Source organism: Beta vulgaris, chromosome 9 (genome assembly GCF_026745355.1).
Source record: "Beta vulgaris subsp. vulgaris cultivar EL10 chromosome 9, EL10.2, whole genome shotgun sequence".
NCBI lineage: Eukaryota > Viridiplantae > Streptophyta > Magnoliopsida > Caryophyllales > Amaranthaceae > Beta > Beta vulgaris.
Genome location: NC_079210.1, coordinates 50,018,523 through 50,072,603, shown reverse-complemented (window position 1 = coordinate 50,072,603; position 54,081 = coordinate 50,018,523). Strand labels below are relative to the sequence as shown.

General features: G+C 34.1%; 4 protein-coding genes across 9 annotated transcripts in view; 2 read left to right on the top strand and 2 right to left on the bottom strand.

The window, feature by feature from the left end:
- Positions 1-4,896: 4,896 nt before the first annotated feature.
- Positions 4,897-5,925, bottom strand: LOC104904503 (uncharacterized). Its single transcript, XM_010692768.4, has one exon. The coding sequence runs from the start codon at positions 5,902-5,904 to the stop codon at positions 5,209-5,211; it is 696 nt and encodes a 231-aa protein (XP_010691070.2). The 5' UTR covers positions 5,905-5,925; the 3' UTR covers positions 4,897-5,208.
- A 14,460-nt stretch (positions 5,926-20,385) lies between these two features.
- Positions 20,386-27,076, top strand: LOC104904502 (3-isopropylmalate dehydrogenase, chloroplastic). Its single transcript, XM_010692767.4, has 11 exons — positions 20,386-20,741; positions 22,023-22,152; positions 22,259-22,370; positions 22,661-22,736; positions 22,830-22,918; positions 24,217-24,303; positions 24,994-25,110; positions 25,252-25,359; positions 25,496-25,549; positions 25,630-25,782; positions 26,723-27,076. The coding sequence occupies exons 1-11, from the start codon at positions 20,507-20,509 to the stop codon at positions 26,795-26,797; spliced, it is 1,236 nt and encodes a 411-aa protein (XP_010691069.1). The 5' UTR covers positions 20,386-20,506; the 3' UTR covers positions 26,798-27,076.
- Positions 27,077-28,026: 950 nt separating this feature from the next.
- On the bottom strand, positions 28,027-46,539 carry LOC104904501 (DNA mismatch repair protein MSH1, mitochondrial). Of its 5 annotated transcripts, none has more exons than XM_010692765.3 (23): positions 46,385-46,539; positions 46,111-46,278; positions 43,706-43,844; positions 43,441-43,538; positions 43,035-43,110; positions 42,801-42,920; positions 41,609-41,656; positions 40,390-40,454; positions 38,782-38,867; positions 38,275-38,439; positions 37,417-37,526; positions 37,196-37,301; positions 37,047-37,122; positions 35,917-35,975; positions 34,859-34,926; positions 33,578-33,751; positions 32,640-32,846; positions 31,074-31,330; positions 30,835-30,978; positions 30,251-30,308; positions 29,646-29,945; positions 28,740-29,447; positions 28,027-28,523 (listed from the first exon to the last, which is right to left on the bottom strand). In XM_010692765.3, the coding sequence occupies exons 2-23, from the start codon at positions 46,239-46,241 to the stop codon at positions 28,293-28,295; spliced, it is 3,426 nt and encodes a 1,141-aa protein (XP_010691067.1). In that variant the 5' UTR covers positions 46,242-46,278; positions 46,385-46,539; the 3' UTR covers positions 28,027-28,292. The 5 variants fall into 5 exon arrangements, with proteins under 5 accessions (XP_010691067.1, XP_048491768.1, XP_048491769.1 ...); XM_048635811.1 differs by lacking the exon at positions 46,385-46,539 and adding an exon at positions 43,980-44,046 and having other exon boundaries at positions 46,111-46,250; XM_048635812.2 differs by lacking the exons at positions 43,441-43,538; positions 46,385-46,539 and having other exon boundaries at positions 46,111-46,252.
- Positions 46,540-53,009: 6,470 nt separating this feature from the next.
- Positions 53,010-54,081, top strand: part of LOC104904500 (hypothetical protein) — a 4,105-nt gene continuing 3,033 nt past the window's right edge. For both annotated transcript variants that reach the window (XM_010692764.4, XM_010692763.4), the window contains exon 1: positions 53,010-53,428. In XM_010692764.4, coding sequence (XP_010691066.1) covers positions 53,216-53,428 — 213 coding nt within the window. In that variant the 5' untranslated portion in view covers positions 53,010-53,215. The remainder of the gene's footprint in view (positions 53,429-54,081) is intronic.

The following is a 54,081-nucleotide window of genomic DNA, read 5'->3' as shown; positions in this document are numbered from 1 at the left end:
GACAAATAAGGTGAGGAGAGAGAAAAAATGGGGTGCCCCATGAATGGAGGTGCTCTAAACAAACCCAAAAAGTATGGGTTTTTTCAGTGTCACTTTGCTGACATTAAATCTAAGAAATGGATAGTCAAAAGTAGAAAGTGGCATAAAAGAAACAATGGAGACAAGATGCATGGAAGGCTTATATTCCCTTCGTTTTCTAAAGATCTTCCTTCTTTCCGTTTAAGTGCGTTTTTAAAAAGAGCTTCCCTCTTTTACTTTATTCCTTATTTGAAATTGTTAGGAAGATTTTTTAATACGGAAATAATACTCACTACTATTATTCACATGCATGAGAAAAAAAAAAAAAAAAAGCATGGGTTAGAGCCTAGAGGCTGTATAAATGTCTAATTGTTGGAGTACCAAAGATTTTAACAAGAACATGCTTGTAATTTTATGTATAAGACAATTTATATCAATAGGTACCAAACTAACTCTTATATTAATACGAAATTGTAACGTGTTACCGAATTATTTCTAGTTTGATACCAACTTATCTATCTAGATTATCAAATTATAAATGTGCTCTTATGTGATGTAATTTTTAGACATCTGATAAACTGTTACCAAACACTCTCTTCTTTATATTGAGAGGGACCAACTCCAACTCAGAATTGAATGCTAGTGTTCCGTGATATAGGCGGTATTTTAGAGTTGTGCGCCCAATGAGCATATGTTTAAAGTTGAGAAAAGGTTGCAAACATGAGAGGCACAATGATGGTAATGCATAGTAACACAAGTAAACAACTATATACCCTTCAAAAAGAAAATGAAACATAGTATGTTAAAAAGAAAATGAAACATTTTGCTTGATAAGACTATTAGGAGCAATTACATAACAAATTGATTACGAGGAGTTGTTTATTTTTCTCTTTTACATTATATAATGAGGCGAAGAGACCCGAGCAAAGATGACCAACAGTGTAGGCTAATTCAGCCCAGCCCACCTCGTGGGCCGTGGGGGCTGGGCCTGCAAAAAATCTGGCTCACGTCGACTCGAACCGTGAAAATGATGGGTGGGTCGTGGGCCAGTTTTTTGAGCCCAGACCACTAAAGCCTGCTACTAAAACTGACCAACCTTGGACCACGAACACAGTCAAGCCCGACCCATGAACCAGACCAGCCCTACACAAGTAAATATTGAACCAAATTGTGTATATTTTAATTAAATTGTATATAATTTAATCAAATTGCATATATTATAATATAATCAAATTCAAAAATGATGAAATTATTCATTAATATTAATAATTATATATATTTTAATTCATTTTAAAGATTTTATATAACACTAATGAATAATTTCAATGATTAGATAATTCTGGAAAAAAAAAATTCATGCCTGACCACCAACCCTGTCCAGCCCACTAGGCCCGTGAACCGCCAAAATCGCTTCTCAAACCGTGTAATTCGATAACAGACCAGTGTGAGCCAAGATTTTTTAGCCTGCGACACTAGCCCATCCAACCCATGAATTTCACAGTCCATCAAATCTCATCTCCCATACTGCTACGGCCCACGGTCCAGTCCGTCCAGCCCGCTACAGTCCACGATCTATCCCGCTCAGCCCACTATGATCCACGATCTAACCCGCTCAGCCCACTACAGTCCACGATCTAGCCCGCTCAACCCACTACAGTCCACGATCCAGCCCACTACTGGCCACGATCCAATCCGTACCATTGGCCATTACTAGAAGGCAGTAGTAAAAAAATCAACAATAGCTTTTGCACCCTCTAGGAAACTAAGGCTGTGTTCAGTTCACCTTATTTTTGCTTATTTCAGATCTAATCAGATCAGATCAGATCAGATCAGAAAAAATAAGTTCAGATCAGATCAGTTCAGATCATGCTTATATTTAAAAATCATTATATCTTTCATTACATATTAGTAAAAATTATAATAATTGAATATTAATAAAGTACTCATTGAGACGAATCAAACAAGACCCCCACATCACTATATTTTTTCTTATATATTAAGCAAAATCTAAAAGATAAGATCTTGTAATCAGAAACAATAAGTTCAGATCAGATCAAATCAGAAAAAATAAGTTCAGATCAGATAAGTTCAGATCAGAAAATTTCAGGTGAACTAAACATAACCTAAATTTAGTAGACCCAGGCTGCCAGATCTAGTTCTCTACAAGTGAATGAAAAAAAGACTCAACTTTTAGGTCAATCTGTCAGTGGACAGCTGTTCTTATCGAGCAAATACAATATTTGAAATTTTGATGCAATAATGATACCTAGGTGAGGTGATGAATGCTAACATCAAGCCTAATGATGCTAGGCTCGAGCCTAATACTTGTCTCCTCGCCATCAAACATGGGAAAGTGCACTTACCATTTGGACTAATCACAACAAACAACTACTACTCTAACCTAACCTAATGCCTTTTGTTTTCTTGGAGGTTGTAACTGTATTTCTTTTTAATAATCTTAATTACCATAGATTTGCTAGTAACATTAACAATTAGCTAGTATTTTCTATTCAACTAAATTTAGGCTATGTTCAGTTCACCTTATTTTTGCTTATTTCAAATCTAATCAGATCAGAAAAAATAAGTTCAGATCAGTTCAGATCATGCTTATATTTAAAAATCATATATCTTTCATTACATATTAGTAAAAATTATAATAATTGAATATTAATAAAGTACTCATTGAGACGAATCAAACAAGACCCCACATGACTATATTTTTTCTTATATATTGAGAAAAATCAAAAAGATAAGATCTTGTAATCAGAAAAAAAATAAGTTCAAATCAGAAAAAATAAGTTCAAATCAAATAAGTTCAGATCAGAAAATTTCAGGTGAACTAAACATAGCCTTAATCTACATAAATCGATCAGAGGTATTATTATCTTCACTTTAAAATACTTTCTCTGTCTTATTTTATACTAACCTCCGTTTCTTTTTAAGTGACACATTTCTTGTTTTCACGTTTGCCAATGCATTATTTTAACCATTAATATCTTCAATTATTAATAAGTAAAAATTATAAAATGTTGATATTAAAAAAATTTATATTCAGATGAATCTAACAAGATCCCACATGACTATGTTTTTCCTAAAATGTAAATCACCAAAACTAATTAAAATTTAAACTATGAATAGTAAACACTATGCAAATGTGTCACTTAAAAAGAAACGGAGGAATTAGTTACTTATTTTATGAGCTGTGTTTTTCGTCCTTCTTGACTTTCACTCTTATGACTTTTTTATCACCTGTGAACTAAAATTTAAAGCAACATTTCCACTATTTCTATTAATCTATTTGCACTTCTGAAACTATAAATTCATAATTACAAGAGAACCGGCCAACCAGAGACATCACCCTATGGAAACCTACTTTTATATTATGAAAATGCTAAATATCTATTTTTCTTTTAGGGGGATGAAAATGCTAAATATCTAACGCAGAAAGCAGCACTTATTCACTCTTGGATTCTTCATTATTGTCTTTATTGATACTACTCTCTCCGTTTCATTTTAATGGTTACATTTTGATATTTTGCACTATTCACAAAATTTACTTTGATCATCATTTATGATTTATACACGGATTAAAATATAATCATGTAAGATCTTGTTAGATTCATCATAACATGTATTTTATTAAAATGTACTTTTATAATTTTTACAAATATAAAATTAAAGATATATGTCCTCAAAGTTTTGCATTGACATACGTGAAAAGTAACAAGACGGATGCAGTACTAGATATGTTAGATGCATCGTGTTATATCAATCGATTATAACTCAAACTGTTTATTAAATGTGTAACCAACACTCAACCCTTACTCGATTTGTCCTTTTACCTCGTTAATGATAAACATAAATTAATACGTCAGATATTTCTTAAATCAAATCGAACAACCAAAGAATAAATTTTATATAATTATGAAAATTATTCAAATCATTACGAACCCTACGAATAATATTAATAGTATAATAGTAGTTAAACGAATTGTCATGTCATATTCACGTTAAAATGTTTAATCATAACCTGAACCGCTTAATAAAGTAGTCCTATCAGGCTTGCATCAAGTAAGCGGATCGTGTCAACTTTAAGTCTTTAACCACTAATTTCGAAACAGGCAAGCAGATCGTGTCAACTCTTACCATCTCTATTGGTTACATCTTTTTTATTTCCTCCCTTTTATAAAAATCTTCTTATTTTTTGTTTATTCATATAACTTTTACTTTTAGTTTATTTCTTTTTTAATAAAATTTTATTTGGTTGAAAAATCAAATTCAACAAAACTCCATTCATAATTTTCTAGAAATTTTCCTTAATTTGTAGGTGACATCAATGAATCATCAATTCATGTGAAATTCCAATTTTGAGAAACCAAACAATTTTACTTTCCTACTAATCACATATTTAGTCCTTGTACCAACTGTATCATTCCACTAACCATATTAACTTTCATAACTTTTATTTATGTCCTCAATCTGAAAATTCTTGTCCAAAAAACCCAGAATTCAAATATGATTTGTCCAGTCTCTGAAACTCAATTCCTCCATATTTACCACCAGACGCATATATGATATACTCAATCCTGCGGAAGAAAAAGGAAAAGAACAAAAAAAAAGAAATATCAGATAACATCCTCTAAAAAAATAAACACATAACACATAGAAACAAAACAAAAAAAAATAACAAACAATAAAGTAAATCAAATTGAATCTGAATTAAGACGGTGAATAACGGCAAAAAGAAATTGTTCTGTAAGGATTCTGGATTTTTAAGATCACATTCAAATTTTAATATTCAAATTAACCAAATTGGATACTGACGGTTTAGAAAATAAATAAGTTTGAAAAATACTATTCAAATAAAATAAGTAATAATTAAACGCGTAAAATTAAACAAATTCATTGAAATCATTTCAACAAGTACTACTATTCAGTCCAAGGAAAAGATCAAGAAATTAATATTTAATAAACAAAAAAAAAAAATTATATTCCGATCTTGATATTTCTATACACAAAAAGACAAAAACTCGGCAAGACAGACAACTCGGTATGAAACTCAGTGAGTCAAACCGATCCGCAACTCGGTGAGCCAACTCGGTCGCTCCGCCGCTCCTGTACATAATAATAACAACAACAACATAACAAAAGAAAACTCGAAATTTTGGTCAGATAGATTGAAAGGTTTCTTCAATGATCTTCATCTTCAGCTTTAGACATGACACTGAGTCGACTCGGACGAGGTTGAAAATCACCTCTCCTTCTTTGCTGGTGCGCGCACGGACGAATCAACATAGAAAGAGCACGTTTCACCGATTCACCACCTTCAACACTTCCGATTCTCACTAAAGAGTTCGTCATCGCTGATCTCCTCATATTCAATCGATTCGGCTGATACGACGGTGTATTCTGTCGTTTTGATTCGAGATTCTTGTGGAAATTACACCGGAATGAACCAGGATGTGTTGTTGGAGAACACATACATGTTTTCTTCTTTCCTGCTGGAAATGGATTTCGATTTCGATTAACGGCGGAGAACGATCTGTTTGGAGATGTGTTTCGGTTGTTGTTGATGGAGAATCTCACGGAAGACGACGTCGTTTGAGGAGAAGATCCGTATATGCTTATTCTTGTTGGAGAAGAAGATCGGTGTAAAAGAGAGGAAGATTGAGATGAGAAAGTAGGAGATGATGAAGCGAAGGAAGAAGATGATGATATTGTAGATGAACAGAATCTTCCAGAAGGTGAGTGAGAACGTTGATGGCGAGATGTAGTAACCGCCATTGTTGTGTGAGGAGAGAGAAAGTAAGTGGTATCAGTGTTTGAGGAAGAAGAAAGAAGAGAGAGAATTTCTTTTTCTTTTTCTTTTTTCTGAAAAAAGGGCATTTGGGATTTCAGTTCTCCAAACCTAGAGGCGACTCCGAGAGGGTATTAATAGAAGGGAAAACAAGGGTGTATTGGTAATTTCATGTAGTTATTTTTTTAATTAAATAAAAAATCCGGCCGTTGGTTGAGGAAACCAGGAAAGGGTTTAGGGTTTGGTATTAACGATTTCTCTACGCGCTAAATAGCGCGTGTGTCGTAAAGTATAAGCTCAAAAAATTTACCATCTTTTTTTTAATAAGACCAACCTAACACATTCTTGTCGACGATAAAGAGGGACATAGGAGGATCAAGCTCATTCCATCGGTGAATAGTCGAATATGTAACAAGAAGTCTGCTGCTCGATTAGCCTTCCTAAAACAGTGGTTGAAGACAACATTGGAGAAGGAAGCAAGGTCCACACCTGCATCGCAAATAAAGTTGTCAGTCTCCCAAGAGACTTTCCAACACTTTCTAAGGGAGTTAATCACAACCAAATTATTTCCCTCGATAATAATACTATCCACTCCTAAGGCTAAAGCTGCCTTAACACCTTCTCGCATACCCCAAACTTTTGCAGCCAAAATTGAAACATTTGGAGACAAGGATTTTGCACCCATCAATCATCATGAGAAATTTATCATGTTGTACGGTGAGTATAGTATATGTAAAATTATTTTTTTGTTGATTGCTCATGATTTCAAATGAGTAAAATGTATTAAAAAAAATCCAAAAAAATAATTGACCAAAAATTAATAGTAGGTATACTGTAATAAAATTATCATACTGAATGTGAATTTGATACAATATATCTTTTTTTTATTGTTCATTTTATTTTAGATGAATAAAATGTATAAAAAAAGAAAGTTCCAAATAAATACTTCCTCCGTTTCTAAATAAGTGCAACACTTTTTGTTTTCACGTTTGCCAATGCATTATTTTAACCATTAATATATTCAATTATCAATAAGTAACATTATAAAAAGTTGATATTAAAAAAATTCACATTCAGACGATAATCTAACAAGATCCCGCATGATTATGTTTTTCCTAAAATGTAAATCACCGAAGCTAATCAAAGTTTAAACTGTGAATAGTAAACACTATGCAAATGTTGCACTTATCTAGAAACGGAGGAAGTAAATAAGTAAAAATTAATTTTAAGTATATACTATGTATATGGTATAATCGGGTGTATGATGAATAAGCTCGGTGTAATCTCGGCCGTTGATTTGTATGAAGTTTTAAGAGATTGTGATGAGATGCGAGTGGGTATTGTTTGCAAGTGGGCGCCGAAGAAAGAGGCTTAAAAATGAAGCTTGAGGCTGGGTAGTTTAGATGGTTGCCACGTATGTGATTCGTAAGGAATCTATTGATATGGTTTTAGGGTCCTGATTTGTTGGGATTCTTTTTATTTAATTATTGTTGTCTTTTTTCTTACAAAGTTTTAAAATTGAGTGAGTGGATTATATTATTTAGGACAGTCGAACTACAATTGTACCAACATCAGTAATTAATTTTTGATGTCAAATATTTGTGAGGTGGATTGATATTATTGTGTCGTAACAATGATGCCATTGAAAAATAATTAGTGGTAGTTTATCTATACCCTTCGTGATACTGTGATTAGTGTTTGTTCAATTGTGTAACTTTGTTAACTTTTTGTTTTTACTCCATCCAAAAGATCAACATCAGATAGTTCAGATCTATGACAAAATTTACATTTGGGATTTGTTGCTACTTGATCTATGATTATTTGGTAATGGGTTTTTAGATGCATTGCCATTTTGCCAAAATCATTTGTTTTACTTCAGTTATAAGAAATACTATTAAACAAAACCGGCTTTAATTTTTAATATATAGACAAATAAGTCTTGTTCGGCAATTACCTCCTACAGTGTTGTTAGTTTTTAGTTGATTATATTAGCTGATAATTGATTATATTAGTACTTGTTAGTATCAAGGTGTTTAATAAGTAGATAATAGTTGATTGATTTATAATTGTGTAAAATGACCAATCAAGATATGTGCATAATATATTGTTGTACCTTTTATTGTTTACTAATGTAATTTTCAACACTTTAAGATATAAATGTAATTTGCTCACTCATTCACAAACCTCTAATGTCAAAAAGTTACTCCCCCAAGTTTTTTTCAAAAAGAGTTTTTTGAACCCAATTAGAAAACTAGTCAAATTAGAGCATTGACTGGTCAAATACTCCACTATATTATGAGTTCAAACCTTCAATTTTGTCCCAAATCTCTCTCTACTAAACAAGGCCATTGTTTAGATATCATCTTCAAATGTAAGTTTTTATATCGCTTAAAGAGGTTAAAAAATTGGTGAGAGACAAGACATTCCATCAATCCATCACCAATGAGGAGGATAAGTTTTAAGCAGTAAATATCGAAATCATCCGTAAAAGGCAACTTTGATCAAAAAAAATATTGTAATTTAAGATTATCATGGTGCAAATTGTACAAAATCTTAGACTTTAAGTACTTTACTTGATTTTCTGAAGCTATAATTATATTTTGTATTGATTAAAGTGAATGTTTATGATTAAAGACCGGTTTTACTAAAATAATATCCTACAGACTGCTTCCACTTACCAGCTATTCCATTAAAGATACGCTCGTTGATATATCTAAGCACATAGTAGTAAAACTATAAAATTTGATTTGTTGAGAAATTTTACAACTTATTGAATCAAATTGAAACAGGCATATTATAATTTCTTACGCAAAAATCATCGTATTTGCTATATTATATAGCACTCATGTGAATCGACTCAAAAATACCCAAAATTAGAAGTATATAATTTGTTAACCAAAAATGAAGGTGATCGTTCATAAGCTGTAAATTAGAATGATAGTGAGTTAATCAATTGGGGTTATGGATTTGATTTTAAGGATATAAGGCCATGTACCCGCACATGAAAGGTCTTGTGTCGTGTATGTGTATGTGACCTAGAAGAAGTACTCATGCTAATATGCTATAAACAACCACAACTCCACATTCCACAAGCATGATACATATGATGCTAACCTCATAGTCAATATTCATTTAAAACTTCCAAATGTACACAATAAGACAAAAATAGCATTGAATGCACCATTCATATGATACACCTGGATGTACAATAAATGAGTTGGGTATCGACGATAATTCGACGATCCGTATCCAACCCGTCGGATTGTTAACCGGGTTACCTTAAAAGTCCATGGAAACGTAAACTTAGAGTTGGAAGAATAATGTGGAAATCAGGAAGAAGAACAAATCTAGTAATTTCCTAGGGATCCGTGAAGATCACACAATAAAGTCGAAAACACCTTATCTTGAACAATAGGTCCCCCTCTCACTAACGTCATAAACCACAAAATTGACAAACAACGCAATCCATCAATAAGGGATGACCTTACCTTACAACTCTATCCATCAAAGAAAGAGAAAAAAACTCTATCAATGAAATTCCCTTTGAGCCACCCAATTTGTCCTATTTTCCCAAACAATCCTTTTCTGTTTAATTTCTCTTACATCATTTATTATTTGGTGGCAAGCAAAAACCAAACAAAGCCCTAATTTCCCGATTTCGGGCAACACTTGGAAAGAGTACTTGCTCCTACCCTGTCTGCCCGCTTTCTCTCCAATACCCGACCTAAAATCTGGACACCTGACTATGATTTCGGCCCGATGTAAAAATCCGAACATACGACTTAAAATACGAACATTCGATTCTGAACCCGACCCGACTTATTTTTCTGTCCATTTTTTATATATATAATAGAATAGTCTCCGATAATGCAATACTTTAATAACTACAATTTATTCTAATAATCATATGGAAATTAATCTAAATATTACTATTATTTTTAACAATCATTTCTTTAATGAAAAAACTGTATATATAATATAATTGGCTGAAATCCGAAGTCAGGTTATACATAAATAAGAAAAAAAGGATTGATTGACTCAAAGTCAGAGTCGGGTTATTTTACGAGATCCGACTCCGACTCCGACTCTCCCCGATTCGGAATCTGACTTTTTAAACAGAGTCGGATTACGTTTTTTATCAGAGTCAAGTCGGATTTTTTCCTTCGGATCGGAGCAGACTAGAGTCAGATTCGAATTGAGATGCCATCTCTAGGGTCAGGGCAATGGCCCAGTGTTCGGGTTGTCCAGATCACCAGACTGGTAAGTTAATTCTGGAACCGGGGTAGGGCTCGTTTGGGTGTTTCGGTTGATGAAAAAAATTTAATTTCCCCGCCCATTGTATCAAACCAAACAGTGCGCAAAGGAAAAAGACACGTTGAGGTTCCTTCACCATTCCACCTTGCATTTGCCATCTGTGGAAATTGGGGATACTGTTGCATCATGTGTTCATGTGGTGGGACCTTCTAGATCCAGTTTTATTAATTGCTTTGTCCATCTTTTGAATAGCTTGATCACTGATTTTTGCCTTTGTTAGTCGTCTCTAAATATACTTCATTAACTTTTAATATAAAAATCAATGGAGTATATAAGAATTTATCTAGAATTTATCTGAGGAATGAACTCATGAAGTATTAGCTATCAAGCTAGTCGTAAGGGTAAGTTTATCCCTCAGATTCAACACTAAATTTCAGACTCTGCCACATCAATTTTCTACTAATTCATACTCATTTCAGACTCTTTATACTTTTATACTTTATCTCCAAACTCTAATCAAGACTCACTTATTCATCAAAATATAATCTGATTTTTTATTATATATATAATCGGTTTGATATTTTAAAAGAACTCACCCAATCAATAGTTAACATTTGGCAAGGGTGAGTCTTAAATTGAGTCTTGGAAAACAAAACTCAACTCAAGACTCTCCCCAGTCTTGCATTAGTTTATCCCTAAGACCCATGAAAATCTTATCTCAAGACTTCCCCTAAGACTAGGGATATTCACACCTTTAGCTTTCTAAGATGTCACTGATTTAGTTCTTGTAGGCGTGTTTGAATTTGAGTTTTGACCACGATAGATGTGGTGGTACCTTTTAGTTGTGAGAGTAACGGTTAACTATGTGTTGGTAGCTGTTATTGATTAGTGTGTAGCTTTTAGTTGTTAGGTGTCAAAGTAGCAGTATAACATGTTCATGCTCAGCAAAAAAAAAGCTATTTGTTTGTAGATAAATAGTTAAAAACTCAAATAAAACTGTAATATAAAATTTATACACCACTAAACACTATTCCTAAAGCTACAAATTATAGTTTTTGACAAACACTGCCAAAACAAACTTCTACCACTAAAAGCTACTTATAGCACTACTTAACCAAAAACTCTTATTATTGTTAATTAGTGTTTTGACTGAGTTAAAACAACAAATGCTACCTCAAAAAATTGCGCCAAAACGTCCTCGTAAGCTCTCTCGATGTTCAACCCTTCTTTTAGTTGACACTACTATTCAATGATATCTTTGATCATCTTGTACAATTATATGTAGAGAAAAGCACAATATATAAGTTCCTTTTTTAGGCAAGATAAAAATTCCTAGCAAGTAGGGAGAAGTTTGGGGATCCTATTTATGAACAAGTATTTAACCCCTTATCATAGAATAACTAGGACAATATTGATTTTTGTATACATAAGAAGGTTTCATTGGTCATAGTAACTTTGTACTTCCTTTGTTCTGGTTCAAATGAAACATTGGTTGAAATGACATTATTCATTGATCAATTTTGACTCCAATTTATCGTAATTATATAATGAAAAACATAGTTAAGTGGGGGTCTTGTTAGATTCGGCTCGATTCATACTATCAAATTATAACGTTTTTATATTTTTTACGTGTGCACAACTAAAATATTGATGATTAAAGAAGCGTTTGGTTGCGTAAAAAAGCAAACGTTTCATTCAAAACATAATGGAAGAAGTATAATTCTTACTAATTCATAATAGAATAATTAAAAAATCAAAGTCGTGCATTGATACATATGTCAAATCCTTTGATTAAGTAAAAAACGAAAACCTTTCAAGAAAAGAAAATGAAAAAAAAAACTAGTTAAACCTCCAACAAGTCAATTTAGTATGTGTTGCAGAATGAACTCGCTTTAATTCATTGTACTATATACTCCAAACTTATAATTCGTACTTATCACTATTCACTTAACCCAATTACGGATTAATCGAGCATTTCTTCTTTTTAATATTTGACCAATACTTTTTGGCGATTTGAATTTCGTAGTACCATAACGTGTTTGGTTAGGACTAATATTTTTTTTGATATTGTCTTTTGAAATTTTTTCTATTTGATTTTTGATTATCCTTGTTCTATTAGCTAAATCTTTCATTTTTTGTTCTGTCATTGAAGAATTTGTCCGATTTAGGAATCGGGTTTGAATGGATGATTCAATAGCCATATGCCTATTGATTATCGAATCTTTTTCTTTTTTTCTTTCACTAAATTCTTCTCTCAATCCAAATACTAGAATTGGATTTACGGTTGACATTTTTTTTTTTAAACCTAGAATTGAAGGGTTTTGGGCTCAACCCGTCTGACAGCAAGCATTGATCAAACGGTCTGACCCAATACTTTCACAATATTTTTTAGTTGAATCCCAATTGATCACGAATTTTGGTTAACAAATACTTTTGTAACTGATTGATGATAGATTAGACAAAAGTAGAACTTTATTTTTTCAGGGATGCAAAATTTCTAGAAGTGTAGACTATACAATGATTTTTATGTTCAATTGTTTTCTTTATCTCCTTTAAAACTAGCTTTATGTGTAAGTAGATAAAGATAGTTGATCTTTTTTACAAATTAAGATTAATGTAAAGTTAATCGACATCCTTATACAATAAAAGTTAAAACTAATAATTAAATACCTAGCTTGATAAGATATTTTTCTGGACAAATTTTCAATTGAAAAATATATTATTTAGAGGATATAAATTAAAGAGACTTAGAGAGGGATATGGTCATATGTCCCTAATGAAATTATCAACGCGCCATTGTGGATAAAGTACCTAGGATTAGTAGTATACTAGTATATGATTAGAGTAAAGAAAGTACTCTATAGAGTAAAAGTACTAGAATAATTAACTATTGAATCTTTAAAAGGAAACCTTACTTTAACTTTATCACAAATCATATCTTATCGCAAGGGACATTACTTGGTTAACCCACCGGGTAGACTACCTGCTACTAATAGATAATTAAAATATTAGCATTTAAGTCTAGTTGAATTCAACTATCATAATTACCACAACCTTATATTATGAAGTGGGTACTCTACCCGGTGGGTTAACCAAGTTTTTTCCTATCGCAAGGAGGAAGATATGATAGCTCAGTGGAATAACATCTCAAATTCTATAACGTTGACTAGGGATTAAAATCCCCATTTCAACAATCTGTTGGGGAAAAACTTATGAACTGTTTAATTAGCTTTGTACTAAGTCTATGAGCTAAAATATTTTCACAAGCTGAAATTATACTCCCTCCGTCCCATAATATAGTGCATAATTCATTTTTGGTGGGTCAAACTTTAAAATCTTTGACCGAATATTTTCATTTGTATATATAAAAAAACATATTCATGTGGAATCTTGTTAGATTCGTCTCAATGTGTAATTTCATAATGCCAACTTTTTATATTTTTTTATTAATATAAAATTGAAGATATTAAAGATCAAAGTTACATTTTGAAGACCGTGTAAAAAAGAAACAAACACTATATTATAGGACGGAGGAAGTAGAATGGAGTATAAATTTGAAATCTTCAACGGGTCATAATTAAGGACATGGGTTCCACGCCCTACACTTTAGGTTTGAAAGATATCATAAAGGATAGACCCATTAAGCCCAAGGTCTTCATAACACTTTATACTATTATCATTATATTATCTTCATAATAAAGGTCATAATTCATATATCATCATATATACGGCTCTTCAGAAAAAAAGGGTCATCTTTCTTGTTTTATTCGATTAATATTATTAGAATTAATATATAATATGGTTAGTGATTTAGTATGAATATATATTTGGGTGTCATTTTCATGGAGTAAGCTCTATCTTCATACATACATCAGAGTCTTGAATTAATGAGAAAATATGTACTTAGAGTGTACCCACTAAGTTATCTTAATCATTATTTAAACTCTAAAGATACGTATAAAACAACATATGTCGTTGATAAGCTTATCAATTAGTATTAATTAGCCACTAGACACTATTATTTGGAGAATTATAACTACTGGCATCATGAAAGTCTATACTCAAGCTATCTCTTAAATCTTAATAGTAATAATTAAGTATGGGTTAGTCAAATAAGGTGAGCATATAACATTGCATCAAAAGAGAAAGAAAAAAGAGGATGAGTACAACTAAACCATATGTCCAAAATTTGCTAAACAATATAAGGTGAGCATATAACATTGCACCAAACAAAATAAATAAGGTGAGCAAATAACATTATTGCACCAAATTAGATGATAAATATATTAAGAAGCTAAATTAATGTCTACGCTTTCCTTTTAATTACGTATGTTTCTAGATCTTATTGTTTATGATATTTGATGGATGGAGAAGGTGTAGGACTCTTTTTTGTACTTCGTACTGCTGCCTTCGTGGCTCATATGGATAAAAAAAAAATATAAAAGGGTCTAGGGTTTTTAACCTTTTGTTTTATAGAATACAACATTGATGCACAAATTGAAGGAAAACTTAACAATTTTAGAGCGTGTTTGTCTTATTGTTTTTGGGTAACCTCCAAAACGAAATCAATTATCGATTATCTTTCTCCTTATTTGATTTGATCTTCTTCAATCTATTACTATTTCTTGATGTAGTGGACTCTCCAAGTTTTTTTTTTTTTTGGTAGAATCTCCAAGTTTGTTGCCTCTCCTTTTCTCTCAAGTAAATATTACTTGTGTTTATGATTACCACCCCCGTTTGATTTGATGGCTTAATCAAAACACTCGATAAAAGAAGTCATTTTTGTTACTATTATTCCCACTTCATTTTGTTTTCATTCCCTTTCTATTCCATATTTTGAAACAAACAATCACTTAAGTTTCTTGATTGAGTTTTTGAAATAGATGGACTATGATTCATGGGGTTTGTGATTGTAGGTCATTGATATTCGTTGATTGATTATTAGTGATAGTTGTGTTATTCCCTTAGCTTATCACAAATGCCCTAACTTAGTCTAATCGTTTACTTAATTTTTAATATATGGAAATAGCACATGCAACTAAGAGTCATGAGGACCGGTCTCTTTTAGGAGGTGAAAATTTGAATAGTCACGAAGGGAGTACATATATCTTTTGTATTGAAAGGAACAGAGGATGAATGATCATTATATAATCTGTGTAACCAATACATGCTTAGATCAACTGGTGTAACACTCCGATAATTCTCTCTTTTTAGAAAATACTTTTATAATAAACCTTAGAGAATTACTCAGGCATTATCGCCCGTGTGATAACGTATCGGCTTACTCAGAATTTTGCAGCGGAAAACAATTTACTAAAAATCAACTTTATTAAAACTCACTAAATAAAAGACAAATGCTTGAATCTTAAACACACCAACTTAAATAAACCACAAACTGAAATAAAGATGTTCCTACGAAAACATAACTTAAACTATGCTAGGTATATGAATAGTCTCTCCATTCCAGATTCCCAATGAGATGCATCTGCGAACCTGTTGCAATGCAATACTGACTCTGCTCACCAGAATGATCATCACAGGATCAATAGGCAAAGCCACGATCACACACACAAACAAACACGTAATCAGCAAAGCTGAGTACTACATATCAGACATAAATAATCCTAAACATGATACTACAAAAATAACATGCAGGGATAAATAATAATATAAGTATATAATAATCTGCAGACAACTTTTACTGAACTAGACTCTAAACATTATTTCTTGTTTTAAAAGAAATAGTTATTGGACGAGTTGACTTATCTAAAAATATGAAATATGGGAGCTACTACATATTCCAAAAATGACCTTCGATATCGATGAACCTTTGAACTGAAAAAGGGATGGTGATCAATCCATTCCTAGAAGAACCCATGGCACGCTCACCATGCATTCCAACCCTTAGTGTCCAACTCTAGACGTGCACCAGTCTAAAGTCTATAACTTATTCTCGTTGCACTTTACATTAATTACATTTTATTACTTGTGTTGACACAACCAAGCAAGTAACACATAATTAATAACCAAACAGTCATAACAGAATTTCTTTTATCTTCAGATTAACAAGTGATCACAACTTATCAATCAAGACTCCTTTAACTCCTTTTTATACTTTACTAACTTACTTGTTGAACCTAGCCAACAATAAACTTTACCTTTATATAGGTATAACTTGTAACTTACCAAATAAGGTCCACGGTCCTTATAAGATAATAAATAATACTCAAAGAATACATGTAATACATGATTCACTTTAACTTATATTAATTCACTCACGAATTAATAAACAAACTAACTTAACATGCTTGCATCAAACATTCCATACAAACATTTATAATCTGATAACATAATCACTTCTAAACCACATGTTGTACATAGGCACATAACATGTAAAATAAATTCTAGCATTCACATATATGAACAAACAAGTCCCTATACATGATACTAATATTAAAATACGCTTAGAGCATACTTCTAAATCACATAGCACGTAGATAATGTACGTACCTTGTATACACTAGCCTGTAGGTCACTTTTAAGTCGTTAAAAGTCTCATACAACGTAATCTCCGCCAACAACAATGAGGGAAGGAGGCGCCGGACAGCACAGCAGCAACACGGGACTGGTCGGAGGTGGTGTTTCGGTTCTTGAGAGGGATTTGTGACGTTTCTTGTTGAACAAGAAACGTTACTTGAAGAAGAAGAAACAAATTTTTGAGAGAGAACGAGCAACAATGGCACACGAAGAGGAGAGAAAAAGTCGAGTAGAGGGAGAGAGCAAGTGACGTGAGAATTGGAAAAATAATGTGTAGGGTGAAAATATTTTGGGTTTTTAGGATATTTATATAAAGGCTTCCCTTTATGGGCTTAGGAAACGAGATTATAATTAATGAAACTTGATGACTAATAAGATGGGCTATTTAAGACTTTAGTCATCAGATGACTCTTTTCCTTTTTATCCCTTTTTGGATTTTCGATTCCAGCATTAAACTTCCTTTTCAATATACTTTTAATATTTAAAACTTTTATTAAAACATGCTTAATTAAAATATTCTAATTTTATTAAGCTATGGAAAATAATTTCATTTGACTTTTAAAATAGTCAACCCTTTTTAAATAGTCAAATCATTTTCCAAACTCATTTGGATTTAAATATAACTACATAAATACTTGAATATATTTATAAAAATTCTTTAAAATTGTGGGGGATCACAACTGGTAAGGAAGTTGTTCTAACTTAATCAGAGGTCTCGGATTCAAGCCCTGGGAATGCAATAGAGTGTGTTGGGAGAGCTTTTCCTCCAATTGAGGCTTGACCCGACTCGAATCACAATTGATCGGGATTCAAAAATGGATTTCGAAAACCGGGTATGGTTCATTAAAAAAAAATATATCCGTGTAAATTTACAAGGATTTAGATCTGTGCATGTGAAAATAAAAAGAAAAAGCAAATCAGTACATTGTTTATCCATCGTGGTCTGTTGAAAGAAGGATAGACAAATCCAAAATGATGACCATCTGTTTCACAGTTTTAGTACACTTTAGAGTTACTTTAATTTGTAAACATGTTACTCCCACTAAAGTAATGGTACTTCAAAAAAAAATTGAAAGTAAAAGTAATTATTAATGAATCTCAGGATATTTTACTGACGAATTACAAGGCAAAATCTTAATTAGTATTACAAAATACTCCTTTCGTCTTATTATATAGTGTTTACATTTCTTTTTGAGTGTCTTAAAATATTGTGCTTGTTTTCTTTTTTATTAATTTTTCTGGACTAAATTATCCTTAATTTCTACACAAACTTTCTAAAATACCCTTACTTTTCTTTCAAAATATATGCTCCTATTTATTATTTTACGCCATTAAAAGAAACATTCATTGCTTTTTGAATTTTTTAAAAGGAAAACTAAAATAAAGAGCTAGTTTTTGTTTTTGAGAACTCCTACTACTCCTTTTCTTTTCCTTAATTCTCATGAAAAATAAGAAGTAAGTAAGTACTAGTATGAGAAGTTTTGAATTGAACTTTTCTTCTATATTATTTCCTCTGTTTATATATATATATATAAAGCATATATAAGTTTTGAATATTCACTTTAACCAGTAATATCTCTTAAATTGAAAAATTTATTTCACTAGATTTATCTTTGCATAAAAATAAATAACATTTTTTTCCTTATAATTCTTATCAATATGTAATAGAAGCAACTAAAGATCAATATCGATCTTAAATATTGCACGCGTCCTAAAAAAACAAATAGGGTAATTAGCAAGTGATCATATTTCTTGTATTATGGAGCAATCCATATCGAGCAATACGCGATCCAACTATAGAAATTCTTAATTTAATTAACCAAAGCAAATACATTACTTATAAAATAAATTGAACAGTTTAAGACAAGTTCATGATTTTTTTTGGAATGTATAGACGTATAGTAGTAAAAAAAAATGGAGGCATACATGTCTAACATACAACTTACAAGTATGAACCAACTTCTTACATTTAATTTCTCTTGTACAAATTACAATGGATCATTTATGAGTTATGACTTGACCACAAGTGCATTAATTTGAGATAGGCGAAACCTGGTGGGCCTGGGCTTGAAAACCCATCGCCTTTTTAGATCATGCCTTGATGGGCTGATCATTTGCACCAATAAGGCCCTTAACATGTTGGCTTTTGTGGCACCATTGGGCTCAATTTTCTTAATGTTGGGCCTTGCTGGTGATGATCTAGTCGGAAACTTTTGTCGACCGCGGTGGATGCTACACCGGAAAGAGCCTTGGTGGGTGGTAGGAGAGCAAAGACATCTTCTTTTGCTGGTGGAAATTGATCTCTTGGGAGACATGGCACCTTGCTTTGCCATAGACAATATTGCCTATAGAGTTTTAGGATATATTTGGAGAATGACCAAGTTTTTTTTTCTTGGCCTATTCTAAAACTTTTCCAAAAGAAATAATGAGATTATTAGTAGTGGCGCACCAATGCACGATGATGATGTTGAGTTGTTGACCTTATCCAAAAAGTTGTTCCACCTAGCTTATGGATATTTTGATTATATTATGGTTGATTCAATTTATTATGGAGTATAATTATAGGCTACATAATATATAGAGAGTCTCAAGAACAACTTTCAAAGAATGATTCTTCATTTTGGTATTTTTTGATTGATTATAATAAAAAGTAGTAAATGTGCAGGTTCTCCTAAATAATTACGGTGATATGTGAATAGTAGCATATTATAATGACATTTGTGTGTAACTTTGAGCGAAATTATGGATATTTTGATTATATCATGGTTGATTCAATTTATTATGGAGTATAATTAAAGGCTATAATATATAGAGAGTCCTCAAGAACAATTCCAAAAGAATGATTTTTCATTTTGTTATGTTTTGATTGATTATACTAGGAAGTAGTAAATGTGCTGGTTATCCTAAATAATCACGGTGATATGTGTATAGTAGCATATTATAAGGATATTTGTGTGTAATTTTGAGAAAAATTATGGATATTTTAGTGATTTTCAAAATAATAGGGGTGTTTTGGATGGTAACAATACCTTTTCTTCTAAAATTTTACAAATCTCTCATTGTGATATGCACTATTCATATGTCACCCGTGATTATTTTTTACTTGCATTTCTTATAATGGTTTGCTTAAAAATGGTCAATGGTAAAGTAATAATTTCGAGGGTGACTAAAAATTTACTTCATAAAGCATTGTCAGAGAGATTAGTGGATTTGAAGACCAGTGGTTTCAGTTTCGAGATAGTGCTATTGAATTACAAATTTAATATTCTTCATACATGAGTCACATGCCAATTGAAATTCCAACCTACGGATACTGTTCTGTAAATTAATATTTTATCACATATAGTAAATTTTATGTCACATTCTAATGCTTCTAAGGTATGCTAGAAACTGCAAATGATTCAAGTATTTTAACAAACATATAATATTGGAGTTAATTTTGTACAGTTATATTTCGACAAATGCTAACGGGTGCCCGCTGGTCATTGGTTTATGAACCTACATTTATATATTTATTCTCTCAATTTTTTTTTTGTTTAAATAATATTTGTATTGAAATAAGTTTCTTATCCAACGTCCAGGCCCCCCGAACATCCGTGATTTTCTAAAATATTACCCATGAAGAACAAATACCGTCCTATAAATATTTTAAAAGTACTTCCCTAATAACATTACACTTAAAATCCGTTCTCATTACCGTAATTTATTAACGAATACCAAACGCGCGGTTAAACTCTTTAACTCCAATTGCTGTCTTTCTTTTGTAATCTAAACCAAAAAAGCAACCTAACTTACGTGCGCGGTGCGCATTAGCGTAACATAGACGAAGGTCATCTTTCAGCAACTGAACACATCCGAATTGATCCAAATTGTCTTCTACTTCATTTTACTCCCACAACAATGGCAGCCCAGCTTCATTTGGCGGCGCCATTTAAATCCCAAATCCAACTTCAACAAACTAAAAACTTCAATTCTTCTGCATTTTACTACAATAAATTTCCAAGAGTGCGCTGTTCTGCTGCTACAACACCCACTAAAAAAAGCTACAACATCACCCTTCTTCCTGGTGATGGCATTGGCCCTGAAATTATCTCTATTTCTAAACATGTTCTTCAACTTGCAGCTTCCATTGAAGGTTCACCCTTTTTTTTTTTTTTAAATAAAGAAAATATAAACAATGTTTAATCTTCAATTGTTGCTTTCGTTTGATTAGATAAAGAATTGGGTTTTGATTATAGTACTATTTTTGTGCTTTTTATGTCTTAGTAATATATTAAATTTGGAATGAAGGATACATGATTGTAGCTGGATATTATGGATTATGTGAGTATATGTGATTATATTTAGGATTTTATATTTGGTTGAGGAGGAATGAGGATGAAAAATGGCTAAGAATTTGATTGCGAATTTCGGTGTTGTAACTGTATTTATAATTTTTGAAAGATATTAGATTGAGGGTTTTTGAGAGAGTGAAGAGATATGGAGGGGTGAGTGAGGGTTTAGAATATGGGCATTTTCGAGACGAGTTATTGATCGAATGATGGTAAGGTTTGAAGGGTTTTGGGGGAGTTGAGGGTTTGATAAGTGTTATCTTTTGAGTAAAGTTTGAATCTTGAATTTGAGATCATTTTCTGGCTGAAGGATTTGGAAGTTGTGTGACTTAGGGCATTAGAAGGTTTTTTGGGAGGTATACACTATTGTGTATTCGGTGAAGAACACAAAGACACGATAGACGTATATTTATATTTATGATGTCGATAATATTATGTAGAAAGTAGGTAGTCTTGTAAGTTGTAAATGGCAGAAATCGGGATAGGAAGCTGGGTATTGTTAGTTTTTGAACTTCTTGACATCAAGTGATGATGAAAGGTGTTAGCTGTTATTTGGGCAGACCGTTAGGTTTTGCCTCAATAGTGGAGGATCTAATAAAGGCGATTTGTGAGACCAAGAGCTGGAGTTATGAGTTCATTTCCCTTGAGTGGCCTTATGTTAGGTTAGAGTACTTCTCATATGGATGTGACTTTTGGATAGACTTCATCTTCCTATATAGTCTATAGCTATGTTGCAGGGAAACATCTTAGGTTTTGAAAACAGAAACATTTCCGGAATGGGGAAACCTCAGGTAACCACATTCGACATTGTTGTCATGTAACCGCTAACAAACACCATTACACTCAAATCTTGCCTTTCCATGACATTGTTGTTGAGGATTTGACGTAATAGGCTTTTGCTGCTAAGTCCGGTTCTTAGAGCTTGCTTGGATGGTTGGATCAATTCTATAGCTGCATTAGGGTTTTAGCTGCTGAAAGTAAAATAATTGTAACTATGTTAAATCATCTTTGCAGCTTTTCCATTTATAATTTCATAATTGCCCGGTACATTAAATGAGGTTATTGGTGCTCTGAAAATTATCTAGGGATTGACATCAAGTACCAAGAGATGCCTGTTGGTGGTTCTGCTTTTGATCTCACAGGAGTCCCATTGCCAGACGAGACCCTTGCGGCAGCAAAACAATCTGATGCGGTTCTTCTAGGAGCTATTGGAGGGTAATGTTGATCCCTACTCTACTTTGTTTACCTTTTTCATTTGTCATTTTCCCCTTTGCATGTAGTTAAATATAAGGATGAGTCACTTGTCCTGTTTGCATATCAGATATAAATGGGATAAACTTGAGAAAAAGTTGAAGCCAGAGACCGGCTTGCTTCAGCTTCGGGCAGGTCTTGATGTATTTGCAAATTTAAGGCCTGCAACTGTCTTACCTCAGGTTGCCGTTTTGTTTCTTTTGCTTCTGCATCTTTATTTGATGGTTCTGGTGATTTAATTTGAAATCTATTACTAGTGTCTATCTTTTACAATCGTTTGAAGTCTTGAACTGATACTTCTCTTTAAATTCAATAAAATTTATTCCTGTTTACAGTCTATTCTATCCGTTTAAGACTCTTAAAGGATAATGCAACAGTATTATTGTGGTCTACTCAAATTCGTACATAGTTTAGTGGTGCTTTGGTATACTATTTATCTGTAAAGTTCCTAATTTGTGTGCTTTGGATTCAGTTAATTGATTGTACCACATTGAAAAGAGAAGTAGCTGAAGGTGTTGATCTGATGGTGGTGAGGGAGCTAACTGCAGGTCAGTCTCATGCTATTGAATTTGTCTTTATAAAATCTACATCTGAATACCACCAATGGATGTATTCTTCTGATTCTTTGTCTTCGAATGCAGGTATCTACTTTGGAGAGCCTAGGGGCTTTTCTGTGAATGAAAAGGGAGAGGAGATTGGTTTCAATACCGAGGTCTACTCTGTTTCTCAGGTACTTCCTTACTTGTCAATGTTATTAAAATTATAAGGTACTCTTATTTTAAACTTTTCTTTTTCATCAGAACTAGAGTCTCTTATGCTTGAGATTAATCCACTATGCAAAATGGACTTATTGCACATGTTTGTTAGAATTCTTCGATATAGAATGGAGAGTATAATTAGGGGGAGTGGGAAAATAAAAACTCTAAATTTCTTATTGGAGGAAGTTGGCAGGATGAAGTAAGTTGAAAGGATGCCTCTGATTATTTGCCTGAGGGATAAAACTTGTAGAAGCATTTTACACAAGTTTCTCTACTATATAAATATGACTTAAGGCAAAATGTTTAACCAATGCAACTTAGTTTAGTTGCTGAGACTGTTGGTCCGTGGCTCTTCGTCTTGGTGTAGATGGTTTAGTGGGCAGGTGATTTGTCTTTGGGCTGAGGCTGACTTGTTATTTCCTCTTCCCTGGACCTCCACTAGCAAAGATAGAAAATGGAGGGTTGGGCTTTTCCTTAATCACCAAGAAAAGGAAATCCGAAACTGTGGGAATCACAAAGAAGCAGTACCCCAAGAAGGATTGATTTTGTAAAGGGTGGGTAGCCAAAGTGAATATTAACTAGGACATAAATTTGGATTGTGAGCTATAGAATGATGTTCAAGGTATAGTATGTTCTGAGGGTTCCTTCCTGGTGCTGTCTATTGGGCCACCTTTTAAATGTGGAGAGATAGGAAACAGATTGGCGTGTTTGAGTGGAATTGTTGGGAAATTCAGGCTCTTTTTTGCTTGTTTTGGCGGATGTGGCATGGCATGTGGCTTATGTCATTGGTGATTTGGTGGTGGGTTCATGTTAGTTTATGTTGTTGTTGGCTGTGGCTGGTGGGCTAGAAAATACCAAATCGTAGTAGACCTATGAATTGAACTTGCCTTTGTTATATAATAGTTGAAATTAATGATGATTAAAAAGTGTATTGATGAGAAATTCTTGCTTAATGATTATATATCATATTAATGATTCTTCTAAGCAGTTTGATACTTTGATCTTGAAGTGATATGTTTGTGTTGTCTTCAGCACTATGTTGGCATACTGCATGGCTGTGCTGTTAGGTTCGCTCATCTATATGTATTATATCTTGTAGCACATACAATGATATAGATGAAGCTTTCTTTTGTTTAAATTACATTATAAGTACTAAAGGTAATCAAAGGAGTTGAGGACATCGAAGACTTTTTCCCCTGATACCCCCTACATAACAATGTATTTCTCTTTATGGTTCATTCATATTCATCATGAGCTTGTTTCATGGCAGATTGATCGTATTGCTCGTGTAGCCTTTGAGACAGCTAGGAAGAGGCGTGGGAAGCTCTGCTCCGTTGATAAAGCCAATGTTCTAGAGGTTTGTGGTGTTCATGACTAATGAGAATTCTTTGGTACTAAAGTAAATTTCCACTGCTACTTCAAGACGACTCCTTTCGATTTATTTTATGGCAATACTTTTAGTAGATATTGTGGCTTTTGCCATTTGCTGACTCGCTCAAATGCACAATAGCAAATATTCCTATGAGATTGTATGTCATGTGGATTTGCTTTTATGAGCAAGTAGCAATTTGATTTAAGCCCTTTTGAATTAAAGCTTCTTCATTTTATGGCAACAAAACTTTGAGCACTATCAGACACTTTTGACTGCACATAGTTCAAGAGGCTTGTTTGCTAGTAGGGTGGCTGTGGGCTGTACTCTGGTGTTTCGACAGTGTCAGCTTTGCATCTTGATACACCTTAGGCAGTTTCTGCTGAGACAAGCCTAGTAGTGTGTAATGATTCCCAGTCGCAAATATTCAATGGCTACCACAAAGACTAGGTGCAATAATTTGAAATAATAAAACATGTAGCATATAGGTGAGATTTGTCTGTTACTCTCTAGTTCATTACATGTAGAGCTTTTTGGTGCATGACTCACTTGCATAAGTACCATCATGTACATCTTTTGGATCATAAGCTACTTAACATGGAGATCTTTGTGACTTTTGTCTAATGCATGATACTGTATATCTATTGTCAAGTCTCATTTCCTAAATAATCTAGTCAGGCATCTATGCTTTGGAGGAAAAGAGTAACTGAAATGGCAGCGGACTACCCTGATGTTGAGCTTTCACATATGTATATTGATAATGCTGCAATGCAACTTGTTCGTGATCCGAAACAGGTCTTTCTTTATCTATACTCATCCTCCCCAGCTCAAATGCACTAAATATTCAATGATTTTTCTTCTTCTTCCCAAGAACTAACTATAGTCCTTTAAAAACAATTATCCGAGGCTCATGTTTTAGTTGATTTACACGTGCAGTTTGACACGATTTTAACCAACAACATTTTTGGTGATATCTTATCTGATGAGGCTTCAATGATTAGTGGGAGTATTGGAATGCTTCCTTCGGCGAGCATTGGCCAATCGGTATGGGCATGTTACTTCATATCAATTCTTGCCTTCGTTTTTTTGAGATGATATGCTCATTTTTCTTCCAATGTTTAGTCAACACTTGAGATTTTTTTTAAATTTGACCTATGCTTTGCTTTATAACTTTATGTAGGGACCTGGACTTTTTGAACCTATACACGGTTCTGCTCCTGACATTGCTGGGCAGGTTGGACTTTTAGAAAATATAAATCTTATTTTTGCATTAATATAGAATACGAACTAATTATGTCTTCTCTACACTTGAAGGACAAAGCAAATCCATTGGCAACTATCCTAAGTGCTGCAATGCTTTTGCGATATGGTCTTGGGGAAAGTAGCGCAGCAGATAGAATTGAGGCAGCTGTTATGGACACCTTAAATAGGGGATTTCGAACTGGTGACATATACTCGGTTGGAAATGTAAGTTCTGTAAATCTCAACTAGTTTTTAATTGCAACATTTGTTCTTTTGGGACATACTCTCTTAGTTTCTTTTGAATTTGCTCACTTCACTTTCGGGGAGAACCTAGGAGGAATTGAAAAGTGGGAGAGAGAAACTAAAAAGGTGGCGAGAGAAATTATAAGGTGGGTCGTAATATTAAAAAATTGGACACATGGGTGGAAAAAGAGGAGAAAGTAGATGTGAAATGTTACTAAAATAAGAAAAAGCAACAGTGTGTTGATTAAAAAGAAATGAATCAAAAGAAAGTGTTTAGATTAAAAAGAAACGGGGGGAGTATATAAGTAAATATATTATCACATGAGATTTTTTTGAGTTTCCTATGTGTTAGTACGTAACTAAAGATATTAGTTGTTGGAGACTGAGAAAACAAATGTTGCAACTAAAAAAGAAATAGTGGAAGTAAATTTCGTTGGGTCTGTCTGTTTACATCAAATATTTAGATATAGCATCATTTTTTTCTTACCACAAGCTGTCAGAAATTCAAATTGCATGATATTTGCATGCACTATAATAATTCATGATTTGTGAGTCACATTTTCTATCCATGATGGATGGACCATGAACAAGGCAACTCACTAAGCTTGACCATGATTTGCATCTTTTAGATTTGATAAAAATGTGTTTAACCTTTTGATGTACATGCTATACTATTGGAATCAGTTGTGCAGAATTGTGCTGGCTTTGATATTTCTCCATTATAACCAGGTTCTTATGTGCAGGACACATCGCTTCTGGTTCGTAGAAGCAATTGTTTTATAATGCATTTAGCTAACAGATAAAATATGAGGGAACTAATCATTGGCTACTTGATGCAATTGTTAATGCATGTTTTCTTCTTTCATATACCCGGGATCTGTTTTAGTTCACGACTAATATGTGATTCGGTTATTTCTTACAGCAACTAGTTGGATGCAAAGAGATGGGTGAACAGGTGATGAAGGCAGTAGAATCTCAAATTCCTGCTGCTGTTTGATTCCACATTGCAGTACGAATCCATGATAGAGTGGCTGTTATTCAAGCAGTAACGCCAAGTACGAGGGCCAATGCTCTTGTGGAATGGGCGCATGGCTATGCATTTCTACGGAAGACAATTGAGAAGCAGCAATTTTGTATGCCTTTCTATTTATGAAGTCTGTTCTAGTTTACCGGGCAAATAGTTTTGTACTGTACTCCTGATCTACATTAACAGCGATACTGCTAACAAGAATTTTGTATCATTATATGGTATTTCAATCAATGACTGTTGTGAACACTGAACAGTACCGACATCACAAAGTTCGGTTATAATGTCGAAAGAAGTCTGGCTAATCGCCTAATAGTTGAGCAACTAATAAGAGTCAAAATGCCCATAAAAAAAAAGGGGTTCAATTGTCAAAGAACTAAACAGACTCTCCATGGGTTGAACAAAAATGGCATTGCGCACAACACCTCTTCTTTCTTACTCCTTTTCTCTCCAGGATTTACTAGGCGGGAATAACCAAATTTCTGATCCTTTAGTTTGTTTGGCTATTTCCAAGGTTTTCATGGTGCAGTAAGATTGCTTCGTGCAGTTAGACTCTCCTTGGTAGAGGTCCTTTAATCGCGTCGATAAAAAGTGCCTGTGTAATCCCTGTGGTTGAGTTGTTGAACTTCTATGACAGATGTGTGATATTAGATGCAATCACAAGTATGAAGCAAAAATCTGATGTCAAACAGCTTTAGAGTTAACTATAGGAGGCTTCGTTCAACTAAAGATGCTTTGACATCGAAAGGCAACCTTCATGCAAATGTATATCAGATGTTTCATGGTTACATATAGAAGTGTTTCATTATTTCAAAAAATTTCTTGAGTATTACAGTTAGATATTTTGAAGAAGGAAGTTTAAATATTTTAGATTGGTTCTTCTATAGGAAAAATATTTGGTAGTAAATGTCATACGACTTCATTTTATTGAACTTGTATTTTTCCTGTCAAACAAAAGAAAAAGCTTATGCATTGCACACTAGTAGTAATAAATGTAGCATCAGTTAAGCTTAAGGACTGCGTATAGGCTTTGGCATCAGATATTGCCCATGCTTCAGCGTTGCGTGAGGATCGACTATATATAAGCCTGGCCAATGACCACTGTGCCAAGCAGTTCTTCGAAACAATGCACTTAGTAGTTCAGATCTAGCTAGAAGTGATGCCTATTTGAAATAATCGCACCACATTGAAGACAAATATTTTGCGAAACATTGCTAGAAATTGCTTCCACTCTAATAAAAGTATTGCTGGAGGTGCAACTTTACATATTAGATCAAAATTGTTGCATCCACCAGCTAGTTTCTAACAATATACATCTCCTAGCCACCTACCATACAAACTACATCTCTTAAGAGGGCTCAGCACAATATACATCCCCTTGATCCCTAAAATTGAACAATTTTTTTGAATGGGATTGATAACTGAACTTCGATACAAAATTGGGAAGCTGAAGTAGCAAATTGATTCATTTACATACAGTTACAGGTTCTAAGATGGAATTACATGTACCAAAGTTTCGGTGTTTACCGTCGGCAATATTAGCAAGATGGAATCCTCGTTCTGGAAGCTGGTTGATCAAGAGAGTCTCAAGCTGGCAAGCCACACTCTTTCCTTGGACTACGAAAGAAAGGAATGCAGCACTCTGCATACCTTCCTTTGATCGATGTGCTTGGATTCTTCCTTGGAGATCATCAGTCTGCAGCACCATGGAATTTGAAGAATTAGGATGCATTAGCCAACAATAAACTCATCACAGAACGAGAACATTTAAGTTTCTGCCATGATTAAGCAAAGAATGCAATGGTATTCCGCTAAAATTGTTGGGTAGATGACAAAAATATCAACACAAACAGAAAAAAACTCAATAACAACTGTCTATTAAACGTGTCCATAAATTATGCAGCAGATTTACCTCTCCGATGTATATTTTCTTATCAGGGCGTAACATCACATAAACACTTGAAGCACCTATGGTTGATGGAGGTGGCTGTTCCCTAGCAGCAATAAAAATGCAATTAATCTCTGGTATCTGAGACGAGTTTGGCATTTTGTGAAGCTCAACCAACTTCTGCTGGCATATGGCAGTAACAGCATCCAGAACTTCTTGCTTTAAAGTCTTCATTTGGGTAGCTAAGTTTACTTTAGAAAAGGAAGTACTCATGTAATGAGACTCACTAGCATCATTTACATATGCATTAGAACCAAAACAGTTGGGCTTTAGATCTTTCAAATGCATCTCACTTGCATATACTGAAAGATATAATTCTTCAGCTCGTTTGACTAGAGTTTCTGGTACCCCTTCTCTTTGGGCAGTTTCAAAAGCTAGGCTCTCTTTACAAATTCCATCCACCAACTTCCAAGTTGGTACTGTTTGACCATCAACAAATTCTGCACTCATTGCTTTGTTAACAGTTTTGCTTCTTCTCAGCGGCAAATCAAATATTCCATGCAAGTGAGTTGATACAATACCTAAACAGCCAACTGCGTCCAAAGTCTCAACAATACTACCTGCAATACAAGTTCCCTTTGCTGTTTCTGTTCCGCGGCAGATTTCATCTATGAGAACAAGGCTTCTTGACGTCGTTGCAGATAGTAATGAGCGAATCTCTGACATTTCTATCTAAATTGTTTGATATCCAAAAAAATTCATTCAAATAAAAAAACAGAAATCAGTTCCAATCATAAACAAAGTGATTGAAAATGCAGCAACAAGCCACCACATGTTATGTTAGATTGATAATAATTGTCTTTAAAGCTCACAAAGCAATTACATTAATAAACAACTGAAAGAATAGATATGCTTGTGCGGCGATTGTACCTGAAAAGAACTTTTCCCATCAACAGGGCTATCATAGGATTTCATGTGAAGGATAATAGCATCAAAGTGAGGAATCAAAGCAGATTCTGCAGGAACCATGAACCCACATATTCCAAGTAAAGCGGCTGCACAGACAGATCTCAATAAACTTGATTTACCACCTCCATTAGGTCCTGTTAGAAGGAATAAGGATTTCATGCTGACTGTATTGCACACTGCACTGCCTTGAGCTATATCAAACCAATACGGGGATAGTCCAGTCATCTCCATGCTTACAGGTTCGCCATCTAGCTTTCCATTCTGTGACAGACATGAATACATACAAAGCCCAGTTTAGCAGGCAATAATTCCGGAATAGATTATCAATATGTTGCTTGCAACAAATTCAGGTTACATTGTGGGCTAGAGGCAGGGTCAGCACATAGTAAAGGGGTGTCAAAAGTGGAGCAAATAAAGAGGGAAGGAACGGGTCAGAGAGAGAGAGAGAGACAAGGAGCTAAATAATTGTCTGGCAATGACACAGATTGGGAATACTAATACAAAAATCTGTGAAAGAAAACATAATATCAAAAAGTTATATGGCATAAGATAGATCAGAGCACTACCTGTGAGCTACTGAGCTCCACCAGAGTAGGGAAGACCCATTTCCTTCTCCTCCCTTCACTGTGAATACAAACAAAGATAGACATGTATTAGTTGAGTTATATACTTAATCTTGCATTTTCTATCTTTCACACAAATTTCCTCATCTTTCTGGAAGGCAAAAGGGGAATTTCCAATTATCAAAGAAATTATTTTGGTACAAAGAACACAAAACTAAATGAGAGAAATGATCTATTCGTCAACAACGATGGCATTGCAACTTGCAAAGGACTTGTTACAACTAAATTGATGGTAAATGCCATAAAGCAAAAGTTTAATAACAGCAACAAAAGATGGCTGATCTCTCTGTCCTGGCATGACTAATACTCATACTTCACATTTGCAAAATGACCTAACTTGCAGGCTTACATGTCACAAGCTTTACGTAATAAATATCTCTCGGCATAAACATGACTAATTTATATCAATCAACGGATACCATATCGGTCGCTTATTAATCAAGAAAAAGACTATACTGCACCAATAGATAGCATGCGGACTGACAGATAAAAGAAGTCCAGAGCAAGCAACTCTGTGCATTCCTAACCTCACATGAGCCAAAAGTGCCTTTGCAATAACAAGCATCATGGAGGCAAAGACCAAAACATTTATTTTAGATTGCAACTCAGTGGACAGTCCCCTCAGCAGTTCTAGAACTTTGGCCCTAGCCTTTTCATTAGCTTCATGGTACCTAAAACAAAAAACACATTTCCTGAGCACTTTTACATGTTGATCAGAATCGAATTATTATTTGACCCAAAAGAAAAGAAAAAATCAAAAGCAAACCTCATCAATGCATCCTCCACCTTCGTCGTGGTAAACCATTCCTCACTGACTTTTTTTCCTTTAGAATCTAATGCAGCTTTCAGCTGCTTAATTTGTTGTTCCCCCGAGGTCCCAGCCCATATGGATGGTGCAAACCTTTTTCCTTTGAACCAAACAGCCTCATGGTCTCGAGCATACAAAATTTCACCCTTTGGGCTAACAAGTGGTGATATAGAAGCTCTTATCCTTGAAATAATGGGGAGGAAATCCTCAGAAACCTAAAATGTGATACGTAAGACAGAAATGGTCATTGTGAGATATCTTATGGTGTAAACAGCGATAGGAACTATAATTGAGACCAAAAAGACAACAATTATGTCACGAAGAAATAAAATGTATGTGTCTCATCCAAGTAGAAGGCTAACAAATTCACCTTTGGAATAAAATAATGGGCCGAATTGAGCATTCAACGTAAAAATTTACTGATTAGTTTTTGAAGTGAGCTGACTTTTCTCTGATCCACAGCAAACTGGAAAAGCCAGTTGGCGCTTTTCCCACAGGATCCGGGTTGCATACATTTATAATTTAACCCCTCATTCTCTCTGTCATAGGAGCCTCTAGGAACACGGACACATGGTTGAGGCTTTCATTTTTGCTTTCCTAGCTTGGAGAAATCAGTCCTTGTCTCAGATGACATAATTATTTTTCAGAAGGATAAGGTACGTGTTCCCATACATTATGCTTCTTAGCTTAAGAGACTCTCTTGGCTATCTTAACATAGATACAGTTAACATCCTGTCAAACATGTAATTGTTGACAAGTACTAGATTAAGTAGTTTAATTCAAGGGTCACAACTCAAAAGACAGTAGAAATAGTGATGGATGGATTGCCAAAAGTAACAGACAAAAAGGCAAGTTTACATAGATACTCACTAAAGCCAAAAACAAGCCAATAGAATGTCAATTTCACCAGAAAAAATCACATTATCAGGCCATTAAGACATACAAACATTCCTTAGGCCACTAACAAGTTATGCATAATGATGTGAATGCAAGAAGTATATGACATACAATTGCTTAAAGTTTAAAATACTCAAGGACATACATGTACAATCTCAAGGCCACAACTTAAACATTGCTTATCAGGACAGTTCCAAATGTTATGACACACAAACTCAAGAGAACAATTTAAATTATACTTATTGCCACTCAACCAAAAGCTTAAGCTGATGGTTGGAGGTTTGGAGCCCCAAGGTTGATTTTATACTCTATCATGCCCCGTCACATGAGCCCATTGCGCTTGAAGTGTGGATGCAACATAGGTCTCCTTATACCCCAACGCTAAATATTCCACTTTGGAAAGGAGGGTTGGATGGGATTTTTGTCACGCTGGCTGTGATACTATATCATAGAAGTTGATGGTTGGAGCCCCCAAAATTGATTTTATACTCTATTACTTATCACAATGACCCCAAATTTGTTATTACATCAGTGTAAATCCAACAAGATAAAAATATAGCGACGCAAAAGTAATTATGAAAGAGCACGATCAGACACTAGGAATCCTGAATATACATAAAAACCTACCGCCATATGGAGGACCTTGGCTGCCTCTTCAACTTTTTCATACAAATCTTGCATATGGTTTCTTTTTACACGTCCTTTCCAAGTAGACTCAATGTCTTCGAAAAAGTCACTAGGAATATGAGAAAAAGAGCTTATCTGTTGATCAATTTCATCATCTAGTGAAATAAGGTCACCAATTCTATTTGACACCCACATACAATCATTCACCTGGATAAGAAATGAGAAAACAAAGTCAAAACAACAAAACCTATTTTCATAACGACATAGACAACAAAAAAATCACATACAAGACAAGATATAGCTAGTATAGCAAAAATTCAAAAAGCGCCAGATCATTGTTGAACTACTGGATCACCCAAGAAAAATCTTTCACTTTCATTTTGAAATAAACATTAAAAATGCTTATTTGACTAAAATGCATTTCATTCAGCTTCAAAATAGCCCCACATAATGCAATTGACCATGCAATTAAACATTGATTAGTGCCAATTCTGTAAATTCTATGGTTAGATTGACCATGGTGTCAAAACAAGGCCGCATCGTATCGTATAGCTCGTGTCGTAAAGGTTTTCAAATCTATCGATCCGATTTTACCCGCATCGTAAAGGTGTAAACAAACCGCATTTTAGTCAGGTTTGAGGGGTATTTCATGGTTTAAGCCGATATTCAGCGGTACGACTACCGAATCATCCCCGTTCCCGCATCACCGTGACCGTTACTGCGACCGTGACCGAAACCGTATATTCGAACTATGAGATTGACACTGTCCAACATTAATCTGCTAAAGAAGCAGCTTTGGTCTTTTTTCAAATACAAATCCCATTTTATTCAACATATTGATTCATGTTCTTAATCAGCTGCTATGAATGCAGAATTACATAGAAGCACATATATAAAAATATTCACTTCTGAAGAACATAGATCTTTTGCATACTCACTAGTGTGTCAAATTCGAGCTTCAGTCCAGTTGCCACCGAAGTAGGATCCATCAACAGTTTGAGGATCTCACAGAGCTCCGAATTATCATGCAACTGCAATATTTCGTCAGCAACATTTTTTATTCTGCTAAACTCAATATGATTAGCCTCTCTCAGCTCTAGTAGTTTGACAAGCTGCAGATGAGAAATCCAGAACTTAGTACACAACATTTTTTGGCTCAAATGAGTGGATGGAAGAAACATGCAAGGACCACTTTCGGTTGGGGGGAAAATGTAGAGATGGTCGATGCATGAAGACATGCACATGCATATACACAAAGTAAGAAGGTACTACACATGCACAGATCGATATCATCGGTAAAGAAAAATAGAGTTTCAAACAATGAGCATATCCTTTCATATGGAACATCACTACCAATATGATTTCCCCTGCCATCTATAGAGTATCAAGAAGAGTAAAACCGGGAACTTTGAATTTGCAGCATGAGCAAGCCTCTTATGCTTACAGGACATGTGCTCACCCTACATATTATATCCCGGAGTAAAAATCACATCTACCTAAGGACAAAGGAGTGAAAATTAGAGCACATCAAACATGCACATCTTTGGTAGGTACGGCTAGCCTGCCTGATGAACAGATCTAATAGATAGGCAGTAGCAATGCCCTATACACAATTAAGAAGCTTATGTACCTTACACTGGCATTAGTTCTTTAATGCTCTAGACTGCAGCATTGAAAAGACTCTCTCATGAAGATTCACATGCACAATACTCATATATCATCAATATAAGTATCTCTGGATTCTGGAGAATAACATTATGTTCTTTAAGGCTTACGCTTGGGTCCTATATGATTAATGTGCAGACCACATAATGCATGTGAAAACAAATGATTTCTGAAGTAAGAAGCATAGGCCACAGCCCACAAGTGCCTCTCGTGGGCCCTCCCTCCGGACAGGGACGGGTGGAGAGGGATTGAGATGTATTCTCTAACTGAACAAATTCGATTTCAATTGAAAATAGAGTGTGGTTCCATCATTCATGCATTTACAGACTCGGTAAACAGATTTAAAGAAGGCAAATGGACATGGAATCAACAAAACATCCTTGAACCTCACAAGACTGAAAACTCCGGACGAACTATATATGCAGATAACAGCAAAGAGCAAAACAGAAGGAACAAGATCCAAGACATCCGACATTCACCAAACTAGAAGCCCAGAGATATGTATGAACCAGTGAACCTGGATCAAACCTATTTTAAGGTAATTGGAATGTGACCTTTGCAGATGATACACATGTGAATTCGGGAATTGAGCACGTCACACTGTTCATGCGTTTACATATTTCTGCAAATATATAAAAGTTGGCATGAGAAAGCTCCATATTAGAAAATTTACAAAGAGAGCTTAAATAATCTCATACATGTGAATCATGGACTACATGAGAACAGTTCATGTGCTTCTCATACATGGTGAAGTAGCACACTCGCTGCTTCTAAGATCAAGAGTCTGAAGGTAACAACCCCTCTGTCACTGTAAGGGTAAGAGTCCATACATCCCCCAACCCCCCCAGCCCCCAACACCCCAGAAAAAAAATAAAATACCTTGCCTAGGTGGAAGGCTGGAAGCCTCTTCCAAGGCATTCATGTAAATTTGAAGTTGATGTTAACGTTGATATTGATGCATGTGATTAATTATGTGAATCATCAAAGCTACAAAATTTGCCTAGTAGTTACTGGAAATCTTTTTGGTAACGGGTGATGAAAACTTTAAGGATGAATTTTATCTGCACTCTGTAGGCACTCTCTCTGTCGCAACAAGCAGTCAAGCACTAGCATTTTGTAGCACAGATTAGTTTCTACATGTTTATTTTGAGGAAAGAAATATAACTAGTTAGAACTTAGATTATCAGGATATCTGAATGTCTTGTGTACAAAGTGGTTCTATGATTATATAATCTTCAAAAAATAATTAAAAAAACAAAAAGTAAAAGAAAAGGAAGAAGACTGCAATTACGAGAAAGGCAAAAAAAAAGGTAGTGCTCATCAGCATTAACTCGATTTTGTTCCCTTTCTCATGCAGAATTAGCACAAAAGGAGCAGATAACTCAAAAACAACTTCCAAATTTCTTCCTTTCTCGTAATTAAACCTAGACTCGGTAGAAGTTGATAACACTGATAAAACATTACCAACATTCCACTATTTTCTAACAAATCGCAATATACAGTGGATCTACAAACCAATCCACGTCCAAAATAAAACTGCAGAATTCTCTGACACTTCAACAATTTGTTACAGTCGTCTCATGTTAGGAAACAAGGAATCACTGCAACTCACCTTGAATTGTAGCTGCTATGGCATATGCCGGAGGATTAAGAAGAAGATCTCTGACATACCTGAAACAAAGAATATCAACTAAGCTAAGATGCCACTTAGAAGTCAAAACCCCAAATACAAAGGTGTTATCACTCTTAAGTCTCAAGGTGGATGGGGTTGGGGCCTGGGGGATATGAAAAAGACTAAATAAGAAAAAGGGTCAAATTGGCAGGATAATATATAGAAAGAGATTCATATGGTAAGAAAAGGCTAAAGCTATATCAGCTTATATAGCTTAGCCCTGAATGCGGAAGAGATTTTTAAGAGATCTTGAGAAGTAAAAAAACAGCAAGCCCATTATGTCCTAATTCCTCAACAAACATTTAAAATACTCGAAGATCAGTTAAATAGAAAGATTGTGTATCTGTCGAGTGAAAGAATGACATCCAACCCTACTTCTTCAACAGAATCTAATGTAAGGTCGCATGAAAGCAAATTAGATCATTCATCAATATGATCAATAGAAGTTGGCCTATATATACCATCCTGAAAGAGCCCCGAAAAAAGGTTCCATGAGAAGTTCTTAAGTAAAGCCATCAGCTCCTCATATTAAGAAGACAAAGTAAGGCTACAAACAGATGACAACGGCATCAACTGTTTCGTCCTAAAACAAGTAACATGTATGCTTGGAGCGTGGTTCACAAGCCCACAGAGTTCATATAAAACAGAGCATAAGGAAAAGTAATCAGCAATGAGCTACTGAATTCTACGTACATTAGCTTGCAGAAGAGGTTGTGAGATCATTGAAAATATTAGATTCCTGGGTCTGGTTAGCATCAAAAATCACAATTTGGAATTTTGGCTTGTCGGTGTGGTACGGGCTTGAGAGAGAAGAGGTGAATGGAGCACAATATAAATACAAAAAAAATACATAAATAGCAGAACTTCACTATTCTGATAATAAATTCTTTTTGTGGAGCATTAAAACTGTACTTTTCTTTCTTTGTTTGAATCTTTTTCTTCTGGTTTCAAATTCCATCTCATGATGATCTACGTTTACAAGACAAACGAAGCATATATTCATAATGACAAACTTACAGAGAAGAACAATGAAATAACAAAATTTAAAAAGGAGAGAATATCATACTTACGATTGGGGCAAACCAGTGCAACTCGATGGAAGCAATACTTTGAGCAAACAAGGTATGCCCTCTGTTGGTATGGCACCTGAAGAAAAAATAAACGTAAATAAGATAACACTAAATATGTCAGGAACCAAGAAACATCAAATCATACTAACCAATCTGTGTAGCAGTTCCAAGATGTAATGGACGGGGCCTTTTTTCAGAGAGAACGGCTATATTTCTGAATTCAACTATTTCATCAAGACCATAGAGCTCCTTCACCTGAGTGTAAGTTTAAGTCAACTACATAAGATAATCAAACATTAAAGCCGACACATTGAACTAACAAAAACTATAGGCATATAAAGTCAGTCACTAGCTTCTTCAAGCTATCAACCTTCAGCAAAAGCTTTTTGACGGGGTCACCTTCAAACCATTCGAAGTGTCGAGAACTGCATTCTGCCCACAGTAATCCTCCCTCACCAAATTCTCCCCAGCGACAAGTTCCTGAGATGAAGCATCTTTATGTGAGAAAGAGCATTGTTCCATAATGACAAGTAGATGTCATTTCCATTACATTTTCCAATATAACAACAAAAAAAAATTCTCCAAAAAGAAGCCAAAAAATACCACCTAGTATGATGGCGAGGTCAAGAAGGTCATGACTCAAACATCCATGTATCCAACCCTTGACTAAACCAGTTAACAGAAGGGGAAGAAAAGGATCCAAAAGACACAAGGAACTACTGTTCTGTTGAGTGATATTCCATAATTAGGGTAATTGTTGACATTAAGTCATCATCCTTCCTCAACTTCTAAAAGAAAGTAGGTAAAACTAAATCAATAACATTGATATTCAGAAAGCAAAAGCAATGACTGTAACTTTTAAAAAAAAAACAAACATGCACAAATTTTAATCAATTCAGTACAAGCTCCATAGTCCATACACCAAAAATTAAACCCAAGGATAAGATCTATGTCAAGATAAAGCAAAAAAAAAAAAAAGAGAGCTGTACAAAGCAGGACAGCACCAATGACACTATGATGCATATGTTCCAGACAAATCCACGCGGACAGGGGTTTGTTCATTTCCTCTGATGCATATGTTCCAGACAAATCCAAGAGCCAAAAGGTAGGAAAGTAATGACGCACCAATAACACTATAGCTACAATTGAAGCATGAGCATCTGAATACAAGGCATTAACATAGGATATTTACATATAAATACACAACATGAAGGCAAAAAATGCACACCTGAAGAGTTGTGTTTCAATGATGTGTGGAGAAACAAATAATGGCAGCGACAAGTACGGAGCTTTGTGACCAATGCTTCTTCAGTTAAACCATCCTCAACAGAAAATGTCTTCAAAGTTTCCAAGATTGAGATTAAAGAGTAGCCTTTTGCAGAACGCGACACCCCTAAGAACATATATCATGCCAGATATTTTGATTAGTCCATATAGGTTCTTGACAGAACTCAATCAGAAGGGAGAGCACAATTGTGACCAAGATGTCCGTGACAAATGAAAGATATCCCAAAAGAGGAGAGAGAATATGAAGCATATAAGTATTAGACACTAGACAGTGTATCTTAACACTGACAATGCATGCAGAGAATATATACACAGCAAGAAAATGAACATATTACAGCATCAGTAGCAATCAAGAGTTTGACATGAAATTCAATTTCTGTATTGGAGGACAATATTAACTTATTAAGTGAATAACATAAAAAAAAAAAAGGTCTAATTTTTCTCTTACCAACAACAGGCATCGGTTCAGGAAAATCAAGGTCACGATCAACGCCAACATGTCCAAACACATATGGGCTTCCTGGATGTGCATGCCTAAACATTGAAAACAAGTTAGCGCACACTGAAACACTGCTAATTCAGGCGTGAGACAAGATACACATAACTAAGACGAATATTTATTTCCTACAACAAATAAATTTATGAGCATCTGAAAGACATTTTTCCATTGTCGAACAGAAATGAATTAGCTACTTATATATGTGGACTTTACGAGCTATTCTGTTGGCAAGAGCTACCATTTAAAAAAAAATTACTTTATTTTTGAGAAAATAGCAATTCTGGAATTAACTTAATATAAGACAGGACAAGGGACTGCAACAGGACCTTTAGCCAAGAAGGAAGACATTAATAGCCAGAAGGGCATTCCATCGTTTGCAAAAGGAGCACGGAAAACTATTCTAATGGGTAGATAATGAATTCTGTCAAGGACACAACTAACCCCAGAGTGAATAACAGCATGCCACAGAAGCCACCTCAATGGTAACAGCTTTTCTTACAAATTTAGATAGGCTTCAAGGAACCAACGCAAGAAAAAAGATAACCTCCACTCCCCCCCCCCCCCTCCTCACTCCCTCCCCCTCAAACAAAATGCAAAATCTTGGTCAGAGGTAATCAGAGAGCTTGTACACCGTGGCATCCCACCTAGGAGAACGAGGCTTGAATTGAATAGTCATCACAACTAAGAATTAAGCAAGTGAAACCTAAATTTCTCTAACATAGTTTCCAAAATTCCAACAATCAAACAGGCAAAAGTCCAGGAATCTTCTGACTTGAAGAAGTCCTTTTGACATGCATCTTTTATATGAGAAAATAATATTCCATCACTAAAGAAAGCTCAATTCACCCTCAGATTTATACTAGTTTCTGTATTGAAATGTGAAAATCAACTTACAGACATCTCAATCCTACGAGACACCTTTCTGTCATAGTCATGAAGAACCATGGATAATAATGAAAGGTCAAACCCCTCCATAACTAGTATTCCAATAAATCATAAAAGGTTTGGTTCACTTCCTTCCACCCCATCTCACTTAATCACTATAACAACAAGAATAACAACCTAAAATTTCTATCTCCACTCTCTGAAAACACCTCAAACTACTAGCATAAATAGAAAATCCCTCCAAGATCTATACAGATCAACTAGTCCGTTTAAAGACATGGTTGTGGAACAGCATCAAAAATCATTTCTCTTCAAACGCACCATGAAGGAAGGCAAGTAAAGCCAACTTGGATGTAATTTACTCCTTACTGTTTTCATTAATTTACCCACTTCTTTGGGCACATAGTTTTAAGAGAAATAGTGTGTGGGGGCAAAGAAGGAAAGAGGAAGTGTTAAAATATATTAAACTTGATGTGTGTGGGTCATGGAAAGACTAATAGAAAAACTTCAGTCCAAAGATAATAATAAACAATTGGTTGGAGCATTCAAAAAATAGTAAAAAAAAGTGGGTAAACTAATAAGGGACAACCCAAAAAGGAAAGTGGGTAAACTAATAAAAACCAGAGGGAGTATTCGGTAAATAAAAATGAATAAATATTAGCATATATGTACCCAGATATAAAACGACCCTTCCGAGAACGAGCTTGAGTTGGACCCTGCACTTCCTCAACTATGCACTGAAAAGGCAAAGCAACTTGGCTAATTATATCAATATATGATACATTACATAGTACCAAATAAACAAAAATAAAGAGAGTAGGGTGCAGATTTCTTGTTAAAGTCACTAGTATACAAGCAGTACGAGAGATCAGACTAGTCTTTCATGTAAAGTGTCACTGTGGGTGCTCCATGAACTCATTGAAGAATATCCGTATAATTGTATACTGGGCCATATCAGATTTTGGATACAAACTTACAGGTCATTTTATAAAATAGAGACTAGTACACACTACACACGGCCACTATAGAAAGAATTGCAAATTGCCATTACACAATAAGTCACTAATTATTTGGGATGTGGTCATGATAACCAATTAAACATGCTGCAATGTCCATTATGGTCCTCAAGCTTATATACAGCTAATTTGGTTCTGTTGCATCTCACAGATACAACTCCTTCAGTCAATATTTAAGCCTAAATAATGTTTAGAAGCCTCTCATTTCTATGTATAATGATAACAAAATATGTTGAAGCTATATATCAAGTATAACTTGCAAAATACTAGTATCAATTATGATTAGAACGTGTAACATTTGCCGATTTGCCACAACTATCACAACGATGAACGAAACACCTACAAATAACAATCTTGTGATTATCAATAAAATAGTGTGAAATCTTTGCCATGGCTGCAAAAATTTGTTTATAAATACTATGTATTATGTAAAGCCTGTTTAAAGTAGCAGAACTGCTACCTGTAAAATAACTTGTCAATTTCCCAAGAACACACTACATTCACCACCATCATACCCATACAAGATTGTCTTGTCTAGGATTGCAGATATTTGCAGCCCTTCTATTGTAGCATGGAAGACAGAAATTAGAATGCATAAGCTTGTGCTGTTTCATATCTACAAAGGAAAAACAAAAACCCTAAACACAGCAACGAAAGGGTAGAATATAGACGGCTCAAAATAAATTGAAATGTATCAACATGCACTGCATTGCAACTTCTCAAATTATCAATTCTTGGTAGAATAATAAATAATTCATGTAATAACATCTTGTGTTCTGCTCTTCCTCATGGATCACATAGAAACTATATGCAGGTCTACTGCTGTTTAAAACACAAAGTCGTAAAAAGAATACAATAGTCTTCGAGACACTCACAACAGAATAGCCATTACGTGTCAGGTCGTCCAAAGTTTGTTGCAAATTCTGAAATGCAATATAAACAGTAACTATCAATGGAATACCATGCCAAATAAAGAGACATGTTCACTTGAGATCCCACAGGGAAAGGAGGAAAATATATCCATTGACAAAACAATATAAACAAAATACACAATGAGGATAAACAGAACAGCAAATGTGCAATATCAAGCATCCCGAGTTCACAGCAGTTCCGGAGTCAAAAAACACTTTACCAACCTCCATATATGGGAATAATATATATTAGACTCGGGTCTTGTGAACAACCATCTCTTGACAAATCCAGAGTTCAGATTAATTAATACATTAATCATTAGCAGTTGAACAAACACTTAACAAACTGACGAGGCACAGAGCAGGGAAAAACTTGGCAAAGTATCGTCAAGAAAAGCCTATATTTGGGCATGATCAGGCTTAATGGCGAATATGGATAGAAACCCCCAATAAGCTTCTACCTATTGTGCATTGTTCTTACATAAGATACAGCATGTTCAAAACCCATATGTTCTGACTATATGAGAAATAAGGAAGGGAGGCAAGGCGATAATCCCCTCCAACAGAAATCTGACATGTACGTGAATTGTTTAAATATCTAAAAAAAGGTAACTAGATAAGTATGAAGCATAAGCAACTCTAACAGCTCTCCCCAAATAGAAAAACTAAATTTCAAGTAGTCATAACTCATAACCACCTTACACAAGTACCAAAAGGCCAACCAGCAACCAGGATAAAGAAAAGCTACAGATGATCTTACATCCTCATTACCAATAAAGACAGAATACATACTATGTGGTTGTTTAGTTGAACATAGGAAGTCAATTTCTAGGAGGCTATTTTTCCCATGTAGTTGTATTTTGCAAGAAGTGCAAAATTTTGTTTGGTTGAACAAGGGAAGTTGCACTTACCTAGGGGTACCTAGATAAGTACTACTTCCATTTTGTGGAAAGTGAAACTTCCTAGGAAGTTTAACTTCAAACAAACAACTCCACATTCTTCCACTTCCTAAAGATTCTATCTCCCATGTTTTTCAATTCAACCAAACAAGCACTAAATTTGTACGCTCCCACGAACTTAATGGATTTAGAAGCAGCCAAGACATACAACGGGAAATGAAAATATTACAAGAAAAAGGAAGCAGTCATTTCAATACCACCACAGGACACCCAGCTCTTGGTACACTATCCGAGCGCAAGCCACCAAATGGATTTAAGCCAGCGTATTCAACAAGAACGCAGGCATCAATACCAATGGCCTCGTAAAACTCTCCAACCTGCAGCGAGGGGGGAGGGCACTTTAGTTGATTAATCACTGCAAGAGCTTTCCAAGTAAAGCTTATAACAGTAGGGGGCAGGAAAGCATCATTAAGGTGGAGACAAAAGCATACTCTACATAATAAAACTTCACGTGGGAACCTTGACTTGAACTGCAGCATTTCCCAGTTGAGATTTCCATCTTTTATACTGCATCGAGAGAAAAGTAATCCATGGTAAGATATATAAAAGGTAAAAAGATCCTGTCACGACTCATAAATGCTGCAATAACAAGTGTATCTATACAATACTATTAAAAAAACTTTAAAAGAAAGGAGATGTTATGGAAGTAAACTTAAACAATCTTTTAAAACAACTCACCCACTCTTATAAATTATGATAGAACTTCCCAACTTCAAGTCAACATACAAGTTACAACAAAACAAGTCCGAGGAGCATTTTGTATAGAAACTGAGCCTCAGAAAACCGCAGAAAGACTACTACACAATAATGCAAGAGTTCTGAAAAACAACAGCTTACCTCCCATTTTTCAAGTTAATATCCAACCCAAGCAAATTGGAGTAGACAAGTTTCTTAATCAGTTGAACAGTTGAAGGTTTTCTGCATGATTCTAATTTCTACATCATGGGAAATCAAAGGAGCATAGATGTTAGCTACTTAGCTATGTATGATTAAGGATATCCAAGAAAGGAAATGCTTACAGAATTTGTGAAAACAGGTAACTAAATGCAGAAATGTATATGGAAAGGGGTGATTGTCAATGAGAAAGCATCTAGCTAAAAACCTCTTTCCACCATAAAACATGGGAAATATCCTTTTCACCCAGAACATCTCTCCATTCTTTAGCTTTTTTATTTTTCCTTGTTGTTCCTTTTATAGCCTCTCTGTCTTTGCAACAATGAATTCCTTCATTCTTCCTGCTTCTGCAGCGAACCAAAAACACCTATCAAATAATTGATCATATCTTCTGGAAGGGGGGGGGGAGAGAGGAAAAGTTAGATACCATCACACATACATTCTAGTAAAAATAGGAAAACAAAAACAAGAAAAAATGCTACCTCCCCCTCTTTTTGATTGCAACATTTTCCTTTAGGATCAACATTCATAAAGTTTGGTCTTCTTTTACTAGTATAAAAGAAAATATAGAGATGCGAGATCTTGTTAGATTTATCCCAATCTGTACTTTCATATTATCAACTTTTTATAATATTGATGATAAGCACATAGATATATTAATTTATTAATGGCTAAATGATGGTCTTGAAGACCGAAAAAAGACAAATGTAGCAAGTCAAAAGAGACGGAGGGAAAACATCCCAGAGTGTCCAATAAAGACATACACCTATTCCTATAAGACATGAAAAATATTAACAGCTTGTTATCTCCACGTCAGAGGCCTTCTAAGGTAACTTTACTGGCTATATCCATATACCTCGGATGACCAGTATTGGCAATACCTAACCAATTCAAGCTAATAAAATGCAATTAGTCATACCTAGTTTGTAATGGTAAAATTATGGTTCAGGCAGATGAGCTGACATGTCCAACTGTCCAGTGAAACTACTTGGACCAAATGACAGCTTTACATCTAGAAAAAATTTCATTTTGATGGCAGTAACTTAAACCTCATAACTAGAACTTAAAGCTTTTAATTATATATCCATTGAATTGGTGTCTGTCTACTTATTGCTACTGCATCTAAAAGATACATCCCAGTTTAGACTGATCACAAGTAACGTAATCCCACAGTTCAATCTTGTAAGTTGGTTGATGACTACTTGTTCCCCGACTGCCATCTCATTTAATCAGGCTTCTGACATGATACTACATTCCCAGTAATCATGTGACACAGTATATATCCTTAAGAAGAATCAGCAAAAAGGAGTTACTATTGCTTCCTGACAAGTTACTTTTAATCGATATCATCCACCTATCTACATTACTTCAGTTAGAAGCTTAACCAAACAAAGTCTCGTCTTACCTATATGTCCAACTATTCTAAGATACCCATTAAACAATTTACTTCCGTCTCTCACAAAATATTAAAGTACTTAGCTAGAACTAACCTATGTTCTGAATTCAACAGCAACAATGATATTGTTTTACCTCGATTATCCCTATAGAAGAAGGCATCTCTCCTTCGTGCATGTCCGTTCAACATTTTTTGGCTCTTAGAAACGAAACCAAATACTAATTCTCCTTCTTCTTGTTTGGTTTAACCTTTCCTCAATCCATTATCATTACTTGGTGATAATGGATTCCCCTAGTTTGTTATTTTTTCCTTCCCTCTTAAGTAACAAAATCCATTTGTTGGTGGTAATGAATTCTTTTCCCTTTCCATTCTAAAGCTTGAACCAAACACCAAATAAAAGTAACAAGTTTTATTACCATTCCACTCCTCTATTCGACTCCTTTCCATTCCTCGACTTGAACCGAACATACTCTTAATGTGCTCAAAGGGAGTAAGCTTTGGCTAAGTTAATTGCCCAACTAAGTCATAACTCTTCACTAGAATCTTCATGGGAGATGTTAGCATCACCACATCACAGTATCACACCCACATTACTTGATAAGCATTAATTCTATGCGGGTAAGAAAATGACTGCAGGACTTTGTTTTAAGCATTCTTTCCTGATTTCCTTCCAAAGCAGTAATTACATATAAAACTTCCTTTGGAGACTATAATGAACTGAATATCACCCACTTTGATCCTTTTCCCGACAATGTCTAACCCCGAATCTTAAATCACTAGAATTCACCCCTCCCTCAACCTCCACATCTAGTTTCTATAAACTCCAACTTGAAAAAACCATGCTTTACAACAAATAATAAATCAATTGACAATAAAAAGGAACCCAACATTATGTTACCCGAACTCTTCATTTCACCTCACATACCCATAGCAAATCCTCGACACTCTCGCCGCACGAGTACAAACATTTTCCTAACATTCTGACCAAAAAAATTGCATAGTTTCACAAAATACCAACCTAACACACATATCACCTCTTATTCTCTTAACACTCACAGCTTACTATCTCAAGACCCCCAGAACACAAATTCTCCAGCAAAATAGAAATTAAAAGGAAACAACAACAAAATATCACCCATTTTCTAATTAACAAAAAAACCCACAATTTAATAAATAGAATAAAAGAAAACAAAAACCTCAAGAGATAAAGAGAGTACATTGGAAGTGAAGGAGTAGGGAGAGAAGAGTAATTTTTGAGCGAAGATGGAAGAAGAAGAACAAATGGCCGCCACTTTGGATGTGACAACATTAATGAACCAGCAACTGCTTTCATTGTTAATCTATACATGTAAAATTTCCAGCTTCTTTTCGCTTTTCTTCAAACCCTTTAAAACGAAACAAACCCAGAAAAACCCATTAAGGAAAACAAAAACCCAGAATTCTTGCAAAAAAAATAGCAGACAAAAATAAGGTAGAGGAAGAAAGAGTTGCCTTTGTTTGTGATTTGCGCGCGCAATTCGCAAAGCTTTTTCTCCCTCAGTCTGAAGAGAGAGAGTGTGTGTCTGTCTGATTGTCTGCTTGACGGTCCTTTGCACTTCTGTAGTTCTGTTGCTTGCTTTGTCGTCGTCGTCCAGTCGTCCCTACATTTGAACCTTGGCAGTTGGTTCGAACCGCTAAAAAAAATAAACAAAATCTCGTTCGACATGGTCCGTTCGATATTACCGTGGTTTTTGTTTTTTGGTTTTTTGATTTTCAAAGTCATATAATATATATTATATAATGAATAAAAATTAGTCAAATTTATTGGAAACATGATGATGTTGAAAACTGACAATTGAAAAGTGAAAACCACTTTTTCTGGTTTCTAAATTTTGCTTTTTAGTTTTAAAAAAATTGAAAACTGAAAACAAAAAACGATACCGAACGGGCCCTAAGTTTTCAGTTATTGGTTTATACATATAAAAATTACATGATATAGAGGTCATTATAAAGTGAATTTTTTGTCGAAACTATTTTTAACTTTTTGCGATAAACTACCTTGCTAAAAAATTATCGTCCCAAAAAACCTTATTTTACCATTTTATGGTTGACATCTACCTTATCCCGGTTTTCGGCATTGACTTTTGTTGTTTCGGCTTTTTAATGTCATGTTATATCATTTGATCTATTCAAACCCTTTTTTAATTATCCCCACCATAATTTCCCATTTCCTTGTGTGCACGCGCTCTCTCTTATATCTCTGTGACACTTTGTACCACTGATCCACCATTAAATTTCTCTTCTACTTAAACTAAAATTGAAACAATCATCCTCCTCAATCACCCTCTGAGTCGCCTCGAAACTCAAGCAATTTCCACAAGGGTAATTTTGTTTTTCACACAATTTTGAATTGAAAAAACAAAAGTCAATGTTGAAAACCGGAATAAGGTTGTTGTCAACAACAAAATTGTAAAAATAAGATAGTTTGAGATAACAATTTTTTTATAAGATAGTTTCTCGCAAAAACTTGAAAGTTAGAGGTAGTTTGGGACAAAAAATCCTTATAAATTTAAAATTAGTTATAGTTATGCTAAACATGTCAGTTATGAAAACTGGAAACTCAAAAGTACTCTATCAGGTTTCCATAGTATTAGCTTTGGCTTTCAATTAAAAATGGAAACAAATTACGCTAATAAATGAACCCTTTGGGTTTTTGTACCTTTTTTTTCAAAAATAAATCTAGCTGGAGAATTTTATCAATATAGATCAAGATCTGCCAAAGTAATTAAACTTTGGGGAATTAATCCGTAAACACTATTTTCAAGATCATATAAATATCTCAACTTACTATTATATATGTTACAGTATTTTCTTCCCGTTTACCATGACACGGGACAAAACAATCAAACTCAACCGTCAATACATGTTTGTTTTACATCATCAAGGTGTCTCTAGTGTTTTCAAGGTGTCTCTAGTGTTTTTTTTGGTTTCTATATTGGAGATTTATTCCAACATTATTACATTTACACACGTTGTCCCCAAACTTAATTGTTTTATTAAGCATGAGCTAATTCACATCTAGGTTGAGCTACAAGGATGATCTTAGGCTTTATATGATAAGGCTTAAAGAAACTATAATGGGTCGATTCACAAGCTGGTCCAAATAAGTTTAGTAATTTTTGATTTTCTAATATTAAATGAGGCTTACAAAATGTTGGATTTATTGGATCGAGCCTTAAAGTGTGTCACTTTTTACCCATTATTCCATGACTACGCCTATAAGATGACTTCGCCACTTGGCACTCGAGTGCTTTTTTTAACTAAAAAATCTTAATGTTTTAATAAGTTTTAATCCTTTACATAATAGAATTAATAAGGTCATATTAGTTAAGTTTAAATAAGAGGTGAACAAAATACTTCCTCCGTTTCTAAATAAGTGCAACATTTGCATAGTGTTTACTATTCACAGTTTGAACTTTAATTAGCTTTGGTGATTTACATTTTAGGAAAAACATAGTCATGTGGGATCTTGTTAGATTCGTCTGAATGTGAATTTTTTTGATATCAACTTTTTATAATTTTTACTTATTGATAATTGAAGATATTAATGGTTAAAATAATACATTGGCAAACGTGAAAACAAGAAATATTGCACTTATTTAGAAACAGAGGAAGTATATGATTAATTTATCTGAGCTAATTTTAGGACGATCTATAATTAATTCGTGTTACCACTTATTAGTATGGCCCTTTTTTTATATATTGCACTGTAATGTCACAAGTGATCGATAGGTTATTGTAGCGGATGCAATTGTCACTAATGACCAATGATATCGTGCTCTTTTGGACTTATTAATTATTTCAGTTCTAGTTAAGTTTCTCGCTATCCAAAAGAACGAGGACTGGATGGTGATGACTTTAGTCAAACTTCTAATATATGAACCTTCGATGTGATATTGTGATCTTCATCTCAACAACGTAACCTTGCACATTACCATGCATGCATAGAGGTTGAACATTTTAGAAGTTTAAAACAACTAAGTCGTGACTGTACGTATATTATAGTCACCAAGAAACTCTTCTGTTTGATTGGATGAACGTGTGGTTTTAGTTTCCAAACTTCGTAATCTTGACTCTTGCAAGTTGCTAGAAAGTAGATACACAACAATACAAAGAGAGAATAATTTTTTTTTTCTTTTGACATCAAGATAACGTACAATAGTGAAAGACAAGATAAAGAAAACAAACAACAGTAAATTGACACACAACCATAGTTGTGTACTACCCCTACTAACTTTTGCTATTCAATATCAACCGGTTTCACAAAAGCTATGGCTTGTCTACATGCAATTTCCCGGGCAGCGTCTCAACATTATACGCGGATACAAATTTTCACAAAATCGCGGGAACTAGTCCAATTATTGCAACCGGGGCAGCATAAGAGTGTTACTCTCGGCTGGACCCTACATAAGATACTAACAAAGGCCAAAGTCTTCACGACATGCATGTCAGGTAATTCAGGTGTCGCACCGAGGCGGGGCTGAGGCTACCAGGTTAGCATATTGGTGGCGACAATTTAGTAGAGAAAATTAAGTTGATACTAGTATTATTGGCATTTGGCAGCCAATTAAAAAATACGTTAGTTATCATACTAAGTTTTAGAGTTGAATTTTATTTATCGACAATTCTCTGAATAAGCAGCCAAAATGTCTGAGAAAACGATATCACTGATTCACTGTAACAAGATTAAGAAATTTGAGAAGGATGTGGGGCGATTATTTAAGAAGAAGGAAAAAGTTGTGACGTGTAGATGACAATGTCTTAAAAGCAATTAATTAGCCGTGGCATTATCAAGGATGTTTTAGCCTAGCGTAGATAGTTAATTAAGGTGTTGTAAATGATATATTACAAGTTCGAATCCCTCTTCCCAGAGAGCTTAATTTGGAACTTATATTGAACTTGTTCAAGACTCTTAAAAGAGAGGAGAGTTAAGAAGAAAAGTTTTCATATTCGAACATGGAATAAAGAACGGGTCTAAAAACTAGTAGAGAAATCATATTTCGAAGTCTCACATTGAAAGACTTATTTTAAGATCTTACTTCATGATTTTCTCAAAGTCATGATTTTAGCTAGCTGACAAGTGAAGATAACTTTGTCTATCCACCTTATACATTGCTGATAATTATTAAATTATCAAAAGTAATTACATTTAGTGAGTTGAATTATTATACATTGCCTTCTTGAAAACCATATTGACTTTGGGATATAACTTCCTTATCACGGTAATCTTATCTATTTAATTCTTTGCGTAATACTACTATGATCAATTACTACCTTGCTTTAATTTCTTATTAGAGTAAGTGACATCATAATTAATTAGCATGAACTATATCTATAATCTATTTAATTAGGTCTTGACATTTTTATGGGAGTGGTACTAGGTCTTGACTTTATTAGGAGTAGATTGTATTATATCTATAATCTATTTAATTACTACGTAATACTCCCTCCGTCCCATAATATAAGTCCCGTTTCCTTATAAGGTGTCCCAAAATATAAGTCTTATTTCTATTTTCAATCAGTAATTATTCCCAAAATACCCTCATGAAAATAGTTTAATTCCCAAAATGTCATCATAATTTCAGCTTCCAATGCACCATTATTAATGACAAAATGAAATCTTTTACCCTATTGAACTCCTCTACACATTAAACCATGCAACATTAAATGCCAGTTTTTATTTTTTGTTAAAACGAAAAAAAGAATGCAAGTGTTTCTCAATAAAAATAATTTTTTTTATTCAAATAAAACAAGATTCCATTTAACCTTAATTCCCGCGTAAAAACAGAATCATGACTTATATTATGGGACAGAGGGAGTATTAGACTACAAAGTCCGAAATGATTCGACGAGGCATCATTAAGTGACAGAAGAAAAAATTACTCTAAAAACAAAAGGTGGCAGAAGAAGTTACTCTGTAATAAAGAAAAAAAGCGACTGAAGAAATAAATGAAAGGAATCCTCGAATCTGTCCAAGCCAACTCTATTGATATATATGATAATTTAAATGTTTAAATGTGATTTTATCATGCACAAATAATTTTCAAAATTATCAGTAACTTTTATGTTATAAGTTATAACAGTTCAATAATTCAGCATGTTCTTTCTAAATAATTAGAAGTGGTCACTTGTTTTTCAAGTTTGAGAAAAATATTACCCTTACCCAAAAAAAATTCTTACCCCAACTGACGACCATCAACCAAGGGGTAACTTTTACTAGGTTGAACAAAATAGTAAATTTCAATTGCGAGAGTCAAATCACCTACCAAAACAAAACTTATTATAGGTTAATTTGACTTGGATCAATAAACTAGACTCTTTAATTTGCAAGTGGTCTGGGGAAGGGTAAAGGAATCCCTTCCTGATCTGAAGTATCGTTAGGAGGAGTTGAACTTGCAACCTTGAGGTTGAATCTAGGAGGACAAGTTTCGCATGGTAAAATATTACTCCCTCTATCGTTTAGATGCCGGATTTGCCAATTTTAGTATTCTCAATTAGATATCTCATTTCCTTTTTGGATTGAGCCCACTATCTCAGCTTATTATATACTAGCCTTCATGTGCACGCGATGCGTGCATTAATTTCAAAGTTTGTTATTCTATTAGATACTCCATTCATACTTTATTTATGATTAAACTTAAATGTGAAAAATTCAACAGTTAGATGAATTTAGATATATTAATTCGCTAATGTAAAAAAATAAAAAGATTGTGAGTAATTGTTAACATTAATTTTTTGTGAATGAATATTGAACAGAAAGAACAAAATAATGAGTTGGTTTAACTGAATTAAATAGTATCCAAAGGTAGTGAATGTTCAGACTTTTCATGTACACGTTATGTATGACATCTTTTTTAATAAGGTATAAATATTTTGTCCATTTAATTTTTGATTGAAGTATTTGATCCATATACCATTTTAAACTTGTTTTAAATGGCAAGTTGGAATGAGGATTTTTAAATGATTTGTTTTTGTAATTTTTTTCATTCCATTAATTAAATCATTAAGGGTATTTTAGTCACTTCAAAAGAGGACACCACACCTCCTCCCTTGGCTTATATAATAGAGATTTTCTTAATAGAACATTATTATCCACTGAATATATCGTTCTTTATATCATTTTCTTTTGTCTGCTTTTGTCAATATAATATTATTTTCCCTATAACTATATGACAATAACTCTAAAAAAAAAATCAATCTTTTGAGGGACATAGGGTGTACTAATTAATTAATTACATGTTTTTTCCTCCAATTGCAGAATATTGATATTGTATGGTTTCGAGATCCATTTCCACATTTTATATCGGATTCAGACTTTCTATTTCCCATATTTTAATTCGTACATAAGTTTTTGTGCACACTTGTGATAAACAATTACTCCCTCCGTCCCATAATATAGTGCCTACTTCATTTTTGGTGGGTCAAACATTAAAATCTTTGACTGAGTATTCTCATTTGTATATATAAAAAAACACATTTTCATGTGGGATCTTGTTAGATTCGTCTCAATGTGCAGTTTCATAATATCAACTTTTTATATTTTTTATTAATACGGAATTGAACATATTAAAGGTCAAAGTTACGTCTTAGAGACCGTGTAAAAAAGAAACAAGCACTATATTATGGGACGGAGACAGTACAATATTACACAAACATAAATCGGGATTGACTCAATTAGCGAGTTTTCCAGCATTTTCCCTAGCGAATTCTAGGATTCACTTCCTAATCCAACTATTTGCTTGAGATTTAGGACGAAGAATTTTGCAGTTTGGAAGATATCCGACTTGTAAAGAATCTTTAAATGAAGGCCCTCTACGAAACCAACCTAGAAAATTTCTTATTACCTATAAAAATAAAAAAAAATTAAATTTACAATATTACACAATAAAAGAAATATGTCTAAAAACTAATTTTGATGACAAGTAAATAGTTGGTCCAATATGTGGCTTTTCTCAAGGGTAATTTATATTCAATTTGTGGAGTATGGTCCAGTGTGGCTTGCAGTATTATACTTCATTTGACTTTTCCATGAACATCAACTAGCTAAGGTGTATACTATTTATACATGAACGTTACTTTCAAACTATATGAAACCTCTCAAATTTTTCTTAAATCCTCCATAATACATTTAATTTCCTTACCTTCTTACATTTAAATCAAAGATGAACAAAGTCAGTTGAATCATGTGTTATACGATAAAGTATAATTAAGGGATAATCACTCATTTTTGTGCAATTGCAAAGTAGTGATTTTTAGAGTTTCATATTAATAAAAGTGATACTAATGGAGAAAGGGATCAAATTTTGTGATGAGAGTAACCCAATTATGGAGAATAATTCATCATCAACAATTACAAAACCTTGGGATTTTGCTAGATATGTCAAAACTTTGGTGGTTTTTTTAACACTTGGAGTTACAATTCTCGTCTTGTATTATGCTTCATGCAACAGCTATGGCCGGCTTCTACGTAGCTTCGAGAGTTTCCCTTCTTCAGCGGTAAGCCCTTAATTCCTTCACCTCGCTTCATCTTTTTACTTCATCCGTTTTAGTTAATTGCGACACTTTTAAAATCACGGACTCCTGGGTAATTTTTGGAGAGAAGAGAGATAGAGAAAGAAAATAAAAGGGTCCCATGTGATAGGAGAGAGATATAAAGTAGTTATCATCGAAAACTAAATTGAAACGGAGGAAGTAGTAGAAAGGAAAAGAAAAATTAACTATTCTCACCTATGGGTGTAATAGTAACAGTTTCAATTGAATTTTAATTAAAACAGCTTGCTAATAGAATTGAGAAATTAATTAATTAGTTTTAATGTATTCTCGAATATATAAGATAAGTCTTGAAATCTTTCGACTTAAATTAAATTCATTACTAAATAAATTAGAAGTACTCAATACTGCACGACTTGTTTATGAAAATAACAAAACTATATAAGCAACCCATAAAAAGAAGTATGAATACATGTAGTTACACTTACACATATATTATCTTTGATATAGCTTTATATATTTTTGGACCAAATTTTACATTTATAAAATATGAATGTTTGTGATTTTTCTTATATAAATGAGTTAAATAGGTCATAGCGAGTTTAAAATATCAACCTTAACCTAATCCATTCCAATTAAGCGAGTTAATTGTACATTGA

Bases quoted from the DNA above. Each gene is read 5' to 3' on its own strand.
- LOC104904503 (XM_010692768.4), bottom strand. From the start codon at position 5,904: ATGCCCTTTTTTCAGAAAAAAGAAAAAGAAAAAGAAATTCTCTCTCTT.
- LOC104904501 (XM_010692765.3), bottom strand. From the start codon at position 46,241: ATGTATAGATTAACAATGAAAGCAGTTGCTGGTTCATTAATGTTGTCA. The intron at 40,455-41,608 runs GTGAGTGTCTCG...TTGCCTTTTCAG, and splicing joins CACGTAATGGCTATTCTGTT to TGCATAGTTGAGGAAGTGCA. The intron at 29,946-30,250 runs GTAGTGCTCTGA...TGTCTGTCACAG, and splicing joins TGGAGCTCAGTAGCTCACAG to AATGGAAAGCTAGATGGCGA.
- LOC104904502 (XM_010692767.4), top strand. From the start codon at position 20,507: ATGGCAGCCCAGCTTCATTTGGCGGCGCCATTTAAATCCCAAATCCAA. The intron at 20,742-22,022 runs GTTCACCCTTTT...AAAATTATCTAG, and splicing joins ACTTGCAGCTTCCATTGAAG to GGATTGACATCAAGTACCAA. The intron at 22,153-22,258 runs GTAATGTTGATC...TTTGCATATCAG, and splicing joins CTTCTAGGAGCTATTGGAGG to ATATAAATGGGATAAACTTG.